Below are 72,089 nucleotides of genomic sequence, written 5' to 3'. Positions count from 1 at the left end.
TTTATGAAACGTGGTCCACATATGTGTTGAGGGTTGGAGCCTCCAAGGAGGAAGTTGAAGCTTCCTTCCAGTGGTAGCTGGTAAATCACATCAGGGAGTTGGAGCTCCATTCTAGTGGCTGTCGATAAACGAGATCAGGGGGTTGGAGCTCCCTTACAGTAGGTGCTCGAGAACAAGAGAACGTTGTAGTCTTTTGTGGGTGGGTGATTGCGTGCTGGTATGAGTTCGCGCCAGTACAAGGTTGTAATAAGTTTTTATTTATAATAAAAAGAAGACAGATATGACAACAATGATGATTTTTTTCCCACATTGGGTTTCCACCTAAAAATCTTGGAGTTCACATGTGTTGATATGCTTCTTATGTGTGATGGTTTATTTTTTCTTACTACACATGGCTACTATTTATTTAATGTCTAATGAAGTATTGATGCACTAGCTCAAGGTAAATAGATGATGAATTCACAAAAAAATAAGTTTACTAGATATACGTTAGTTGTTTGAATAACAACCACGTACATATGTGGGTTCCCTTCAGTAAAGTTGAGTACATACGTGGGTTCCCTTCACTAAAGTCACATATAGAAATATGTATATGAAATTGAAAAGATTAATGAGTTGAAAATACTGATTCACCCCCCACCCCCCCTTGGTATTTTTCCCAACAAGAATATGGAATTCACTAACCTAATTATTTAGCAGATTGCATGTTTACCTTGTATTACAAGTGTCAGAGTGAAAAAGAATTTCTTTATTTGTAACCATAAACAAGTTTTATAGGAGTGTAAAGAGGTTGTGAACAAGACCCTCGGGACCAAGAATAATATATCTGCATGATTGGTATTAATTTTTCATAAAAATTTGATTGTATTTTTCATAGGTATTAATTTTACAAAAATATAGGTGAGGTCGGGGTATTTTTAATTGAACTATAACCAATCACAATTTGTGAATTATTAAATAAAATAACAAAAGAAAAGTAAAACAAAATGATGCTTCACATGGAAATTGATAGAAATAATATTTTGTTCCAAGTCGGAGTTGAACACAGTCTAGTAGTCAAATTTCAGGATTATATTACATAAAACTTTGTTTTAGGGGTAGCCCTGACTCCGAACTTTGTTTTAGGGGTAGCATAATGGAAACCCCATTTAATGAACAATGACATTGATATTTCAACGTTCTTCATGTGTTATACTTCATCTGGTGGAGGATTTCATTACAAAATGGTCACGATGGTGGAAAAAATCATGCAAGACAACCATAATTTAGTGTCGATCATAGTGAATCTAAAAGAAATGTAATACAAGAATGAAAGTTAGATTTAGGCAGAGGGTTTCCTTGAATTTTCTATCCTCATACTTAGAATATACCCATGAACACGGTTCTAGTAGTGTCATTGTTAATCTAGTTCTGAAGTAGATGGGAAGAACCTAACCATGTTGTAGGCTGGAAACCTAGGTTTGTTGTATGAGCCAAAGAGATGAAAATGAGTGAACAATCCTACAAGACAACTGAAATTTAGTGTCAAGCATACTGAATTTGAAAGAAATGTAATACAATAATGAAAGTTAGAGTTACACAAAGGGTTCATTTCCTTTCCTATTGTTAGATAAAGACCAGATCCATGAACATGATTCTAGCAACGTTGTTGTGAAACTTGTTGTGGAGAAAAAAGGAAGAACCAAACCATGCGGAAAGTCAGAAACCCAACTCGACTCCTTGAGAAAAAAGAGTTGACGATGAATGAGTTTGAGTTGGTTACCCTAGCAGTAATCAAGAAGAAACTAGGCTAAGGGTCTAAGATATTTCCAAATGGAAATTCGATGGAACTTGCAATTTAACTTTTGATATTTTTCAAGAGAGTGATTTGAAGAACTATAGTGAGGGTTACAGTCAGTTCCAAGATTTGATCTACAACCAAAAGTGTTAACTATTATCAATCTTATTTCTAGGGATCGAGTTCTCATCGAGAGGATCTAGTAGTGGTTGTCCAATGAGCGATCCCTCCAGGGGGTGGGGGAGGGCCCTCCTCATACAAATTTGCCATAATTGCATCTAGCAAGGGGTTTAATCACCCATTGAATTCATCTGCAGACGTGAAGAAAACATATGAGGCACCAGTGATGGGAGCATAGTGGCAGACATGAATGTGAGGTTAATTTCTTCCCAAAACTACGATAAACCCTAAGTTTTTGATCCTGAATAACTGCTTGGGAGAATCCCGCTAATTTATGAAGGATGATGTGCTCATCTACAAATTCATGTGGATATGGATGAAGAAGAAGGAAATAATAAAATGGATACAAGCAAAATGGAACCCTAATAGGCCTATCAAACTGAGGTTTCTCACTAAAGGTTTATTCATAGTATTCTTTCAATATCTTATGGATCAGAAGAATGTCTTTGGAAATGGATCTTATTCTATGAATAATGCAGGGCTATTCATGTGATTTTGGGAGGAATGTTATAATATTGAGAAAGAGGAATTTCTAGCCACCCCATTATGGGTTTGCCTATTTTCACTCCTTGATGATTTCTGTGAACCTCACATCCTAGAAGATTAGGAAATTCTATAGGGAAATTTTTCAATATCTGGGTAATCACCATATTGTGGAGACATTCAGCATAGGCCTTAGTGTGTTACCATATGAACATGTCACAACCACTCTTAGAATCAATAGATATAAAGTTACATGATTCAATATGGAATCAACCATTGAATTATGAGCATGTACCTTTTAAATTTCATTGGTTCCCTAAATATGGACACTTATTCAGAAAATTTCCACTCACGGTGGTGGAAGAACAATAGGAGAAGGAAAAAATCAATGAAGATGGTAGGATTGTGAAAAGGAGAGCCCTCTAAACCTCAACCCAACCCCTTGGCCCCTCGACAAACACCTATGTCGCAAGCTCCGCTTTGATCTAAACCCATGACAACGCAAATATGGAAAACCAAAAAATAAAGAAGTTTCCAACAAGAGTTGGAGGAAAACCTGTTTGTAACGCTTGGAAATATGGAGACTGATGAACTAGCAGACCCGCAAGACACACAGTTGGTTATTCAAGTCAGGTAAATGAAGCAAAAAAATTTACATGGAGAAAGGATCATCCCCAAATGGAAAACTCCAGAGGATATGGAATAAGATCGAAGGATGAAGGAGGTACTAGTGCATCCTAGTAAATTCTCGGAAGTAGAAAGGAAGCACGAACACCTCAACACTTATGAAAAATTATTATTGAATTTTTTAGAGTCTGGGTGAAGGTGGATATAAAGGATATCCCTTCAAACTAAATATCCCACTTCTGACACCTTTTCAATCAATGGTGTGTCATATTATTCCAACGGGAAGGGGATCCAAAGAAAACCCTCACTGGTAAGGAAAGGGGACAATAGATCTCATCACAATCTAGGCTAGGAATTGTGGAATGAGGGAAATGCGACTGCGAAATTTCAAAATAGGCTTTAAGGGAAGCTTGAGAATTCCTTCTTAATTCTGGGAAAATGAGGAAACTCATAGAGTGCTTCCATCACACTACATTAGTTAATTGATGAAGATCATCTTCTGGAACATGGGGCCTAAACAGGCCACATAAGCTATGATACCTAAAATTGAAAATAATTAAAGAGAATTCAGATATTGTTTTATTAGAAGAAACTAAAATCTCGAGTGGTAAGCTTGATAAAATTCTAGCAAAGTTTTGGAAGCGTAGTGAGAATATGTAAATAGATGCTCATGGCACAACAAGAGGATTGGGAGTCATCTGGGACCTTGCATTAGTGTCCTTCTATCACTGGTGGGGATCAACAAATATTCTGAGAGGAAAATTTTGATGTATAGGTTTGTATGTATGGACTAGCCTCACAACAATATATGGACCTCATACTCCAATTATGAAAGGAAACTTTCTAAGTGAGCTCTCCAAAATCAAATACTCACTGATGAATCAAGGTGGATAGTCGATGGATATTTTATCATAATACATGATGTGGAAGAAAATAGAGGAGTGGTTTGTAGTCAAGGTTTGGCCTCCACCCAGTTCAGTGACACAATCCAGGATCTTTAGTTAGTGTATATTAAGATATGCAATGAGATTCACTCCTAGAACAGCCACAAGGATGGACTACACCAAATCACAAGTAGAATGTACCACTTTTTCATAACAAAGGACATCCTCCATAGTGATAATTTTGTAGAAGCCATGATTCTTCCAAGTTGGGATATGACCATTGGCCCATTCAGCTAGAAATTGATGTTAAACGGTCCCCAAGAATCACCCACTCAGATTTGAAACATTTTCATTGAGAAGCTTGGGATTTGTGAATAATCTAGGAAAATCGTGGGGAGAAATAGAGGTGGACAACAATACCTAGATGCAATGATTACAAAATAAATTAAAACGATTGAAACTAAAAATTAAATCATGGAAAAAAGAGGAATTTGGTAATATTTTACAAGAGAATAAGAAACTAGAGGAAAAAATAGAGGAATTGCAAAGACAAATCAAAAGAGAAGGTAGATAAGAGGACTTAACCATAGAAGAAGGAAACATTATACATGATATTAAAGAAATATGGAAACAAGAAGAGACACTTTGGAGACAAAGGTCTCGCATCCAATGGCTAAAGGAGGGAGAAATGAACACTATATTCTTTCATCACTCAATGCTAAACCATAGACGTCACAACTGAATCCTCTCTTTATGTGCTAACTCAACAGAGGGAATTTTAGATCAAAATGGCATGGATGAAGAATTGCTCTCATATTTCTCGAATATTTTGAGGAAATGGGATTAGGGTTGTTAAAAAAATATCGACCAGATCACAAATATAATACCAAGGCTAATCACTGAAGAGAAAAATTCATCTTTAATGTGATCAGTTTTAATGGAGGAAATAGAATCTATAATTAAAGAAATGTTGAACAATAAATCTCTTAGACTAGATGGGTTTATTGCATAATTCTATAAATATTTTTGGCCATTTAAGGGTACAAACATTGTGTCTCTAGTTAAGGAAGCTCATAGAACTCAACAAATCTGGTTAGAGCTTAATGCAATGTTCTTGGCCCTAATTCAAAAATATCATGAGGTATATAGGCCAAGTTTCTATAGACCAATTTCATTATGCAATGTTCTATATAAGATTATCTCTTCTATCATAGTGTGAACATTAAAGCCATTACTAAACCTTATAATCATACCAAATAAGAAAATTTGTATTGAGGAGTAGCAGATCCTGGATGGCATAGTATGGACACATGAAATACTCCACTCCCTGAAAGCTCATCGAAAGGAAGGCATGCTAACAATGTTTGACCTATTGAAAGTATTTGACCGCTTAAACTGGAATTTCCTCTTCCATATGCTGGCCTCCTTTGGATTCTCACAAGATTGGATATGATGGATAATATCTATGGTAACAAACCTTTTCTTCTCTATTCTTCTCAATGGGTCCACTTTGAGGACTTTTTGTTCTAGCCATGTATTAAGACAAGGAGATCCCCTCTCTCCCTTATTGTTTATAATTGCAATATAATGATGGGGTTTTCTACTCCAAAAGGCCCAACAAAAGGGCTAAATCAAAGGAATAATGATCCTTGAGACAAAACTCTCGGTAATGCACCAACAATTTGTGGACGATAATTTTCTCTTTGGAGAATTTTCAATCCAAGAAGCTCGAGTCCTACTTGATATTCTAGAGAAGTTTGAGTTATCCGTAGGTAAGTCCCTCAATAAAGAAAAATAAAGCATTTTCTTTTTTAACACCTTTGTAAAGATATAAAGATACCTGCCCTGAATCATGGGATTTTCAATTGGATCCCTCCCATCAAAGTATTTAAGAGCTCCATTGGTAACAAATTCTCTCAGGATCACATGTTGGAAGGAGTTTTGCAGAAAGCTATATCAAAGGTAATAATCACGGAACTTCCTATCACTTAATTTTCCAGGTAGAGATACCCTACTAAAGGCGGTACTACAAGCCCTTACAATAAATAACATATCAATGATGCCAACATCCAAATGTGTTTTCTGAGAGCTGGTGTCGATCTTTAGAAAATTCATGTGGCAAGGCACCATCTTGCATCATGAATTAGCTTTGATATTATGGAATAAATTATTTTTTCCAAAAGTATATAGTGGCATGGGGCTAAGGGATCCATATATTCTCAAGAAGTTCATGGGGGCTAAAGTTTGGTGGTCCTAGCTTAAGGGGGAGTGTGAACTGTGGAAACAGATCTGGAACCAAAAATACATAAGATGTCATAGCTAAGAGGGGATGCTCAAATCAAAGGACCTGCCCTTAGGATTGCCAATATGGAACTTAGCCCTCAAGAGTATTTCTTTGATCAAAGATTACCACTTTTGGGAAATCCAGGATTGAAATATTGCATTATTCTAGACTGACTTGTGGCAACAAATTCCCAAGCTCTCAGGCAATCCAGATCTAGCTCCCTTTCATGATATCATGTTGTCCCTAAAAATTACAATATTTGAGGATTATTGGAAAGACATAAGAACCAACGAGGTGTGGAGGTAATGGAAAATAGAGACAGATTGGCTTGGTGAAGAAATTATCGTGGACTGGAAACCCTTCAAGGACTTGTTAAAAGAAAGGATACTTTGGACATCTCAGAGTCGGGATAGAATTTGATAGGGGTAAAAATTAGTGGGAATGTTCACAATAAAGGAATCCTACTCACTTGCAGTGGACCACCATGCTAGCCCTAGAGAGCCTATGTGGAGGAAACTTTGGTTGTACAAACTCTGGCCTAAAGTTGCTCACTTCCTTTGGTTGATTTACTGTAAATTCCTCATTACCTGTGATCTATTTCTCAAGAAAGGATTTATGGGACCATCATGATGCTCTATTTTCCAGCAACAATAAGATATGACGTAACATCTCTTGAAAACTTTCCAATCTGCAAGAATCCTCTAGGAATGTATCTTACACACATTTGGGCACTTAGATCATGTCCCTCATAACATGATTGACACAATAGAACACTAGAGGATATATCTCTTCAAGAATCATATTTTCAATGGGGCATCGATCCTTGTCACAGGATTCCTCCTTTGTAACATTTAGAAGATCCATAATAGAGTTACCTTCAAGGATCAACAAACTTTTGTGTGTCACATCAGGAAAATAACTAAATAAAATGACAAGGAAAATGTTTTATCAGAGTTCTATATGGAGGAGGACTGGAAATATCAAGTGTGAAGGATTTGATATTTTCTACCCTCCATCTATCCCTAGTTGTGACCTTCCCTATGACCCCCCTGTTCCCAAGGATCACATGTATTCCCTGACCACATTCACCCCCCCTGGAGGGATTTATAAAAATAAAATTTAATGGGACCTAAAATGGGAATCCTGGCACTATGGGGGCTGGTGGGACCATCAAAGATAGTGTTGGAGAGGTAAATCCCCTCTACAGATAGAGGTGATCCCTACTAGCCCAGAACGGGTCTAGCAACAATCAGTCAATGCTACTATGCAAGTTCCTAATTGCAATTAAAAGGTAGGCAATGGACACCTACTTGGATTCCAACGCTGTTGTTTGATGAAGAGATGTCGCTCTCACTCCTTCGCTCTGGCCGGTCACGATCCTCCGTGATCTCCACGAATAGATACCTGCACACACGAAGAGAAAGACAAACACAAGCGTGAAATCTAATAAAAGCAATTATACATCAGTCAGAAAGGATGTAATTCACATTAACCATTACAGAGACAAATGAGAATGGAACCATAATAGTAGTCATCTATTATTAATCAATAATAGAGAAGAGTACAACCAAATGTTCTGACGTCGATATCCTTCTCAAGAGGGTCCAGCCAGCAAGTCTCTTAAGCATTCACCCTTAGAGATAGATCTCCCAAGACAAGAACTCTCTCTCTCACACAAGCCACACTCCACAACCTTCCTTAAGCTATCTAGCAATTCCACACTTATCACACCAACTACCTATAGTAGCAGCAATCTGAGAACTATAAACTCCACACAATCCAAACTAAAAACTAGCTGCTCATGGCAATGGTAGAGGTTTAAATAGGAGAAGGAGTCTCCATGAAAGGTGGAAGGATGAGCTTATCTTCAAGGGAGGTGGTTTCAAATGACGAACAGACATGCCATAGAAGGGAGGCGATACTCACAAGGCCAACAACCAAGTCTGGAGTTATCTGGAAGGCTCGCTGTTGGAACAAATTCGCCCAAACTGGATCAGCGTGGGTGCATAACTGGACTGGAGCGCTGACATCGCAAAGTAATAATAGACAGGCCCATGTCAGCACGACTTATACAAACAGAGACTGCGCTGATCATGAAATTCGACCAGCGCGGAAAACCCGTGTGCTTCCGCGCTGGCAGCACATGAGGTCTGGTATGAAGCGTCAGTCAGCGCGGTTATTTTAATAACAGTCGTGCTGATGATGAAAACTTTGGCAAAGTGGGTCATTTGGCTAGTTTAGAGAGCATGAGCTTGATTATTTTGAACTCTTGACACAGTAGGGAGACTGACAGAGAGACAGTGAGAAATTACTGTGTAACAGATGCCCCCTAAAGCATGAAGACCGAGAGAGTGGGAGGGGTGAAATGCTTTACAAAACTAGCTGAACTGGAACACCACCAGGAAGGACCGAATATCTCTGATAATCAAGTACACGCAGTCTAGGCATGGGCGCAACCATCCAAAAGACATAAAGAAGGTCTGTGGAATGGACGCAGCCACCCAGCTGAAGAGACCATAGTAATGATAAGGGATGATCGCAGCCATCCATGAAGACTCAGGTATGGGCGCAGCCATCCATCAATGAGTCATGTAATGATAATGATCATCCACAAAGTCGCAACCTCGATCATAACAGACAAAGATCCAGGGTCTTGCGCTCCGTCCCGACCCGAACAAAGTACAAGTCCAAGCAGGTGAATACATGAGTTGAAGTCGAACATGCATGGACATCGTCTGATTACCAGTCAATGATGAAAACTATTAACAGACGCGAGAGGTACTACCAATAATGACAATGGTCCTCAAGGTACTATAGGTACAATTCACGGCGTGTGAATCAATGAGCTGGTGTCGAACACCCGCAGAATCATTCGATCGGAGGCCAATGATGAGAACCTCGCGTCGAAGACGAAGAACCTGCCATTGAGGCATGCAGGCTCTAAGGCACCTGAAGGGAGTCTCTAAGTCACCTTCCTGGATAATGAGGTGAAGTCGACAGGAAGTGACCTTGATCGAAGGTGGGCCATAATGTTTCCCACATCATCAACACGAGACAGAGGTAAAATGTTTTGTGTGAGATAGCAGAGGAGGTTGCACTATTGCAGAGGTCAACTTCTCTTGAACATATCGGTGGCACGACAGTGGATTTGGCAGTATCTGACATCAAATGAGCAGAGGTCATGGTGACAAGGCAATGAACAAATGAGAGGCCAAATAGGATAACCTGAACCCACGGAGGCTAGTGTGAAACAAGATGAAAAATCCCCACCCGACACGAATGCAGACCAGTGCCATGTTCAAGAGCGACATACTGCCGACACGACAATTATTACAATTCCCTTTTTCCCCACAATTTCTGGCAGGTACCCCGATTATTTTTGGATGACAAGCTTGACGGGGATAGCATATGCTTGGAGAGTGTCATTTCGATAATGCCCGATGTCATTAAGTTTTAACGAGTCTGACAAAGGGAAAACTCGGTGTCTTTTCTTGTTTAGAGAGTCTGAAAATACAGCAGAAAAGAAAACTCCAGGGGGGTCCTTTTTCGTAGAGTTGTGTCTCTCGAGCCCGAAAAAGTATAAAAAAATGCTCGAAAGAACCGCCCGACCAGTATGATCGAGGAGTACTTTTCGTAAATAGTGACTTCGACCCGAAAAAGTAAAAAAGCGGTCGGAAGCACGTCGTTTTGGGGCCAGTAACGAGTGCGAAACGACAAACACCCGGCAATCTTTTTAAGTTAAACGGTCGAAAAAAGAGCTTTAAAAGCGACCGCCCCTCGTTCCTTTTAACGAGTCGAGAGGGAACCCGACAATCTTTTCTTGATTTATGTCGGAAAAGAGCATGAAGACGACATTGCGAGATCAAGTGTGAACAGGGCTATTATAACTCCACCGAGACAGAAATTTGCACAAGAACACTACCCACATAAAACCTGTTCGACATGTTAAAAACATAGTAAAACATGTAGAAAATCATAGTACAGCGACATAAGCATGAAATATATGGCAAAAATTCATCAAAAACCCACATTTATGAGCTACCATAGTCAAATATAGATTTTTTACCATAAATAGGGGGGTAAAAGAACTATTTTTACCATTGTTACCATTTGAGCTGTGGAGAACGTTGTGAAGCTGTGAAGTTGACGGAGCGAATTCCATCCCGTTCGGACACCGTTCATCCTGCAACTTGTTCCAGGTAGGTTCTCTTCTCCCTGCGCCCTATTTTGAGTCCCTTTTTAAGCATTTTCATGGTGGGAATTGGCCATTTGGGTGAATTTTTGGAGCGTTGGTGCGCTCTCGGTCAGCGCGGAAATCCTTATCGGGTCCGCGCTGATCGATTAAAATTTACACATACCACCTCCGGGTCAGCGCGGAAAACACGTGTGCTTCCGCGCTGACCCAGCGGAAAAAACAAAGGGCCGCCATGGTCAGCGCGACTGTTTTAAAAACAGTCGCGCTGACGCCGTAAAGATTTATTTTTGCAAATTTGAACGTATAAACTTTTGTAGTCAGGCTTCTAATGTTTTCTAATGGCCATGCAGGGCACAATGGCATTTGTGTGGCAAGAGAGAGCCCATGATAATGAGGCTATTGCTGCTTATGCTGATGCTGGGAGCCGCAATGCCATGCGGGCATGCAGATTTCTCAAATTCTTTCTCACTCCGCGCTTACGAGTGCAACCTGATCTTCTGGAGTTCCTGATCAGAGCCTGGAACCCAGTTGATGGCAAGTTCACAATCCGAGGCCGTGACATCGAGTTCGATTCCACGGATATTTATTTCTTGACTGGATTATCCCGCCGGGGTGAGATGCCCATTCTGGAGGGGCAGCGACCTAGCGGTGAGACCTTGGACATATTGATGGCTCGGGTGTGCCCACAGGCACGCAAAACACGGAGTGGAAAGGTGTCCATTCCGTCAGTGGATGACATCATCCTTCGGAGCATACTTTTTATGGTGACCCGGGCAGCGGGCTCTTTGGCCAATCATGAGGCCTCAAAGACCCACCTACTACTGGCTCTCGAGTGTCTGCAACCCACCATATTCAACCGGGCGGCAGTGGTAACCGCTAGCATGAAAAGACAGTTGAGCAACTGCCGACGCGGGGAGTCGAAGCAGTTTGGTTATGGGTCCATTCTAGTCCCGCTCATGCTGGAGAGGGTGCCAGCGTTGCAGCTGCAGGACATGGCCCTTGATCCACCCAGAGGTCCCCGAGAGACGAGGGCTAGTCGGTGGGGCCATATCATGCCGCGAGGAGGTGGCGGCCGCCCAGTGGCATGGGGGCATTATTTCCGAGAGTGGCTAGATCGCCAGGTTATCTTTGTAGAGGACTGGCCATATGCCGGGATTGATTTCAGAGGTGACCCAGACATGCCGCTTCCTGCGGGAGAGCAGTGGGACGATGGTGGTAAGCCACTTGATCTCTTTTTAATTTTTTATGTTTTGTAATGTTTTTTGATTTTTCATGTACATGCCTTGACGATTAATGCTATGATATGCAGATGTAGGACCAGCGAGACCCCTTGGCTTGGCTCCAGAGGTGAGGAGAGAGGCACAGGGTGACGGAGTCTTGGCCCTGGCTCCTCCAGGAGTCAACACGCCCGAGATTGTAGTGCAGAACCTCGAGGGCTTACTGGAGGGAGTCCCAGATTACCAGGGGATCGAGGAGGTCCCCATAGCATCCCAAATTCACACAGTGGGAGTAGAGCCCAGGATGCACCGCCTTTTGAGGCGGGTGGCACGGGCGGTAGTATGCTATAGAGAGCATAACCTACCACAGTAGTCACCTAGGTTTTATTTCCGCTGCTGTATTTTGAGAGACACGTGTCTCAGATGTACTGAGGACATCGGCCTTATTTTTGACATATACACTTATTTTTGAGCGCCTTAGAGCGCCACACGATATATATATACATACCGATTTTGGACGGATCTTGTTACATGACTGGTGATGTTTTTTATATGCTATGCAAATGTTCAATACAAATGTAATCTTATGTATCAGTTGCATAACACATGACCCACATATTTTAATTTTTTAATGCAAGCTTAAAAGCACACACAACACGCATGCAAACTATGCTTGGAAAAAAGATTTTTATGCATATTCCTATTCCTAGATGGATCTTTTCTTCATGTGATGATGTGTTTTATATGCTATGTGACTGTTCGACACACATGTGATCTGATGTATCTAGTGCATAACAAATGACCCATTATGGAATATATTTACACACACGCATATATTTTATTTTTATGAAAGCTTGAAAACACACATGATAATCACGTATGCAAACTATGCTTTGACCATGGATTTTATTTTGATGCAAGCTTAAAAGCACATGGTACATATGCAAACTATGTTTAATGGTAAAAGATGGGCATGCCCCCCAACATCGTGTCTCAATTCGAGGTGCATGCCCCCCCAAGCTTCAAGCCATTGAAAATGGTTTGAAGGTTGACATAATGGTTATTTCGCTTGAATTACACGAGCTCATGTTTCATTGTTTTAACGAGGTTGACACAGGTCAATGAACTATCCTCGGATCCAAGTCGTTTCATTCTTTTAACGAGGTTGATACATTAGCAAAACTATCCTCGAGACTCCTTGTTTCATTTTTTAGCGAGCTTGACACAAGACAAGGAACTGTGATCCATCCAGACTTCATCATAATGAACGGGAAGTGGAGGTTCCCAATAAGGCGGCTCCAGAGGGAAGGCAGACATATTGGAAATCAGGACCCAATGCCCCCAGGACACTATACACGATGGTGTCATCACTGGGTACGGGCACGGGGGAGGTGGCCACGTAGTTGATCTGTGGTGAGGCAGATGCAACTGGTGGATGAAAACCAGGAGGGAAGGACAAGTGTGCCGAAGGAGCTTGTGGACGAACGAATGATAACTGATCGAACATCACTATTCTTCCATCGTGTGGAAAGCAAACCACACGGAAAAGTGAAGAAACAAGGGCTTCCATTGCATACACATAATCACGACCAAGGAGAAGACTGAAGTCTAAAGAACCTTGGGTAACCGAGACGTCTATATAGACAGTCTTGCCTCCCAAAGTAATAGGAAACTTTGGAAGGATCCCTAATGGATGACTAGTTCCTCCGTCAAAAGCTATGAGATTCGGTGTGACAGGCACAAGTGGTGGGGAACCCAACGTTCGCCAAGTAGTAACAGGCATAAGACTAACAGATGCTCCTTCATCTAACACAGTGCCGGGCAGCGCCATATTGCAGGCATAGGCGGTGACCCAGAAAGGCACATGGGACGGAAGGGGAGGGGTAGTCAAACGACTCCAGTTGAAAGAAACGACCGAACTACTGGGTGGGGGAAGCGTAGGATTGCCCCCCTGCTCGGAAGGAACCGGATCAGAAGTCTCTGGAGCCGTCGGGATGGCAAAATCCCTGTCAAGCTTAGGAGACTCGGAGGAGACGAGAAGAACATGGGAATGATGTTCTTCCGAAACAGGATGATCGACAGGTGGTGAACTCGAGTCGTCACCCTTCCCGACCAATGGCTGGTCGAGAACCGGCTGGGCATAGCCAGGTTTAGGAAGAGGGGTGTGAACAAGAGAAGAATGTGAATCAATCTCTTTATCAGGAGGGGGATGATCAACAGTAGCAGAAAGACGCTGATATCCAACAGGGAGTTGGGGTGAGGGAGCTGAAAGACTTTCCAAGACACTGGAAGCTTTATCCATGAGCGGACAAAGGTGAAGGGAATGGCTGCCTTCACAAAGTCGACAGGGGAATTGAACCTTCCCTTTTCCCTTACCATTCCCGACTGATAAGGTAGCATCGTCGTGAACTTCAGTGGACGACGAGGGGTGGGCCGGATCATGAGACCATATTTCTAGTATCCTGGGGATGCCAAGACAATTGCGAATAAGATGGTCTTCCTTGCATAATCGACAAGGAAACTTAACCTTCCGCGGAGGAGCAGAAGGTGGCCCTACCTCTGGTGTACTGGAGTGGATAGCTGGACTTGAGGGGGGGATGATGCGTGTAAGCTCTCCCTTAGGAGACTTCTTCTTCTTGGTCTTCTTCTTCTTCTTCTTAGCCACCTGGTTATTTGAATCGAGACTTTCACCAGGCGAAGTATAAGAGGATGATGTAGATGAAGGCGTCGAAGGGGAGAGATCCACCTTAGGATCAACATGACGTTGTTCAGGTGGAGGGACTGATGGACTAACAGCCAACACGACAGGGACTAGAGAGGTTGAAAACAACCACACAGGCAACCCGACAGTTAACCCTGGAAGGGATAACGTTGCCATATAAGGAGCACCGACATTCCCGAGAGGAGGGAAATGACCAAGATTCCCGTCAGGAGGGGAACTTGGGTTGGTGAACCCTGGAAAAGTTGCCATGGCAAACAAAAAGAAACCTATTCAAGCTAACACAAGATTTAACTAGGTGATGTTATCGTGGCCGAATAAATTTTAAGACACAGGAACTAAACTTGACCTTTTCATGTTTCAAGAGTCGAGAAAAGGACGAAAAGATGACTCTAGTCTCCTTCGAATGTTTAATGAGCACGAAGTGACAAGACGCTCACTGGCACCTTTTCTTTTAGGGAGTCCGAAGAGGATCAAAAGTGACTGCTCTGGAGACTCTAGGTAAAGGGTTTACCAAGCAATCCGTAAAACTGCTTATACACCTTGGCAATCGTATGAGAACCAAGGACTTTCCGTACTGCAGTCAATCTTCCCGAATGCTGTGTTTGGTGCATTACGGTTCACAAGGCGGCAGACTCGGCTTCCTATGGATCAAGGATAAAATCCTAGTGGGGTCTCCCTATATACGCGACGGTACGTGGGAGCACAGTCCGTGTTAGACCACTATCGAGTCACAGAAGGAGGAATCACCCAACCGTAATGTGAAACAATAGTGACTATGTTTAAAGACGCCGGAACACGTCTCTAACCTAGACCTCTAGATGTTTGCGTTAAGTTCCAATGCGTTTTTAGGTTTATTTAGTTTATTTTATGGTTGATCTTGAATTTAAGTTTCGATTTTCAGGCCCTATCGTGTGATCTCTCACAATTACCTAGATGCAAGCTATATGCCAAAGAATACCATTTCGTTCGATGAATTCTAACTATGAGAGGGTTAAGATTTTTCAATCCAACAAAACGAACTCAAATAATCAAACAATCTAATGCAGCTAATGGCGAAGAAACGAGACTTTTCTTTTGAGAATGAAAATCAATAAAAATGCTCTTCCTTTCATTAACTATTGAATGCAAAAGATATTAGTTCGATTTCTTTTTCAATGGCACAATACACTTACAATGAATTTTGAGAGACAGCAACATCGAGTAAAGGGAAACAAATCCACTCAGTGAAAAACACAACAAGCGTGAAAAGAGCCGGTTGAACCCAAGCAATTGTAATCTATATCTAGGTGGCGAGGAGTAATCGAAACAACCGAAGAACTGGTTCGAGGACAATCACCTAAACAACCAAGCAAAGAAAGCAAAAGAGGAAGGTTTTCGCAAAAGCAAAGGCAAGTAGCAACGAATCTTTGTGAACGAGTGATAAAACAAAATCAATCCAACGAAAACGGAATGATAAGACTAGGTCACCGGACACAAAACAAGATCCGCCCGACAAGACTTCGCAAGCAAGTGTCTCACAGTTCAAACAATGAAAAACAAGCCACAAACCAAGTGGAAAGAGTAAGGGGCAGTCAAACCAACAGGCTCAGGAAGCAATTTTGAAACAAATTGAATTCTACAGGATCAGCGCGGGTAGAACTCAATAACAATGCGCTGACCAGAGGTCACGCATAGCAACAATGCGCTGTCAGCGCGGAAGGACACGGGTTATCCACGCTGGTTCGATTTCAGAACCGTCGCGACTGTTCAATGAGAAAACGCGATGACCGCGAGACTCAAGAAACCGACAAGTGATGTTAGCGCGGCTATTTCAATTAAAAACGCGCTGAGGCTAAAAAACAAGCAGAATCAAACAAAAAGCTCCCAAACCAAGGCAAGGGTTCCTCAAACAATTAAAGCACTTCCCAGATTGAACCAGGAAATCCAAAAGAAAAATACTAACCCCTAATCTCAAAGAGAGAGCAATCAAGCAAACTCAAAGCAAGAATGAATGAAAAGGGACAAAGGCCAACTCCCCAGTGGAGTCGCCAAATTGTTGGAGAGGTAAATCCCCTCTACGGATAGAGGCGATCCCTACTAGCCCAGAACGGGTCTAGCAACAATCAGTCAATGCTACTATGCAAGTTCCTAATTGCAATTAAAAGGTAGGCAATGGACACCTACTTGGATTCCAATGCTGTTGTTTGATGAAGAGATGCCGCTCTCACTCCTTCGCTCTGGCCGGTCACGATCCTCCGCGATCTCCGCGAATAGATACCTGCACACACGAAGAGAAAGACAAACACAAGCGTGAAATCTAATAAGAGAAATTATACATCAGTCAGAAAGGATGTAATTCACATTAGCCATTATAAAGACAAATGAGAATGGAACCATAATAGTAGTCATCTATTATTAATCAATAACAGAGAAGAGTACAACCAAATGTTCTGACGTTGATATGATATCCTTCTCAAGAGGGTCCAGCCAGCAAGTCTCTTAAGCATTCACCCTTAGAGACAGATCTCCCAAGACAAGAACTCTCTCTCTCTCACAAGCCACACTCCACAACCTTCCTTAAGCTATCTAGCAATTCCACACTTATCACACCAACTACCTATAGTAGCAGCAATCTGAGCACTATAAACTCAACACAATCCAAACTAAAAACTAGCTGCTCATGGCAATGGTAGAGGTTTAAATAGGAGAAGGAGTCTCCATGAAAGGTGGAAGGATGAGCTTATCTTCAAGGGAGGTGGTTTCAAATGACGAACAAACATGCCATAGAAGGGAGGTGATACTCACAAGGCCAACAACCAAGTCTGGAGTTATCTGGAAGGCTAGCTGTTGGAACAAATTCGCCCAAACTGGATCAGCGCGGGTGCATAACTGGACTGGAGCGCTGACATCACAAAGTAATAATAGACAGGCCCATGTCAGCGCGACTTAATACAAACAGAGACTACGCTGATCCTGAAATTCGACCAGCGCGGAAAACCCGTGTGCTTCCGCGCTGGCAGCGCATGAGGTCTGGTATGAAGCGTCAGTCAGCGCGGTTATTTTAATAACAGTGGCGCTAATGATGAAAACTTTGGCAAAGTGGGTCATTTGGCCAGTTTAGAGAGCATGAGCTTGATTATTTTGAACTCCTGACACAGTAGGGAGACTGACAGAGAGAGTGAGAAATTACTGTGTAACAGATAGTATGGGTTAGCTAATAGGAATCTGCATGGGGCCATGTGGATACACGATTAATAATGTGGTGAAATTGACTACCCTATAAAAATGGTTGCAAATTGCCAAGAAAATGAATCTTCACAAGATTTAGATCTCAGGCTATTCAGAGCTCATGAGTAGGGAAATTCAAAATATCATTAATGGTGCACCTGTGATAAAAGTAATATGTAGTTAACTCTTTGAGGCCCAAAGTTCTTGTGAAGACATCATGCTATATTTCTCTTGCGTAATAATATCACACACTAGACATGAAGGAAATAAAATGGTAGATTGGCTCACCAACTAGAGTAATGATCCGGATTTAAACAGGAACGCAATAGATTACAGAGATAACCATAAATATAGAGATGCAATAACCATAAACACAGAGATGCAGCGGAAATAATGCTTCATTTCACTAATGGAAAATACTGAAATATGCTTACAACCAGAAATGGAAATAAACCAGCTAGGGCGATGGTAGCTTATCTCTGAGAAGAGATGTGCGGCTACATGCCTCTGAACTGTTCCAAAACTGTATTACAATGAGGCTCGAAGGCCTATTTATTGTTGAGAAACAATGAAAAACCCTTCACATCCCGAAACCTAACCCTAGAAGATGAAACGCCAAATTGTGGGCCCCGTTTGGGTAAATTGGTACATCAATTTCCTGGGGTCGTAACTTTGGCATACGATCTCCGTTTGACGCGTACGATAGCTCGTTAGAAAGATCTATCCGAGTACTACCACTTTGGGAGGCAACATCGGTCCATGGACCCATGTTGCCCTAGATTCCCAAAAAAACGTCGTTTAGGGCCTCAAAACGGCTCTGGAAGTTCAGGACCCGAAAAACTGCTAAAAATAGTAAGTTGTGCTACAATTGAAAAAACTGAAAATGCTGAGAAAGACAGTTGTGGGGGTCCAAATGGGTTGGTGGGTGGCCACCAACATCCACCTGGATCATTCCTCCCCCCTTAGGAAGCAATGGTCCCCATTGCGTTGAGTTCCTCCATCTGCTAAACTTGTCCTGCAATCTCTGATGTGTCCAGTGATGGTGGGAAGCATGGTCGACGATGGTCCACATTGAACATTTGGTGCAGGCGAAGGAATGGAGGAATGTTGTGCTCCAAAGCATTGTTCCCCATAGCCTTGGTACTGCTGTAAGGACCATGTCGGTGTGGTCTGAGCTTCTGATGGGTTCTGGTAAGGCGTTCTTTCTGTCGATGCAACCAGACTTTGTTGCCCACCTGAAACTTGTGTGGTATCTCTGTGGGTGAGGAGAAGTTGTTCCTGTGTTCTGTCATGACCGTATCCCTTTGCTGCTGCTGCTGCATGGAGGAATCCTTCGCGGGGGCCATGGATGTAGCAACGATCTTCCCCATACAGATGAATTTCCTGGTCTGTGATATGAGCTTGCTGCCTTTCTTGGTAGTGATCAAGGATGTGGCAGTAGGTGGGGCTACCTCTGGTATCCTGTATAATGAATTATTCAAAGAAATAATGACAGCACGAGGCCTTGACTCATACACAGCATGTCTCCTCCACAAGTATGGCTGGCCTAATAATACATCACAAACATCCAGAGGTGTAACATCACACAATACCTCGTCTGTGAAGGGCTTGATGCTGTATGGAAGGCGGCACTGCTGGCGAACTTTGAGATCTCGTCCTTCATGAAGCCACCCGATACTGTACGGCTGTGGGTGTGGTGTAGTCGGTAGGCCCAACCGCTTCACGACCTCTGCTGAAACCAGGTTCTTTTGGCTGCCACTGTCGACAATGAATTGTAGCAGCGAACCCTTCACCCACATCTGTGAGTGGAAAAGACGCTCCCCTTCCTCTGGATTTTCGGGCTCATCTTTCTGGATCTTGGCAGTGGCAACAGTGGCGCTGGGATCCGCATCAATGATCTGCTTCCCTTTGCCATTCCCCTTGTCGTGTTCTGGCTTAGGGTCGGAACATGCATCTGATTCGGAAGCCTTCAACTCAGCCACCAGTGATTGCTTGGTCCGACACTCACTTGTGTTATGAGTGGGACTTTTGTGGAACTCACACCACTTTCCTGTGTCCTTCTTCGGCTTCGTGGTGTTGTTCTTTTCTTGCGGCTTCAACGGGTTGTCTTGGGTTACCCCGCCTTGGCTTTGTCCTTTGGGCTTCGGATTTGCAGATCCAAAGTCTCGCTTCTTCTGTTTGAACTTTTGCTCGATTTTGACAGCGTATCGGTATGCTGTGCCGAGTGAGGAGATGTTCAAGAACACCATCTCTTCCTGGATGTATCTGTGTAGGCAGCCGCGGTATTTGAGTACCAGATGCAGCTCAGAATCTTTAATACCCAACTGTGTGCGAAGGGTATGAAAAATGTTTGTGAACTCCGGCACATCTTGGTCTCGTCCCTGCCGCAGTGTGGTCCATTTGATGTATTTGTCCTCATAGCTTCCGACAGGGTAGTACTGCTCCTTGATGGCATCCCGGAAGTCATTCCAAGTGGGGGCAGCTGAAAACAGTGAGCCTGTACTTTCATCCTTCTGCTCGCAGTATGTTTCCCACCAGTCCTTGACGTGGGGGGCTGCTTTGAGAAGAGCAAAAACAATCTTTTCCCGACTTGAAAATTCGTGAACAGAAAAATACCCATCTAGCAGATTTAACCATTTATCTACGGCATCTGCATCTATTTGACCCTCGAATATGGGGATTTCAAAATTAACTTGTACCTTGAAGGGTGTGGCATTTCCAGAGTCGCTGTTGGAAGCCGATGCGTCGCCTCTGGGTAGCCGCTGAAGAATCTGTGCAAAGCTATCCATCATCGCGTTCCTTTGCCGCTCGAGTGCTTCTTCGAGCAAGATTTTGATAGGATCTCCTGCCCCCTCATCTTTCTTCTCAACCGCCATGGGAGGCCGTCGGAATTTGCGAGGCTGGTATTGCAAAGGTTCGACCAGTTCGAGCCCTAACTCCTTATATCCCGACCTCGTTGGGGACATGCAAAGAAAAACAGAGAAAAAGCAGACCGCTCTGATACCACTGATCCGGATTTAAACAGGAACGCAATAGATTACAGAGATAACCATAAATATAGAGATGCAATAACCATAAACACAGAGATGCAGCGGAAATAATGCTTCATTTCACTAATGGAAAATACTGAAATATGCTTACAACCAGAAATGGAAATAAACCAGCTAGGGCGATGGTAGCTTATCTCTGAGAAGAGATGTGCGGCTACATGCCTCTGAACTGTTCCAAAACTGTATTACAATGAGGCTCGAAGGCCTATTTATTGTTGAGAAACAATGAAAAACCCTTCACATCCCGAAACCTAACCCTAGAAGATGAAACGCCAAATTGTGGGCCCCGTTTGGGTAAATTGGTACATCAATTTCCCGGGGTCGTAACTTTGGCATACGATCTCCGTTTGACGCGTACGATAGCTCGTTAGAAACATCTATCCGAGTACTACCACTTTGGGAGGCAACATCGGTCCATGGACCCATGTTGCCCCAGATTCCCAAAAAAACGTCGTTTAGGGCCTCAAAACGGCTCTGGAAGTTCAGGACCCGAAAAACTGCTAAAAATAGTAAGTTGTGCTACAATTGAGGAAACTGAAAATGCTGAGAAAGACAGTTGTGGGGGTCCAAATGGATTGGTGGGTGGCCACCAACATCCACCTGGATCAAGTAACCTCGAGAATTCTCCATATCTTGATATAGATTAGCCCCCAACCTTGGATCAGAAGAAAATGCAATTCCAGGAGGAACTGGTGCATAAGGAGAAGATTACCCCAATGTGTTTGAGTCCCGAGAGCACTACAAGGATAGGGAGAATAAATCCTATACCACACAACATCTTCAATGCAAGTGGAGGGTAAGCGAAAGGCTTTAGGAATTGAATCAAAGAATGTTCTGGAAACGGTGCATTATATAACTGTAGGGATGGTGTGAGTAATGGAAGAATTTGTAAGTAGGGAGATGAAATGTGGAATAGCAACGAATTTGACAGAGCTCGTGTGGAGTCTCATAAGAACCATTGTTTAGTTCTTTGGGGAAGAGGTGACTCGTCCTAATGATAATTCTATTCCTATGACACTCAAATCTCCAAGAATTTTCTTCGTGCCTGTAATTTTGGATCCTAGAATGTAAGGTGCTCGAAGCTAGAAATGGTTGAAATATTATCAGTTGGACTTCCTCTATATATGGCTTAGGTGGGCGTGGAGACTTAAGGTGATTGATGGCAACCATAATGCTAGGTTGTCTCTACATGCCATGTTTTTGATAGTGAAAACCCTTCTTTTATTATCTTCTGGTGTAAGTGTGATCTCCTTGCTTTGTGTTGTTTCCTCTCCTTACACAAGTGAATTTAGTTTAATTTTCGAAGGTGAGGTATAGGCACAGAGATGAATGGAGTCTTAATCTAGTTTTAGAGGAGGTATTTCTTCTAAATTTTTATAGAGTTACAGTGTAAGGCATGAGACTAACTCCCGAAGCTTACACTACTCTTCCCCCTTGTTTTCAGGGTGGAGGGCTGCATAGCAACAAGGTTCTTTGCTAGTAGTGTTGTGGTTTGTCCCTATGTGTAGCCTTCATTTGTAGGTGTTGTTGGATGAATGGCACCTACGAGATGCTTCAACAAAGAGGTCACCCAAGATGAGGAGGAGGTAATCATAGGAGAGGTAACCCTGAAGAAGAAGAAGAGTTAGTCACACCACATATAGACTCGCCTGGTAACATATAATTTCCAACTCCAATTGACTCTATTGAGGCTCATATCAGCCTCCTCCAAAACTCTATCGACCATCTCTCACAAGCGCATCACTTGGACCATGCAAATCACGTCATCTTCTTTTCCAACATCTTGCATAACCAGAGGCATATCTCAGACTCTCAAGCATCCCTCTTGGAGAACCAATCGTGTCTCACAGCTTGCATGGATGGATTTGAGACTCATCTGGCACATATGTAATCTCACATGCATGATGCCTTCCATGGGCCAACAGTTCGAGAAATGATTCCACTGCAGAAAATGTGCCACGATGAAAGTAGGTTTTGTCCATGTTTTTGATAAATTATGTTCCTGGTGGGTGATGGACCATAAGTGATCTAGTTTCTTGAAGTTATTTTCTATTTTGTTTAACATGCATCTAAATGTGAACACATCTGGTCAGAGTGAGGAAACTTTTTCCCATTTGAAGAGGTCATCACAATGTAATTTTATTCTAATTTAATATAAATTCATTAACTTACAAAAAAATAAACATATGAAATTTGTCATAAAAATGTTATTTTTCAAAAATTATTTTCTTCCATAGTAATTTTATTTTTTCAAGCAATGTTAGTTGAAATAATGTTATTTAAAAAAATGATTTTTTTTAGCAATGCATTTTTTTCTAAAATAATGTTAATTTTATTAATTAATGTTAATTTTTTTAAATAATGTTAATTTTTTTAAATAATGTTAAATTTCAAAATAATGTTAAATTTTTTAAATAATGTTTTTATTTTTTAAGTGTTTACGAAGCATATTTTTAGCATGTTTAATAAGATCACTATTTTTAAATATTTTATCACTTGTAGTTTAACATACAATATTTACTTTTGTTTCAAGAAAGTTGTTGATTTTTTCATGGATACAAGTGTTTGGAAGTTTCTGCGATTTGATATTGTTGAGCTTATATTTCATAGAATTCCTTTATCGATGCTGATAATTTTTTTTTTATTATTTATTTATTTTTATTTATTTATTTATTGAAGAATGGAGTGTTATGTTCGAAAAACTGATTTTCTTGCCACTTGCAATCGATGTGCCAACAAATAATTTGGATTTATTTATTTGTCGGTTGATATCGAGTATATATTCGTTTTTGGATCTTACGCCAATGATAAAGTACATATATCTCTATTGATTTTTCCTTTTCATCATTTTGGATACAGAATTGGATGTACAGTTGGATCAAAGATTATGTTTAGTAAGACTAGAAGTTCTTTGCATTCTAAGAATTATTTCATAGTAAACCCTTTTACAAATACCTTTGGAAATGTTGGACCTCTTAATGTTGGATACTAGGGATTATTCTCTTTATTGGAGAAATTTAGTCCGCGAAAATATGATTGGGTTATGCTGAAACACATGTGGAAAAACATGGAATTGCAATTTTTATTTGCACCACTGTAGACATGGTTTGGAGGAGGACATAACATCCTTTTGCTACTATAATTCCCCCAAAGGAGGCTATATTTCATAAAGGAAACATTTTCTGGCTTTATTTAGACAACGATTATAATGATTACCCTTCATATGGTTACAATATCTATTAGTTAGAACTTATAAGAAATGAGTGGGGTTTTTCATTTGTTCCTAATGCTCACATACGATGTATATGATTAGGATTCTATGAGAACCAACTGCTTTATCTTGTAAACAATGGTTCTACCTCTGTTTGGTCACTTGAAGAGATATAAAATCTTGAATTTGATGAAGCTTCGAATGGATGCAGTTTATAATATTTTGAAGATGAATGGGAGTTTAGATGGAGATTTCTTGATCCTATCTCAATGGATATAAATAGTAAATGCCAGGATAGTTATTGTTTCATTTAGTTGAAGGAAAAGTGTTTATGTTGGGTTGCATGGAAGTGAAATCAAATATATATGGTTTACACACTGGATTAGGCACACAACAACAATTGTCGATTGTGTGTTCCAGTTAGAAATATCTGGGTTCCATCGGCAATCTGTTGAAGGTTTCAATGATGTTATTGAAAATGGAAACATTTTCTCACTTTTTCCAAATATAAATTCTATTACTGAGATACCACTATTGCGTGTGTATATCATAATTTAGCCATTGAGATTTTTTTTCTAGACATTTTTGCAAATGCCATGTTTGTTTAGTATTTTTAGCTGTATTTCGAAGATTGTTGTAATACAAATTTGGACTATTTACTGAGATTACTTGCATTCATCTATTATTTTTTAGAACGAAAAATGCACTTTGGTGTCAACTTTTGTTATATATTTGTGGACTGTATAGAGTATTTTTCTATTGCTTATATGAAATTACACAATTGATGGTTCTTTTTGTATTGCAATAATGTAAATATTATTTATTTATGTATATCTTTGTGATTTGAAAGGATGATTGTTAGTATATAAACTTTTTTAGTATTGAAATTTAGTTGATGTATAAAGTTAGTTAATATTAAGATTTGAACATGTTCAATATGTAATATGAGATGTCAGATTGAAAATCAAAATTACAAAAGAATTAAAATTTGTTGTAGAAATGTTAGGTGAAGGAATAAGCAAGCGTACTATGAAAAGACCTCGTTCTCTTGGTTGACATGAAAGATTGAATTAAAATCACTAGAAATGGCATCAACATAATAAGGGTGAAATAAATGTGCATAGAAGATCCATATATCATCAAAAGAAAATAACTTCAATAAATCATCAACATGATGAAGCCGTAAAACTTAAGTATCAAAACATGAGCAAAATGATGGGAAGAACATTTGCTTCAAATGTTCGTTTTTTGGATGTAAAAGGTTTTCAAATGTTTCCACTATAACAACATTTTCTAACAATAGTATTCTTGGAAACGTTATGTTTACAAAGAGACTGTTTATATAAGCAAGAACCAAGCGTCGTATGCAAACAGTGCAAGAAATGGAATATTGGAAGTGTAACGACCCTAGTGAAAGGTTCATGTAATAAAAGTTAATAAATGCAAAATAATACCATGGTTAAGGGACGCTTATTCCAAGCTAAATGTTGGTCAAAGATATCCTAGTGGGCATCATTGGATGTTTTTTTTGGCTAAGGAAAATTGGCAAAGACTAAGGCAAAGTCATTAAAAGGAAAAATGGCATTTTTGGCACATTTATTTATGAAAATAAAGAAAAATAGGAGAAAAGGAAGGTAAAAGGTCACATGTTGCATGTGAGGAGGAATTTGAAGGAAAATAATGGAAAATGAAGAAATTAGAGGCCTCGTGCATAGAAAGGCTTCTGGGGATCAGTTCATGGCTTTTGTCAAGTAAATTTTGGAGCTCTCTCATTATTCTCTCTCTCTCACACATGCTTGGTCACTTAGAGTTTTCTTGGAGCACTCTAGTTTGGAGCAAGGAAAGGAAAAGAAAGAAGGATCAAGCAGCTACAACAGGAATACTTGCAGGTAACATTTTGCATGTGTGATTTCCTACCTTGTTTGGACATGCACTACTTTTAATGTTGGTGTATGGTTCTCTTGTTGTCAGTGGCATGGTATTGCCAGGTTATGACAATGGATTTTAGCCTAGCTTATCCTTTTTATGGATGCCATGGTATGTTTGGATGTTTATTTTAGTTTTTGATCTTTGGTTTGCCAGATGGATTTTAGAATTCGGGACATAGGTGGTCTCAAGGTTCATTCCCAAAGGTCTAGGAATACCTTGACCGGTTTTGGTGGAATACACCATAAATATTGAGGGAGAAGTCTCGGTTTAGGGTCTAGTGGTCTAGGTTTGGATTGCGGTAAAGAGTGAGAGACAAGGAGACGTAAAATTCCTCAACGATAGTGATGGATTCCTGGTGACATTCCAAGTTTTGTTAGTTTTTTATCGGAGTACTGGTTTTGGTATGATCATAGTTTGATGAGGGTGGAGGTGGATTAACCTCTGGATTCCATTGGTTGTTATATGATATCCCACATTCGCGCTTGGAATATGGTACAAGGGTGACAGGCTGAAAGAGAGATTTGGTTCAGCCATGTCTATGGTTGGGTGGTACGTGGAAGTCCTGAACCTGGTCGGATTTGGCTATGATTAATAAAAACTAAGTTTTCTTAATTTTTCATTGATTTATATGTGGATTTAAAGACTGTCATATCTCTAATATTTATATGGTTTTATGTTGGTTATAAGCATGGTAGAATGACTGGTTCATGGAATGGTTATTTCATATATTTACTTGTAACTATTAAATGGATGGATGAAAGGCCTAATTAATGATGCAGTAGTTCAATGGAGAAGGAGGTGATCCTTCTAGTTATGTTTCATAAGTTGTTTTAGTCATTTATGCTTTGTCTTGTATCCTAGGCCTATAGTTTTCATTGATGTTAAGTGTTTGATAGAATTTCAGTGTTGATTAAGGAAGCTTAGGCCTAGTCCTAAGGTTGATTTTTGATAGAGCGACATTGTTATTATGTTTTTATTGAATTCTGGAAGTTACAACAAGTTATGGGCATAGGTCAGGATTATGGGCTAGAAAAGTAGCTTAAATCTCGGGATTGCTAGCACAAAACTGGAAATTATGGTCCACAGTCACTAGCAGGTAGGCCTCTGAGAGTGACTTTAGGTTGTTGGCTACTCCCTTGCCCATAGCATGAGAGTGACTATGGCCTAAGAGCAGTATAATAGAAATGGGACCCAAGGATAGGTTTTCTGAGTGGTTGACTTGTCTCCTAAGGGTTTTGTGGATGATGTTGGATGATGGTATGTGATGTTCCATCGATTCCACTTCCTTAATGTAACATAGGAGGTTGAATCTGATTGTAGTAGCGTCTATCCTCATGTTTACCCTGGTTGGAATGGTTACTTTGGGTAGACCTGGGAAGGGGTGTTACAAATTGGTATCGAAGCATGGTTATGCTCTCTTTGGGGCATATCTAGTGGTACAAATATGGGTGAATGTTTTGTTCATGTATGCATGTCAGTTGCGTGTGTGATTCCTACACTTGTGTTCCATGTGCTTGTTGCACTGCATCATATTGATTGTGGTAGTAGTAAGGTTATCATGAGGAACTTGACGTTGATTTTATGGAATGCATCATCATGAGTATATGATTGGTTATACAATTACATGCAGCTTGATTACATCCTTGTACATTGGGTTGCATTCTTGGTTATTTTATTACATACATCAGTCTTGTAGGTTGATTACAAGAATTGATCGCTTATGCTTGACTACATGTGGTTATGCATATGTGTAGCTGATTAGACTTTTATTATGTAGGTGGATAGTGACATGAGGCAATGTGTATACTAGAGTATTGGTCATTGTCACGCATGAGGTCATAGCATGCATTGTTGATATGGCCTTGCATTGATGACTGTCCCCTAGTTAAGTATGATGTTTATGCATTGATGCACTTATTGATATATGTATATATCTTATTATGGTTATGTTGTACATGCATCATGCTGATTTGATGATCTTGCAGATAAGGCATCCTCCCCAAGTATGCTAAGGTATATTTATTTATGGTGATTTGGTTTAGTTGACATAGTATGCCTTATAGGAAAGAAACCATATGGATAGCAAAGGTGGTAGACTACATAGAATCTCCCTATGCATCATATGGGAAACGTGGTGTAGGGCATTATTTTGACTTATCAGACACGTTGAGAAGCCTAAAGGAAGAAATAAGGAGTTTCAAAGCAGAAAATGACAAAATTATGTAGGCACAAGAGAAGCAAGTATAGTTGAATGTGATATTAGTTCAAAGTTTCAGATTTGCAGCGACTGGAACATCTTCGGATCATCCATGGATGTGAGGATAGAAATAATGGGGCATATGACAGCAGGTCTCATAATAGACATAGGTCGGATAGATCTAACACTACCAGAGATGGAAGGATGTTGGACACTCTAGATAGGAGGGGTGATAGACACATGTATTACTCTAGTTTTGGTTCTGATAGACATCATGATCGTCATCATTATCATCCGTATAGGAGGAATGATAGGCGATACTTCCCAGACGAGTTTAAGAAGGAAAGTCCATCTACCTTTGATGGAGAGATGAGGAAATCATGAGATGCAGAGGCTTGGTTTCTTTACATGAGTAAATTCTTTAGATTTCATGATTATTCAGAAAATATGAAAGAAAGGAAAGCCCTTTTCAGTCTCAAAGGTAAAGTGGATATTTGGTGGGAAGACATCAAAAATATCAAGGACATACATGAGAATGATTTGACTTGGCATGCATTTGAAAGGCTCTTCAAGAAGAAGTACTTATCTGAGAGGTATTGTGATGATAGAGATAAGGAGTTTTATGAGTTGCAGATGGGTTATATGGCAGATGAGGAGTATACTAGAAGATTTCTGGAGCTATTGAGATATGTACCTTACCTCAAAGAGGAGAAGGACAAGGTTTAGAGATCCATCAATGGATTACCAATTGCATAAAAAGACCAGATTGAGTTTGATGAACCTAGATTGTTAGAGGAGGCCATCCAAAAGTTGAAGCATTGTTAAGAGCAGTCGAAGCACAAAGTTGAGTTGAAGCATGACTTGAAAAGAAATGAGAAAGATAAGGGATAATGTCCACCAAAGTGAGGAAGACCTCAAGATGCAAGTGAGAAAGATAATGCAGTTCCTTACAAGAGATTCAATACAATTGAGAAGGGACATGGGGAGAAATAGGCTAGAGGTGGAGGTAGGGAACCATTGTAGTGTTGGATATGTAGTAAGGATCATCGTAAGAGTGATATCCATGGTATCAGAGTGGTGGTACACCCCAAATCTACAATGCTTAAGAGGCATTTAAAGTTGGTGATGTTGGTCATAGCATTTCGCGGATTTACAAAGCTATGGACAACATGAAGGTGGATCATCAGGAATCGATCATTGAGATGGATGGTAAGCTTTGTGATCAAGTTGTTTCTATTTTGATTTATTATGGATCTAACTATAGTTATATTAATCCCGACCTCATGGATAAGTGTGGCTTGAGAAAAGAAGTGCATGCATAATCTTGGTTGGTATAGTTGGCTATAGGTACAAATAAGTGAGTTCATAATTGGGTATGAGCTTTTTCATTTGAGTTAAATGGTATGCCTATAACAACACATTTGAAGGAATTGCCATTGCGATCCTATGGTATGATTTTGGGTATGGATTGGTTATACCTTCAAAGAACCAAAGTGGATTTCTTCAACAAGTCCATTGAGTGTGTGGATGATAGTGGGGAAAAGAGGATTGTGTAGGGAAAGAAGAAGACTACAATAGTGCAGATGGTTACTGCTATGCAGGCTAAGCGTAGTTGCAGAAAAGGTTGTGTGTTGTTTGCAGTACACATTTCCAGTGACAAGGGTAAGGAGGTTGAGGATGATGATGTGTTGAGAAAGTACCCAATATTGGAGCAATTTTAGGATGTCTTTCTGGAGGACATTACAGAGTTTCCACCTCACAGGGAGGTAGATTTTTCTATTAAGTTAGTGCCAGGGGAAGCTCCAACATTGAAAGCACCTTATAGGATGAGCACACCTGAGCTGGTCGAATTAAAGTTGCAGTTGAATGAAATATTGGACAAAAGGATACATCAGACCTAATGTATCACCTTGGGGCACACCAATGTTGTTTGTAAAGAATAAAGATGGTACTCTTAGATTATGCATTGATTATAGATAGTTGAATAAGCTAATGATAAAAAACAGTTACCCTTTTCCGAGGATTGAGGATTTTTTTGATCAACTAAAGGGACTAGCAATGTTCTCTAAGTTCGACTTTAGATCGAGATACCATCAGGTACACATCAAGGGAGAGGATATCTTCAAGACTGCGTTTAGGGCTAGGTAAGAGAATTATGAGCTTGTTGTTGTTCCATTCAATTTGACTAATGCTCCAGCTAAATTCATGTTGTGTCGCTATTTGGATAGGTTTTTTATTTTATTCATTGATGACATACTAGTATATTCTAAGAATGAACATGTCGACCATTTAGCAGCAGTGTTGAGATTGCGAAGAGAGCATCTGTCGTATGCTAAGCTTAGCAAGTGTAGCTTATTTCAGATTGAGGTACACTACTTGGGACAATTTGTCTCCAAGGAAGGCATATCAGTAGATCTAGAAAAGACGAGGGCCATCATGGAATGGGAAGATGCTAAGAATGTCAATGAGGTGAGATCATTCATGGGATTGGTAGGTTACTACAATAGGTACATCAGGAACTTCTCACACATTGCATATCCTATCATCTTATTGTAGTAAAAGGGGAAGAATTTTGAATGGAGGACAGAATGTGAAGATAGTTTTGAGCAGCTTAAGTAATTGTTGACACATGCACCAGTGCTAAAGATTGCATATCTAGACAAGGAGTTTGTAGTATTTACAGATGCTTGCAAGATGGGACTTGGTGGATTTCTCATGAAAGAAGGATATGTAGTGTGGTATGAGTCATGGAAACTGAATGGTCATGAGAAAAACTATCCAATGCATGATCTTGAGCTAGCAGCTATTATACATGCATTGAATATGTGGAGACAGTGTCTTCTCGACAGGAGTTTGACATTTATGAGCAATCATAGTGGGTTGAGGTATTTGTTTGACTAGCCGAGTCTAAATGATAGGCAAGCTATATGGTTGGCTACCCTTAGTGAGTTTGACTTCGAGATCAGATACATCAAAGGGAAGGAGAACCAGGTTGCAGATGCTGTTAGAAGAAAGGTTCATGTAAATCATATAGTAGCTATAAGCTCCTATGGGATAATGTTACAGGAAAAGATCTTGTAGGAACAATAGTGGGATGAAAAATACATGGAGATTATGCACAGGTTACAACAAAGTACAAATAAATATGTAGGTATAGGTACAAGTGATTAGAATGCATACTATCATCTCATAGAAGATGGCTTGATGAAGTTTTGAGACAATATATATTTGTCGAATTGTAGTGAGCTCAAGAAGCTTATTTTGAAGGAGTTTCATGTCAAATCGTATTCGGGAAACTTAAGATATTAGAAGACATTGACGGCAGTGAACAAGTTTTACTATTGGTTAAAGATGAAGAAGGAAGTGACTGATTTCATGGCTAGATGTCTAGATTGTCAGCAGGTAAAGGCGGAATGCAAGCATCCAGGTGGTCTGATATTGTGATTCCGGAATGGAAATGGGAGGTCATTTCCATGGATTTCAACATAGGTCTTCTAAGGACATTGAAGAATCATGATTCTTTTATGGTCGTGGTTGACAAGTTGAGCAAGGTATCTCACTTCATTCGGGTGAACACTACATATTCAGCCACAGAGGTAGCACAAGTGTTCATAAGAGATATAGTGAGGCTACATGGTGTTCGAAAGAAGATTTTGTTTGACAGGGATGTAAATTTCACTTCCAAGTTTTGGAAGGAGCCATTTGCAGGCTTCAGTACAAAGTTGGCCTTTAGTACAACTTATCATCCCCGGATAGATGGTAAGACAAAGATGATCAATAGGATTTTGGAGGATATGATGAGGATGTACATGATGCACTAGCAGAGGAAATGGGAGGAGTATCTTCCATTGTTTGAGTTTGCAGACAATAATGGTTGTAGGAGTCCTTGAGGATGAGTCCTTTTGACGCATTGTATGGACAAATTTGTAACACTCCCATCAGCTGGAGTGATACAGTGAATAGGGTACTTATCAGACCAAACATGTTTATGGACATGGAGGAGGAAATGTAGGTTATAAAGAAGAATCTCAAGGCAGCATATGATAGATAGAAGAGTTATTTAGATTAGCACATGGTGTTCAAAGAGTTTCAAGTTGGGGAGCATGTGTATTTTCCCATAAAGCCTAAGAAAATCTCATTGAGGATTGGTTCATGTTCTAAGTTGGCACCACGATATTGCGGGCCTTTTGAGATCCTTGAGAGGATTGGACCAATGGTGTATCAAATTGCACTACCTCCAATAGTGAAAGTCCATGATGTTTTCCATATTTAATTGCTTTAGAAGTATATAAAAGATGTTTATCATGTTATTGATTGGTCAATATTGCAGGTGGAGAAAGAAGGAGAGTTCTTGCTAGAGTCTCTGTGCATATTTAAATGGAAACATCTCATGCTCAGGAATAGATCCATAGATAAAGTTAAAGTGTAATGGAAGCACTTTGGGCTTGAATAAGCTACATGGGAGACAGTGGATCAGATACAGGCCCTATATCCTCCATTGTTTTCCGATTGAGGAAAATTAGTTTTGGTTTGATGTTGGTTTATGTTTGGTAGATGTTTTTATGATGTTTTGATATTTGTATACGTATGTGGATATGTATGTAAATACCATCATGAGCTAAGTTCTACAGCTCCAATAAGTGGTATGGTTATTATCTTGTCATGTTGTCATGATGTTTTTCTTTTGAGCAGGTCCTTCATTGTAAACACTACAATGAGCTAAGTTATAAAGCTCCATAGGTAGTATGTTTTCTTTTTAGTGGTTTTGCTGAGGTCTTGGTGTGGTTTAACACCGAGAGTGGTGTTCCATAAGGGGGAGGGTTTTGTAATAGCCCTGGTGAAAAGTTCATGTAATAAAAGTTAATAAAGGAAAAATAAGAACACGGTTAAGGGGCACTTATTCCAAGCTAAATTTTGCGCAAAGATATCCTAGTGGGCATCACTGGATGTGTGTTTTGGCTAAGGAAAATTGGCAAAGGCTAAGGCAAAGGCATTAAAAGGTAAACAAATATTTTTGGCTCATTTATTTATGAAAATAAACAAAAATAGGAGAAAAGGATGGTAAAAGGTCACAGGTTGCGTGGGAGGAGGAAATTGAAGGAAAATAATGGAAAATGAAGAAATTAGAGGCCTCATGCATAAAAAAGGATTTTGAGGATTAGTTCATGGCTTTTTTCAGGTTCAAGTTTCGAGCTCTCTCATTATTCTTTCTTCCTCTCTCACTCTTTGTCACTTAGAGTTTTATTGGAGCACTCCAATTTGGAGCAAGCAAAGGAAAGGAAAGGCACGAAGGATCAAGTAACTTCAGCAGGAATAGTTGCAGGTAACCTTTTGCATGTTTGGTTTCCTAGCTGGTTTGGACATGCATGGATTTGCATTTTTGTGTATGGTTCTCTTGTTATCGGTGGCATGGTATTTCTAGGCTATCATATTGGATTTCAGCCTAATGTAGCCTTTTTATGGATGTCATGGTATGTTGGGATGTTTATTTCGGTTTTTGAGCTTTGGTTTTCCAGATGGATTTCGGAATCTGGGGTGGAGGTGGTCTCAAGATTCATTCCAAAAGGCCTAGGAGTCCCTTGACCGATTTTGGCAAGATACATGATAAAGCCCGAGGGAGCAGTCTCAGTTTAGGGCCTAGTGATCTAGGTTTGGATTGCAGTAAAGCCTGAGAGACAAGGAGACAGAAAATTCCTCAAGGATAGTGATGGATTCCGAATGACATTCCAATTTTTGTTCGGTTATGATCAGAGCACTGGTTTTAGTGTGATAATAGTTTTATGAGGGTGGAGGTGGTTGAACCTCTAGATTCCCTTGGCTGTTATTGGATTGGTTTTTCTATGAGATCCCACATTCATGCCTGGAATATGGCACTGGGGTGACTGGCTAAAAGAGATATTTGGTTCATCCATGTCTATGGCTGGGTGGTATGTGGAAGTCCCGAACCTTATCATATTTTCCGATGATTAATAAAATCTAAGTTCTCTTACTTTTGCACTAATTTATATGTGGATTTAGTGGTTTCATATCTCTAATATTTCTATGGTTTTATGCTGGTTCTAAGCATGGTTGAATGACTAGCTCATGTCATGGTTATTTCATATATTTACTTGTAATTTTTAAATGGATGGATGCAAGACCTAATTGATGGTGTAGCAGTTCAATGGAGAAGGAGGTTATCCTTCTGGTTATGTTGCATAAGTTGTTTCAGTCATTTATGCTCTGTCTTGCATCCTAGACTCGTAGGTTGAATTGATGCCAAGTGTTTGATAGAATGTTAATCCCGGTTGGGGATGCTCAGGCATACTCCTAAGGTTGATTTTTGATTTATTAGCATTTTTATTATTTTTTTAATGAATTCTGAAAGTTAAAGCAACTTCTTAGTAAAGGCTAGGATTCTGGCCTAGAAAAGTGGCTTAAATCCCCGGGTCGCTAGCATAGAACTGGCAATTATGGTCCACAGTCACTGGCAGACAGGCTTGTGAGAGCAACTTTAGGTTTCTAACCACTCCTGTGCCCATAATATGAGAGAAACTATGGCCTAAAAGCTATAAAGTAGCAGTGGGACCCAGGGACAAGCTGTCTAAGTGGTTGACTTGTCTCGTGAGGGTTCTGTGGATGGTGTTGGAAGATTGTATGTGATGTTCCATTGATTCCACTTCATTAAGGTGACATAGGAGGTCAAATATTATTGTAGTAGCATATCTCCTCATGTTTACCCCAGTTGGCATGGTTACTTTAGGTAGACTTGGGAGGGGGTGTTACTCGAAGATGGGCAGAATGATGTGAATGAACAATTTGTAGCATCTAGTTTATTTGGTGATAATAATATGCTTGATGACATGGTTGATAATTTGGAACATTATGTTGTTAATGTGGGGTGACCCATTCCTTGCAAAAACTATTTACTGAATATCATCAACTCTCCTATATTTGTGTGTACTCAATGTCATGGAATAAAGCATGTGCTTCAAGTATTTTTTCTTTTCATAGGATCTAGACATCTCAATGAAATATATTAATTGTTGTATGTTTTTTTATTTCATTTCTTTCTGGAGAGTAATGTTCCAACGCATATTGGTCCAAAAATAGATTCAGAAGGAATACATGATTTATTCATTGTTCAAGTTGAACCTAGATCATTTAACTGCAAATATTCAATAAGTCATGAGAACATTGAACTCTTTAAGTGAAACTATGAAAATTTGGGTGTTTCACGGAAAGAAAATTTCGTTGAAATTTTTGTTTCCATCGATTTTATGCATCTCCTATTTTTTCATGTTTTGCAAATATTGTTGATATTAATCTTCTTCCAAAACATTGTGTTTATATAGAGAGCCTTCATAGAATTGGAAGTTGTGAGTGTTGTAGAAATGGTGGAAAATATGTAACAATGAAAAAAAGGCACACTGGTGTCATTCAACAAATAGCAACGTCAAATTTTTATTTTATTTTTCTTCTGACAGTGGTATGCTTGCTAGGATGGTTAACAATTTGCGACGTTTTGATGGGAATGTGTGAAGAAGCTTTCTTGATGCAACTCTGTAGACAATATTGTTGTTGTTAGAGAGTTTATGCATAATTTGTATCTTCAGAACAGATATGTGCTTCAAGTCAATATATTTTCATAGGATTTGCATATTTCAATATATATTTTATAATTGTGTAATGCATCTTTTATTTTATTTTTTTTTGTAGAATAATATTCAAGTGAATAATGGTGGAGAAATAAATTCACAACCAAGGCAACCTTTATCGATTTAAAAACCTGAACATGTATGATGCAATTCTCAAGAAAATGTATATGTTTTCTCTATTCAACTTAATTTTCACTTCAAAACTTTAAATTGCCATTTTTTATATGTGTCATTTTAGCATTATGATTTATAATTTATGTAAGTAGAATTAGCCCAACTACAACCAATATAGAAGAATGGATTCTGACCATTTTTTGGAAATGAATGTTCAAGTAAATGCTTCAATTATCTAAGTTTCACATCATATTCAATATAGATTGTTGTTTGGTAGAGAAAATGGAAGTGTTGACCATCATCTTAGTAGAGAGATGATTGAGGTGCATAAAATAATTTGGTGTAGGATTGTGTTGAAGCCCCGAAAATCGGGTCAACAACAAGGGGGATACTTGCTCGGTCCGGACCTTGGTTGGCAGCTCCTTATCCGTTTGGTATAGCGGGTCTGACTGGGGATAATGGGACCAGTTTCCCAATCTATGAGTGTGTGTGTGTAGAATTTGATGTTGCTGATCTAATAGTGCCTGTCTAAGATATTCTAATTCAAACTTTAATCTAATTCTATGCTATTGTACTCTAATAAACAACACATCTAAATCTATACTAACCCGGGATGTAATTCTTCTATTATGCGATCTAAAAAGATTTCAAATAGCAACTGGTAATAAAGATCATTCAACGATTATAAGAAAGGAAATCAATCAAGATGAACCACTTCGCATAAAAAGTTAGACGAAACAGTTGTGAACAACATATCGCATAATGAGCTATTCATATATTAGGCATAAATAAATAGCTATCACCGTACAAAAGTGCCAAATGATAACTCAAGCATTCGTGCAATAATACATAAACAACTAAAAATTGTATATCACTTTAACATATAAGCATAAATGGTCAAGAGATAAAAGTACCATTTATGACTAATCCTACTCATAAGCTTCAAGAAAAAATGATTTATCTCTCCTTGTTCTAACATCCACTAAGAGTACAAAAGTGCAACATCAGTAGCAGATATCAAATGAAAACATCAACAAATCTTGATCCATTCATTCACCAAAACCTCCTCTGAGGGTGCAAAAGTGCATGTTCTGAGGACAAGTTTTTGATAAATTCCTGGACCCTTCTCTAAATGCATGAGAAGGGTTTAAATACTACTAACTAAATAACTTAATTACACAGATTCAGGATACGGTTTAAATGACCGCCCTTTTTCTAAGCAAAACTATTTCTAAAAATTAAATCTAATATCTAACTATTTCTGCATTTTCTCCTTAATGTTGCGAGCATTCAATATTTGCCTGGGTAAAGTCGGCTGACTGTCTTCCACTTTTGATTGAGCTAAGGAAACAGAAATGGTAAGAGCTAGCACCATCTTTTCAACAAAATCAATGATATACTCGAGAGTCATCCTCTAGCTATGTGGATTTACTGTGTATGCCCAGTAATAATCCAAGTTCCACTTGGTTAATCCTCGAATCGCTTCTGCCTTTTCTTCCAGATTTATGTTTCCAATTTATTCTTTACCATTGCTTTCTTGCATTTTCCGGCCTTACAAGTGACTGAGTAGTTAGAGGCTTTTCTTTTTGAGCAATTTTCTCAGCGATGCGTGATTAGCGCTAGGCGCTAATCGCGCATCGGAAACTGCCTCCGTTCTTTGATCTGGGCCTCTCTGATGCATTTTTTGCCTTTAGCGCCTTTTCCTTCACTAGGTATAAGCTTCAAAATTTGTAAATATATTGCTTTCGTGAGCTTCTGACCTTGAGTGTTAAACCGCCTGTTGATATCAGCATTGTTCAACTACTCATTCAACCATGGTTGTGAATGAAAGATCTGTAATGGATAGCTCAGCAACATTCTGTGAATCTGCGGCTCTGTTGCATGCGGTATCCGTTTATGGGGGCATCTTTTCTCTGTCTCTGAGCATTGGAGCTTTACCCTTTTCCTTTATGGCTTCCTGCACATTGCTTCATGTTACTTCTGTTTTTCGATCCTGCAGTTCACACATGAGGAGAGAGTAATGATAATAAAAAAAATCGACAGGAAAGCTTTAAAATCTATGGATGTACAAAAACATGCCACCTGACGTGCAATGACTCTTCGAAAAACACAAAACCGTCTTTCATTAACAACTGGCGTATCATTCATTAATTATCATTAAAGTGCGTATCCAGTTCTTGGTTTATGGAAAGATTTTCTTGAATGTTGAGCCGGGGAAAATCTGCGATGGAACGTTTCTGCGATTTGCATCGCAACATCGCATATCGCATTACCGCATATTTCATTAAGATGTGCTATCGCAGGGTTGCTCGGTCGCACTATCGCAAAACCGCGGATTGTAGTATCGCGCTATCGCAAGATCGTGAATCGCAGTATCGCGCTATCGCAAGATCGCAGATCGTTACAATCATTAAATGGTTATGTGTTTTTCATGTGACATTGCGATATGCGATATCCGCTATCGCATATCGGATATCGGAAATTTTTTAAAGTTTTCCAATGTGAGCGTTTCTTAATGCATGTGATGTGATGGAATTCGTGTCACACTTTCACAGTTTATCATTTTTACTCATAAGGAAATGTCCTATCATTCTTTGTGCGATGCGATGTTTTCTTAAGGAGTAAAATACATGAGCCTTAATTGAATTTTTTGAATTTTTTACTAAGGGTCCCCACTTATCTAGTGTTATTGCTAATACTAAATAAGGAGGGGGGTTGTTGGTGGCCACAACAATTGGCGATTCACTTGGAAGAACCAGTTATCTCTGCTTTTCTATTGAATTTTTTCAAACTTCCAAAACAGAAATTTTTTCAGAAAATTAAACTTTGTTATGGAAAGATAGAGTACATTACGCTCTAAACCGTCAATGATATCTTGTTTCAACCATTTTCTACTTTGACTATTTGCTTCCTCAGGCTAGTCCTTGTATTTACATCAGCCATTACTTGGTCTTGTAAAGATAAAACAAAGTCTCCTCTGTAAACCAGTTTTAAATATGCTCATTTGTCGTAGGTAGAGCCTCTGCTGCTAGCAGGCATTTATAGCCTCGACAGGGTTACCTGTTACCCAGCAATGATCCTATATCCTACTTAAGGTGGTCTACAACTTTCAAAGAAGAATCCATATCCACACTTATTGCTTTGATTTTCTTTTTTATTCTTAAAGAACAATGTCTTGGTTTGGTAGCCAAATTATGACACAGTCATTTACTTGATTTATAACTTTGCTAAACAAGTTGGTTCGTGATGAGACCCCTTATTTTTTGATTGCAACAATCTTGAGTCATTGCCCTGTTGTGGTGTACAGTATTGGCAAAGCCAACAAGTTATATCATCTGTAATAATGATAAGCCGGCTCGTGATGAGACCTCTTATTCTTCAAGATAAAGTGTATCCTTGGGTTGTTCCTTTGAAAGTTGCAATTTCCTTAGCAGGGAGGAAGTCATTGTTTCATTAAGATAGCTCTGGATGAAAATAATAGAGTTTTTGGAAACATCTGTTCTACAGAGAATCTTTATTTTGTTATTGATGCCTTTCATTATACTGAGATAAAACAATTTCTTCACTAAAGGTTGCTTTCATCAAATTTTTTGAAGTTGAAACTAGTATCATATCTAAGCTAAAGTTTTTAACTGTATCTATCAATAATAAAGATCAGTTTTCCAAAAGATTTGCTATTTATACAAGTGAAAAGTTCAAAATCTAAAAGAGAATTGGTGTCTTTTTCGTAAATTTCAATGTAACCACTCACAACTAGTTTTATTATGAAAAAGAAAAACAACTATTCTACAAAAATAGAAGAATAATCTTCTATGGAAAATATTTCTTGAGAATTTGTCCATTAACAGGCAAAGGATCCCTCTTACCTGCTAAATCCTGTAACACAAACGTTGATGGACCTACGACTTCTACAATCTGAAAAGGACCAAGCCACATCCTTTGAAATTTTGTATGTTTGCCCTTTTCTTCATGAGCCTTGTCCCACTTTAAAACTAAATCTCCCATCTGAAAATCTTTTCTGGTCATTATGTTTGAATCAAAAGAGGATTTTACTAGTGCTTGATGATGAGCATGCATTTTCCTAGCTTGTTCTCGTTGTTCTTCTAATTTAATTATTTCCATTTGTCTTAGTTGTAAGGAGGAAGTGGGTACTTCATCAATGTATTGTACTAAAGACAAAGAGGGAATTGCTAAGTGAGTCGGAAGAACCACTTCTTTCCCATAAACTAAATTAAAGGGAGAAGTGCCGATGGAAGATTTTTGCGTTATCTGATCTGCCCATAAAGCATATATCAAAGCCTTGTGCCAATTTTTATGATTTTGATCAATTGTTCTTTTAATAATCCTGATTAGGTTTTTATTTGTTGACTCAGCTAACCCATTATCTTGTGGGTAGTAATTGGCTGAATATTTAAGTTTGAATCCTCTTTTAAGTGCAAATTCAGTCATTGCATTTACAGAAAAGTATGATGCATTATCAAACATTAAAGCGGATGGAAATCCAAACCTGGTGATTATAAATTGATCTATGAACTCAATGATATTTTCAGAATTAGCCGTCTTGAGCGGAACTGCTTCTACCCACTTAGTAAAATAATCTATTGCTGTCAGGATGTATCTATGCTGCTTAGAAGAGTGAGGAACGATCTCACCTATTATGTCCAAGCCCCACTGACTGAAAGGTTGCTCGATGTTTACCGAATGTAGTGGCAGGGACGGCTTCTTTTGTCTTCTAGCAGTAGTTTGGCAGAATTGACATCTTCTCACGTAACTGTGTGAGTCTTTAAACAGTGTGGGCCAGTAATATCCTGCGCTTAAGATTTTATGTGCAGTAGCATCTCCAGCATAATGTCCGCCTGCTGGACCATCGTGGAGTTCCTGCAAAACTTTTTCAGCTTCAGCTTTCTCAAGACACCTAAGAAGAACAAAATCATAATTTTTTCTAAAAAGAATATCATTTATGAGTTGATATTGTTTGGCTTTCAACCTTAAGGCTCTTTTCTTAGTATGATCAAGGTGTGAAGGAGCATACCCGTTCTTAAGATAATAAATGATATCAACATATAATGATTCTGCATCGTTTAGGCTTACCTCACACATTTGTACCTCTTCAGATGGAATTTCAGAAATTTGCGATGCTCCAGCCAGAATTTTGCAGAAGCCTTGACCTCTTACAATGTTTGTTGGTTTGATCTCAATGTCATATTCCTGTAAGACAGTAACCCAATTGGCCCTTTTCTCACCCACATCCTTCTGTACTAGAAGATTCGTTACCGCTGGAAATGGTACTATGATCTTAGCATGGGTTTTAAGTAAGAAAGGTCTGAAGTATTTGACTGCTTTGAAAACAGCATAAGCCTGTTTCTCCATGTCTGAATAATTTAGTTCAACACCCTGTAAATTTGAGCTAGAAAATGCAATTGGAGCTTCGCTTTTTCTTGATTTGCTTGAGTTAGAATCGCAGCATATGACTTATCTGAGGCAAATGTGTATAAAATAAAAGGCTCTGAAAAATTCGGAGTTGCTAAAGATGGAGCATTAATAATAGCTTGTTTGATCAGGTTGAATGCTTCATGTTCATCTTGACCCCATTTAAAATTTAAATTCATTTTAATCATGGTTTGCAAAGGAGACATGGTTCGTGAAAAATCTAGAACGAATCTCTTTAAAAAGTTGATCTGACCAAGGAAAGATTGGATGGCTTTTTTGTTATGAGGTAGGGATATTTCAGAAATTTCTTTGATTCTGTCGGGATCAATGTGAATACCAGATTTTGACACTATGAATCCTAGAAGTTTCCCTCCACTTAGTGCGAAAACATATTTCTTTGGGTTAAGTGAAATTCCATACCTTAAACACCGTTGAAAGATTTGTTTCAAGTCTTTGAGATGGTCGCTTCGCTTCTTCGAGTACACTGTTATATCATCCAAATAAATTACTACAGATTTATTGACTAAACCTTTGAATGCGATGTCCATGGCTCTCTGAAATGTGGCACTAGCATTAATAAAAAAAAATGGCATCTTTCGATATGTGTATGTGCCCCATTTAGTTCTGAATGTGGTTTTCAATTGATCATCAGGATGTACCAACACTTGATTGTATCCTGAGAATCCATCCAAGAAAGACATTAATTCTGAGCCTGCCACTGCCTGCAGTATCTGTTCCATAGGTGGTAGAGGAAAATGATTTTTTTGACAGGCTTTGTTAAGGTTCCAAAAGTCAATGCAAATCCTAATATCTCCATTTTTCTTTCTAACAGGTACCATATTGGAGACCCATTTGGAATGTCTGACGGGAAAGATTATTCTGGCTTTCAATAACTTATTGAGCTTAGTTTTTATCTGATTTTCTAAATTGGGGTGGATCTTTCTCAGCTTTTGTTGGATAGGTTTTTCATTATCGATCATGGGAATAGTATGCTGGATGATGGAAGTGTCGTATGTTTTCAGCTCATCATAATTCCAGGCAAAAACATTTTTATATTGTCTCAAAAGACGAATATATGCTAGTTTCTCTTCAGGGGCTAGGCCGAGGCCTAGATTAATGTTTTGTGGTTTAGCATCGGTCCCTAGGTTTACTGATTCGTAGTTCAAGGTTGAAATTTGGAGTTTTGAATTGGTAGACCTCTTAAACCGATCTTTCAAATCGTACAAGTCTTCTAGCTTGACCACCGACTTAGGTATAGCATTATTAGTGCTATTTTGTTGCAATTGTTGATCGTGCTGATCTTCGTCAATTATTTGATTGGAGTAGGATCCTTCAGACGTGAGGAAATTTACGATATCAGGATCGTCATTGAATACTCTCCAATTTGTGATGTTGTCAGGAATGGACGGTCTAAAGATTAATTCTATTGAGAATCTATCTGGACTAAAATCTTCGGACGGAATAAGCTTAGAAGCTATGTTAGCCAAAAGGTCTGCACTTGCGTTTTGGAGCCTGGGGATTGAAGAAATATTAAACGCTATGAAATTCTCAGTCAGATCTTGTACTAAGTATTGATAGTGTTTTAAATGACCTGATAAGCAATGTATAGTGTTATGTACCTGTTTAACCACAATCTTAGAGTCTCCAAAAACTTGAAGATACTTGACGTCTAACCCGATTTCTTTATATAGGCCTTGAACCAGGGCCTCGTATTCTGCCGTATTGTTTGTGCAATCGAATTCGAGTCTGCATGTGAGCATGATTTTATCTCCATCTGGACTAATCAGAATGCATCCTTCTCTTGCTCCTTCCTTAGATCTAGAACCATCAAAAAATAATTTCCAAAACAAAGATTTATTTACAGGTTTATCTAAAAATTTGATACATTTCGAACTATCAGTTCGAGAAAAATTTTCGACTTGGGACAAAACAGAGTGTTCTAAATAGGGTGACGCATGAGCATTAAAATTATCGAGGAAAGAATCTACCGAGTAATTGCCAATAATGCTGCTGTTATACGCTACTGGTTCATTTTCTCCCTCTAACTCTATTACTATGTACTTCTGGTGTAGTTCTGGTGTAGTTCTCGTTCAACTTTTATTTGATTCAGTTTACCGTTGTAGGGCAGCCACATGTGCGACCAGTCACCAGTCGTTTGTGAAGTATCCATGGAGTTTTTCTGACCAATCCCTGCTAATAATTAAGCCATAGAATTTTGGGATATCGGCAACTAGAATGTCAATAACCTGGCATACCTTCGGGTTGGATGACAACCTTATGGTTAATTGATTTAGTTCGCCAATCACTTCAGCTTGAGATCGATCTAGCTGAACTATGCGCACTACAGATTTCTGTGGTTGAACATTTAACTTGGCACATATAGATTTGGGTAAAATATTCGATGAAGCACTGGAATCTACCAAACAATTATGCACATTTTTATTGAAGATTTCATAAGTAAGGAGAAACGGGGGAGTGTGAAATTTTGATCTTCCTCCAATTAGGGCGATGTCATTTGGATCAATCTTATTGATCGTGTTAGTTGGAGGTCTTCCCATGTTATGGGAAGCTTGAGAAAGTACAGCGGCAGGCAAAGGTGCAACTAGCACGACATGTAATTCTTTCATCATTATCTTCTGTTGATGTTTCAACTTGCTCAGTTTGTAAAGGGTGATGTTAGCCCTAGTCTTCTTCATGTCTTCAATAATATTGTACTCCATTTCATCTGACACTATCACTGTTTTAGATGGAGTCATTTCATCTATTTGGACTGGGCTGGTTTGAGTCGCTTTAGATATCGTTTTCTTTGTCGCGACTTTATCCTTTATTGCAGAGCTTGCGCTCTTGAGCTTAGGGGTATTTTAGGGAGGATCAAGCTAGTTTTTGCTTCGTGTGCTAACTGGAAATACTTCTTGATCTTCTTCTTGTGGGAGGATGAAATCCCACATTCCTTGTAATTCCACAACTTCTTCGTCATTAGTCTGCCCTTCAGTGGCAATTTCCTCTTCTTCTTCCTCGAATTCAACATTTGAAATGGCATTGGGTGGCTTTGAATCCGTTGAAGGAATTCTTTTAAACGCTCGGTAGGGTTTTTTTGAAGAAGTTTTTGCTACTTTCTTTTTTATGTTGACCATTTCATTGGACATGTTCTTTAGAACTTTCTGCAATCCTTCTAAATCAAATGGATCTTTTGCTTGTTTCTTCTTGGAGTCTTCCTTGAAGGTGACTTTTTTGGATTTACGTTCGTCTATCGCGGATCTCTTTTCCAGGGCTATTATTCATTTCTCTACTACTATCTCTTCTTTCATGTTATCAGTTAAGGTTGTTTTATTGGCCCTGTCCACGAAGATTGCTATGCTTGATGGTAGAGCGGTGATATACCATCCACATCGTACTTCTTCGCTGGGCTGGGAAACAGTAGGAATTTTGTTGAAAATTTTGTTGAAACGTAGATTGAAATCCTTGATAGGCTCTCTAGTTTCGGCTTTAAGATTAGATAGGTCATTGATTAACGTTGCCGTAGACCTGTCATCACCAAACTTGGTTAGGAATTGGTCCTGGAAGATGTCCCAACTTGTGATGGATCCAGAGGGTAATGAAAAGTACCATAACCCGGCTGTTCCTTGCAGTGTATAAGGAAAAAGCCGAACAACAACACCTTCATTAGTAACCCCATTGAGATTAATGGAAAGCATGAAGTTGTTTATGTGCTCTTCTGCTAGCATGCCTGCCTTGGGATTGAATTTAGGCAGCCATTTCTCAGGATGGGCCGGTATTTGACTCAAGGGTGCAGGCATTAATACTGCCCCAGGGTTATTCCATGGAGACTGGGCCATTGTTGAACTGCTAACAGAGGAAAGTGTAGAAGATGATCCCTGCGGCTGGGAGGATGAGGATACTACGATTGTAGATGATTGAAGAGGGGTTGTGGGGGTTCCAGTGGATGGATGGACGATGATCTAGAGTGGAGGTGTGGATGGTTGACTTCACGGTGAAGTAGTTGAGATGGACGATGTTGACGAAAGAGTCTCACTGTCAGACTCTTTAGGTGATTTCCTCGCTCTTTTCTTGGTGGGAAGAGGTAATTCGGTTGGCTGGACGCCAAACTTTTCACTCTTTAGCCTGGTCAAGGGATGAGCAGGGTTTTATTGCGAAGTCACGCTGCCTTGAGATTTATCAGACCTCTGAGGAGAAATGGAAAATCGCTGAAGTTTGTGAATCAGGGATTCGACTTCAGGAAGTTCAATGGTAGATTGTTCTGAAATATCAGGGTGTGTAGCAATAGTTGATACTCGAGCGACTCATGACTCTGGATTTAAATGTAATGGAGAAGTCGGGGGAGATGATGAGGGCGATTTACTCTCAGAATGGTATTCAGATTTGGATTTACTTGCCATTCATAGTTCAGGCCCTCCTTCTAGTGCCAAATATGTTGAAGCCCTGAAAATCGGGTCGACAAGAAGGGGGATACCTACCCGGTCCGGACCTTGGTTGGCAGCTCATTATCTGTTTGGTATAGCGGGTCCGACTGGGGATAATGGGACCAGTTTCCCAATCTATGAGTGTGTGTGTGTAGAATTTGATGTTGCTGATCTAACAGTGTCTATCTAAGATATTCTAATTCAAACTTTAATCTAATTCTATGCTATTGTACTCTAATAAACAACACATATAAATCTATACTAACCCGGGATGTAATTCTTCTATTATGCGATCTAAAAAGATTTCAAATAACAACTGGTAATAAAGATAATTCAACAATTATAAGAAAGGAAATCAATCAAGATGAACCACTTCGCATAAAAAGTTAGACGAAACAGTTGTGAACATCATATCGCATAATGAGCTATTCATATATTAGGCATAAATAAATAGCTATCACCGTACAAAAGTGCCAAATGATAACTCAAGCATTCATGCAATAATACATAAAAAACTAAAAACTGTATATCACTTTAACATATAAGCAGAAATGGTCAAGAGATAAAAGTACCATTTATGACTAGTCCTACTCATAAGCTTCAAGCAACAATGATTTATCTCTCCTTGCTCTAACATCCACTAAGATTACAGAAGTGCAACATCAGTAGCAGATATCAAATGAAAACATCAACAAATCTTGATCCATTCATTCACCAAAACCCCCTTTGAGGGTGCAAAAGTGCATGTTCTGAGGACAAGATTTTGATAAATTCCTGGACCCTTCTCTAAATGCATGAGAAGGGTTTAAATACTACTAACTAAGTAACTTAATTAAACAGATTCAGGATACAGTTTAAATGACCGCTGTTTTTCTAAGCAAAACTATTTCTAAAAATTAAATCTAATATCTAACTATTTCTGCATTTGCTCCTTAATGTTGCGAGCATTCAATATTTGCCTGGGTAAAGTCGGCTAACTGTCTTCCGCTTTTGGTTGAGCTAAGCAAATAGAAATGGTAAGATCTGGCACCATCTTTTCAGCAAAATCAATGATATACTCGAGAGTCATCCTCTGGCTATGTGGATTTACTGTGTATGCCCAGTAATAATCTAAGTTCCACTTGCTTCTGCCTTTTCTTTCAGCTTTATGTTTCCAGTTTATTCTTTACCATTGCTTTCTTGCATTTTCCAGGCTTACAAGTGACTGAGCAGTTAGAGGCTTTGCTTTTTGAGCAATTTTCTCAGCGATGCACGATTAGCGCTAGGCGCTAATCGCGCATCGGAAACTGCCTCCGTTCTTTGATCCAGGCCTCTTTGATGCATTTTTCGCCTTTAGCGCCTTTTCCTTCACCAGGTATAAGCTTCAAAATTTGTAAACATACTGCTTTCGTGAGCTTCTGACCTTGAGCGTTAAACCGCCTGTTGATATCAGCATTGTTCAACTACTCATTCAACCATGGCCGTGAATGAAAGATCTGTAATGGATAGCTCAGCAGCGTTCTGTGAATCTGCGGCTCTGTTGCATGCAGTATCCGCTTATGGGGGCATCTTTTCTCTGTCTCTGAGCAATGGAGCTTTACCCTTTTCCTTTATGGCTTCCTGCACATTGCTTCGTGTTACTTTTGTTTTTTGTTCCTGCAGTTCACACATGAGGAGAGAGTAATGATAATAAAAAAATCGACAGGAAAGATTTAAACTCTAAAGATGTACAAAAACATGCCACCTGACGTGAACTGACTCTTCGAAAAACACAAAACCATATTTCATTAACAACTGGCGTATCATTCATTAATTATCATTAAAGCGCGTATCCAGTTCTTGGTTTATGGAAATATTTTCTTGAATGTTGAGCCAGGGAAAATCTGCGATGGAACGTTTCTGCGATTCGCATCGCAGCATCGCATATCGCATTACCGCATATTTCATTAAGATGTGCTATCGCAGGGTTGCTCGGTCGTGCTATTGCAAAACCGCGGATCGCAGTATCGCGCTATCGCAAGATCGCGAATCGCAGTATCGCGCTATCGCAAGAACGCAGATCGTTACAATCGTTAAATGGTTATGTGTTTTTCATACGACATTGCGATATGTGATATCCGCTATCGCATATCGGATATCGGTGATTTTTTAGAGTTTTCCAATGTGAGCGTTTCTTAATGCATGGAATGCGATGGAATTCGCGTCGCACTTTCGCAGTTTATCATTTTTACCCATAAGGAAATGTCCTATCATTCTTTGCGCGATGTGATGTTTTCTTAAGGAGTAAAATACATGAGCCTTAATTGAATTTTTTGAATTTTTTACTAAGGGTCCCCACTTATCTAGTGTTATTGCTAATACTAAATAAGGAGGGGGGTTGTTGGTGGCCACAACAGATTGATAACTTGTCTATAGTGCAAATGTGTCTTGTGTAATGAATGTTATCCTAGTATACAAGTTGTGAGATGGCATGAAGGGACCGTCTTTAAAAGATGTAAGAGTGAGAAAGGTTCTCACCATTTCTATTTATTTAACAACATGAATCCTGGTGAACAACCTGAGGGTTTAATAGTTTTAACACAAGTTGAAGAAATGCTAATAGAACAAGTAAATTCAATATTGCAAGAAACACATGATTGTGGTGGGAAGTATAAATATAGTGGGAATACAATTATTTTTCCCCAATGCAGATGTTTGATTCAAAAGAAGATTCCATGACAAGTAGAAAAAAATGATTTTCTGATTGTCAGAAGATATGGTGTTGATTGCAAACAATACGAATGTTATGTGAAGAGATAATGTATGATGGATGCATTGACTTACAAAATTTAGATGTATAAATATGAAAGGGATGTTGAAATTGATATGGATTGTGTTGTTTCTCTCCCATAAAGACCTACTAATGTCTCTGGCATGTCACAATATGTAGATAATGATCTGGGAGAGACAGGAAGAGTCAATGAGGATATTGAAACATTGGGAGCTAATTATTTACACCATCATTCAACGTTCTTTCTTCCTCACATTCCTAATGTATGTAGGGAAGTGGATCTGATAAGACGATTCATTGAAAGCATAGATTCTAGAGTCTAAGACCTAGTGGATTAGTCAGATATAATTGATATATCCCCCATTAATGAATATAATATTGAAGGGTTTCTAGACATGGAATTCCCTACTTTATTCCCGAGTGGTGATGTTGATTGGTTGCATCCACATATTTGTAATGTTGAAATGTACAAATATTCTTTACACATAATTAGGTATTATGATCAAATATTTTGAAGTCATCCTCAGTTTTGATATTTCCTCTTGAATATGGTTATGTGCCCTCATAACCAGGAAACAACTTATTTCTTTTTGAAGAAGAATGTCCATGAGAATGCACCCTGCAACATTTAAAGATTTGCATCAACAAATGAGGGATCTACCTAACGATAAATTGACAGAGAAATTAATTTGTTTTGGTTGTTATCTTAGGGGTACAAGGGCATATTGTACAAAGTCTCATTCTAAACTCAATGACATGATCACAAATTTGAGTTTCCCAACTTTTATTTTTGCGTTAAGTGCAGCTGACACAAAGTGGCCTAACATGCATTGTCTTATGCTTCCAAAAATACATCATCATGCACAAAATGAGTATGCAAAAAAAAAAAAAAATTGAAAATTTTATTTAGTACCTACATATAGTTTTTATATATATGCACCAAATATTTAATATTTTGTTAGTTGTTTCATCATAAATATGGTGGAGCTAAATACTTTTGGTATAGGTCCATGCTTGTTTCTTTTGTCATATTCTCTATGGATTTGGAACGACGTGTTTGCTATTTTGATTGGTTTATATATTTTAACTACATTTCTTTTTGGTATAAGTGGGAGCATAGGGGTTCAATGTGCATCCATAGTTTCCTATGGTTGCCAAAAGCTTTGAATATGGAAAGGCTAGACTAGTCGAACCCTTTGAATGTTCATTTATGAAGGTGCTACTTTGACAAATATATAACAACCTAGAATCGACATCACATCCAACATAAAAATTTCATGGTTTACCTCACAAATTTTTGAAGATCCGCTGACAATGTTAGACCCACCAACATTCAGGGGGTGTCCCCGATATGAAGTGTTGATTAGACCTAACACTATTTGGAGGAGGAGGCCCATCAATAACATGGGATAATTATTGAAATAATGGGTTTTAGTGGCATGCTTTGGATGTGATAACACATAGAATGATGTATTCATGACTTTGGTGAAAAAGGTGTATAACCATGTGAAGATTCAAGTGTAATGCATGAAAGGTCCTAACAAGACAAAGGGAAAGTGAGTGAGCTTCTTAGAATTCTATAATAGTACGTAGATTGAAAGGACCAAACAAACATAAAAGGAATAATAAGTTATCTGACAAAATAATTCACAAGATAACCATGATTGAAATATATAACAACACACATTCAACAAGATTCATACTAATGCATACGAAATAGTTCATAAGTGTTAGCGTAAATGAAATAACATATATCACAAACATAACAAGGGTATTCCTTCTATATTCACAACATATGCATGAAAACATGTCGGTTTTGAGGTTTTATTAAAGTGAAAGTCCCAAACATACATATACAATTTCCAAACCACTATTACCAATAGTGGGGCATAAATCCAACACCTACTCCCCCAAAGAAAGATACTCCCTCTATGCTAAGGAGAAGCCAACGCTCTCAACAAAACTACCAAGCTTTTGATCCTAAGCCAAAATCCTAACCAAAATACCCTTACATGAGTTATGAGGGTATATTTATAACAAATGAGGTGACTAATCATCTCATCTTTGTGACTCTTCGACTTCCCTCATGACTCCTTGACTTATTTGAACCATGAAATTTGAACTTCATTACAAAATGACTCTTAGCATTCCATAATTAACACTTGGAACATCACTTACAATTAATTACCAAAGATTACTACAATATTTCTCATACCCATATAAGACAAAATTGGGTAGAGTCAACTACACAACCTAATAATATAAAACAAATTAAGCTTTGTTAGGTAAAATACTGAGAGTGGGGGGGGGGGGGGGGGGTGGTTTGAATCAATATTTTTAAACTACTTAACCTTTTCATTTCTCATTCATATTTCTATACACTATTGTTATGAAGTAAACCTGCATATGTAGGTGATTGGGATGAAGACAAGTAGCGTATATCCAGTTAACTAACTTTTAAGTTAATTTATAATATGTTTAACTTGAACCAATGTATTACTACTTCATTAGACATTAATTAAACAATAACCATGTGCAGTAACAACAGAATAAACCAACACACATAAGAAACACATGAACACTCATGAACATTAGGATTTTTAGGTGGAAATCAACGTGGGAGAAAACCACCATTGTTGTCGTCTCTATCTTGTTATTTTATTATAAAGAGAATTCTTATATTCTTGTAATGGCGCAAAATCATACCAGTCTGCAAGAACCCACCTACAAAAGGCTGAAACCTTCTCTCATTCTCCAACTTATACTGGAAGGGAGCTATAACCCCCTTATCCTAAATTCTTTGTGGATCACTTTTCAAAATATTTCAAACTTGATCCATTCCAAATGTTAGATACCAATACAGAAATCAACATTGTATGAAGTCACTGAACCAAGTGTATGACCAAATCAAATATTGAAATAACTTATTAAAATAACCAAAACAAATTATATCAATGTATATCGATTCATTAGAATACTATACTACATATTTTTCTTCACAAAAACCATATCCTGTCACTACAAACAATGATTAAACACATGTGAGAATATATACGCTACTGTTCAGAAGCATATCCATGTATATATGAGCTTTCCCTTCAGACGACCTATGTATAGATCTCAAAACACAAAAATCTGAATCTGAATTACTAGACTACTTAAATGATCACGGGCACACATACTGACCCCATCAAAAATCTCTAAACCACGTACTAATGATCACATATAAGCATCATTACTATTCAGTTGTTCAACCCAACCATCATTGTTAAACATAGATTATCATGATATAATTCATACTACAAAACCCTAGCGGATGTATGTGAACCTTATAAAGAATTTCTATGTATGTACGTGCATTTCATACTTGACACCCGTGTAAATATCTGTCCATACTATAGAATATATATGCAACTACCCATAAGCATATTAATGTATGTACGTGACCCTTCTGAAGAAAACTTGTGTACATATATGTAATTGCTGATTCAAACCTTCATTGCACAACATAACACATGTCAAACACAAATATTGGCATACATTGTAATAGATACACATCATAACATAATCATTACATATTTATAAAACTATAATCATTGTTGGATAGGTAAATCCCCTCTACGGACAGAGGTGATCCCACTAGCCTAAAACAGAACTAGCCACAATCGATTCACGCTGCCACGCAAGTTCCTAGTTGCACACTAAAAGTGAATTAAGAAGACCAACCTGGAACCCAACGCTATACCCGAAGCAGAGTTGGTATTCCCATTCCCTCGCTCCAGCAGGTCACAATCCTTGCGCTCCTTGATTACGGACACCTGCACATGCAAAGGAAGAAACATATACAAGCATAAAATCCACCAAGGCACAACTATATTTCAGTCAGAAAGGAAATAAATCAAACATCACTATAATGGACGATGAGATTGGAACTATAATAACAGTCGTTCATTAATGAATAATAGACAGGAAAAGTTACAACCAAGGTTCTGACGTTGAACCTCTCCTCTGGTTGGGCGAGCAACTATATGTGTCTTGCAATGTACCTCCTCTCCGACAGCATAACCTCTCTATGCTCCACTATCACTCACGACAAGCATAATCACAACTAGCATTCCTCCAAGAACTCAAAAACTCAACAACTAGCTTGTCTAATGCATGAGGACAGATATTTATAGATGGAAAAGGGAGAAAGATTCGATGAACCAGGACACCCATTGTGGATTGGCATTATCTCTGAAAAGCTACTGTGGATAGATGTCAAGGATAAATGATGACTCTCGACCTCTATCCGGTGGATTTTTCCCTCAAAAGACTTCGTGATCTGAAGGGAAAAAGCAGATGGGCGTGCGTTTGTCAAAAATCATTACCAAACTGGGCTGGCGCGGGTGTTGTTCTGTGACAGAGCGCCAATGGTCGCGCCCTCTTTTGAGGATCTCAGTGATTGGCGCGGGTAAGATACTGTGGACCTGCGCCAATGGAAAAAGAGTACTTTCCAGGGATAATTTGCAGAAGGTGTCTTCAGGGAACATGAAGTACATACTCAGGGGAACATAATGCAAGTGTTTTTGGGTTATGTCACTGCTCACAGGTCCCGGAATGCGTCCTCCACTGTATGGAAACGGGGCGATAGGGACGGTGACCAATGGTGACAAATTACTGTGTAACAGATGCCCCGTAAAGCATGAAGTCCGAGAGGTAGAGAGAGGGGTGAAATGCTTTACAAGAACACACAAGAACACACAAGAACACACAAGAACACACAAGGACACATATATAGCTGCCGCCGAGGATCTGCATTAAGAGACACGACTGATAGTTCAATTACATGATGTATGTGGTATGATCGCAGCCATCCATAAGAGAGTACATAAATAATCTAGATCCATAGTATGGACGCAGCCATCTGGTTAGGATCAAATGATTTGAATCAGGTATGGTCGCAGCCATCCATTGAATGAGTCATGTATCAAGAATCACACCTGGATTACAACAGACACAATCCAGGGTCTTGCGCTCCATATCGACCCGAACAAGAGTACAAGTTCAAGCATGTGAATATATGAGCTGAAGTCGAACATGCATGAACATCGTTTGATTACCAGTCAATAGTGGAAACTGTTAACAGACGCGAGAGGTACCACCAATAATGACAATGGCCCTCAAGGTACGATAGGTACAATCTACGGCGTGCAAATTAACGATCTGAAGTCAAACACCCGTAGAATCATTCGATCGGAGGCCAATGATGAAAACCTCACGTCGAACACGAAGAACCTGCCATTGAGGCATGCAGGCTCCAAGGCATCGGAAGGGAGTCTCTAGATCAACTTCCTGGATAATGAGCTGAAGTCGATAGGAAGTGACCTTGATTGAAGGTGGGCCATAATGTTTCCCACATCATCGACACGAGACAGAGAGATAATGTTGTGAATCAAGATTGTACGAACTATTAGAGGGAGGTTGTTTCTTTGCAGAGGTCAACTTCTCTTGAACATATCGGCGGCACATTAATGGAATTGGCAGTATTTGACATCAATGTATCAAAGGTCATGATGACGAGGCTATGAGTGGATGAGAGGTCAAATAGGGTACCCAAGTCCATGGAAACAAGTGAAAAATATGAGATGAGATATCCCCACCCTGGACACGAAAGCAGAAAAGTGCCATGTTCAAGAGCAACATACTGCCGACACGATAATTATGGTTCAAAAATTTTCTTTTCCCCCCGCCATTTCCGGCGAGTACCCCAGTTATTTTTAACAAGCTTGATGGGGATAGCATATGCTTGTGGTGTGTCATTTCGACAAAATCCGATGTCATCAGGTTTTAACGAGTCTGACAAAGGAAGAACTCGGCGTCTTTTCATGTTTAGAGAGTTTGAAAAGACAGCAGAAAAGGAAACTCTAGGGGTGTTCTTTTTCGTAAAGTTGTGTCTCTCGGACCCGAAAAAGTATAAAATAATGCCCGAAAGAACCGCCCGACCATTACGATCGAGGATTACTTTTCATAATTAGTGATTTCGACCTAAAAAAGTAAAAAAGCGGTCAAAACCACATCGTTTCGTAACCATTAACGAGTTTGAAACGACAAAAACCCGGTAATCTTTTTATGTTTTAACGGTCGACAAAAAGAACTTAAAACGACCGCCCCTTATTAACGTTTAACGAGTCAAGAGGGAAAACTCGGCAATCTTTTCGTTTTTAAATGGTCAGAAAAGAGCTAAAAGCAGACCTCCATTTTTATTCTCTTTAACGAGTCAAAAAGGAAAAATACTCGGCAATCTTTTCATATTTTACGAGTCAGAAAAGAGCATAAAGGTGACTCGTCCTGAAGGAACGAGTGGTATAAAGGGTAGCAACTGGTTCCGGTAATGGTGGAACTGCTCAAAACATGTAATGGTCAAGAGACTGGCTAATAAAACCACTCATCGCTACGGTTCCTCAGGAAAGGATAAACAACCAAGTGAAAGCATATGATCGGCCAAAGAGATGGTGGCGATGGAATGAAACAACCAAGGCTCATCTAGCAGAATTTAGCAGATAAAAGGCAATCACGGGATGTAAATCAGGTATGGGTTCATTTTTACACAAGCTTGAACCATGGAGAACTCTGCTTGGATTCGGTTTCATGTTTACACAAGCTTGAAATGAAAAAACTATGCTTGTTATAAATTTGCATGCCCCCAGCATGATAATGCAAATCGAGGTACATGCCCCCCAAGCTTCATGGCATTCACGGAGTGGATGGAATGAAGGTTCACTTGGAAAGACTCGATTTTGAAGGAGGATGCATGCCCCCCGGGCTTCAGTCACGTACCTGGGTCAGCTACCGTCATCAGAATGACGGAGTGGATGTTGAGGTATTTCCTGTGGAAATAAGACCATTTAGGAATGGTAGATGACTATATGTGAAGTGTGAACTGGGGAACGAAAGTTGGTCTATGATCCTGATCGTCCTTCCTTCGTGTGGAAAACACATCACTCTGAAGAGTGAGGACACAATTGCACGTATGCGATAAATATAGTCTCGTCCAAGGATTAAATTGTAATCTAACGGACCTTGGACTACCATGATGCCCATTTGAACGGTCTTCCCTTCTAATGTGATAGGTACATTGGGAAGAATTCCTAAAGGTCTAGTGGTTTCTCGATGAAAACCTGTAAGGTTTCTCATCTCAGGCAGAAGCAGTGGCGAACCAAGTGCTTCCCAAGCTGTTGAAGAAAGGATGCTCACGGGAGATCCCTCATCAATAATTGTACCAGCCATAACCATTCGGTAGACTTGGACGATAATTCGAAATGGTATGGAAGCTGGTAACCGCGGATTGTCTAGTTGATCCCAATTGAAGGAAACAACTAGGTTGCTTGGAGGTGGGACCGGATAAACAGCCGGATATGACTCTGATGAACCTCCTTCCTGCTGCGAAGGAATGAGAGGGATGCTCACTTGATCATTAGAGTCTATGTTTATGAATAGAATTGGGACGGTGTGGTCTTCATTCTTTACAGTGATAATATCATCTGAGGAGGGAACTTCTGAAGGCAAAACCGGGTCAACTGTTATCTGGACCGTTTGAAAGACCGGGTCAACTGTCATCTGGACCTTTGGACTTTCGTCTGGTTTGGATTCAGATGTAATATCATCTGAGGATGGAACTTCTGAAGGCAAAATCGAGTCAACTGTCATCTGGACCGTGTGAAAGACCGGATCAACTGTCATCTGGACCTTTGGACTTTTGTATGGTTTGGATTCAGATGTAATATCATCTGAGGATGGAACTTCTGAAGGGAAAACCAGGTCAATTGTCATCTGGACCTTTTGAAAGACCGGGTCAACTGTCATCTGGACCTTTGGACTTTCATCTGGTTTGGATTCAGATGGTTCATCCTTGATGATAAAGTGGTGCATAGATGATGAACGTAAATCAACACTCTTTCCGACCAGGGACTGGTCTGGAACAGGTTGACCACAGCCAGGTTTGGGAAGAGAAGGCTGGACCAAAGAGGAATCAAGCTTGATTTTTTGGTTAGCGGAGTGATGATCTGCAGGTGTAAGAAGACGCTGATATCCAGCGGGTAGTTGGGGTAAGGGAGCTGACAGACTTTCCAAAAGACGGGAGGCTTCATCCATAAGTGGACAAAGCCGAAGGAGATGATTACCTTCACAAAGTCGACAAGGGAAACGAACCTTCCGTTTTCCCTTACCAGCTGATAAAGTATCGTCAATCTGCGACGACAAGGGGCGAGTCGGGTCACGGGACCATATATCTAGGATCCTGGGAATACCAGGACAATCAGTAAGAAAATGGTCCTCCTTGCATAATCGACAAGGAAACTTAGCCTTCCGCGGAGGAGCAGAAGGTGGCTCTATTTCAAGTATACTCGGGGTAGCTGCGACCTTTCCCTTAGGAGACTTCTTCTTTTTGGTCTTCTTCTTCTTCTTCTTGGCCACCTGGTTACTTAAATCCAGAGTTTCACCAGGCGAAGTAGAAGATGAGGACGCAACAATAGGCGAAGAAGGGGAGGGGTCCACCTTGGAATCAACATGATGTTGTTCGGGTGAAGGAGGTGGTGGTGGAACAGGAGTTATCACATTCGAGACCACCAAGTTTGAAAACAACCATACGGGCAAACCGATGGTTAACCTAGGCAAAGACAAAGTTGCGATATACTGAACACCGATATTTCCAACAGAAGGAAAGGGACGAGGGTTTCCATCAGGAGGAACACCTTGGCCGGTGGGCTCAGGGAAGGATGCCATTGAACAAGAAATAATCCTACTCAAGCTAACGCAAACAAAATCTAATTGGGTAGATGTTATCGTGTCCAAATAAATTTTAAGACACTGAACTTAACCTTTTCATATTTTAAGAGTCGAGAAAAGGATAAAAGATGACTCTAGTCTCCTTCAAATCTTTAATGAGCTCGAAGTGACAAGACGCTCACAGGCACCTTTTCGTTTAGGGAGTCCGAAAAGGATCAAAAGTGACTACTCTGGGGACTCTAGGCAAAAGGTTTACCAAACAATCTGTAAAACTGCTTATACACCTTGGCAATCAGATGAAAACCAAGGACTTCCCGTACTGCAGTCAATCTTCCCGAATGCTGTGTTCAGTGCATTACGGCTTGTAAGGCGGCAGACTCGGCTTCCTATGGATAAAGGATAATAGCCTAGTGGGGTCTCCCGTATATACGCGACGGTACGTGGGAGCTCAGTCCGTATTGGCACCTATCGTTTCACCGTGGATGAATCACCCAACCACTCAACGGTAAGCTACCAGGTTTAAAGACGCCAGAACACGTCTCTAACCTAGACCTCTAGAGTATTTGCGTTATGTTCCAATGCGTTGTTATGTTCATTGAGTTCATTTTAAAGTTTATCTTCAATTATGTTTCAGTTCTTTGGTCCTACCGTATGTGATATCTCAAAAACTCCTTAAATGCAAACTACATGCGAAAACTATACCATTTCATTCAATGAATTCTATCTACAGGAGGGTTGAGATCTTTACACAAACGAAATGGTCACTCAGCAAACAACAAAGATCCTAATGCAGCTAATAACAAGAAATGAAATTTTCTCTTTTTCTTTTTAACAGCAACAAATAACAATAAACGCTAACTAATATGATGCAAAAGATCTTTTGTTTTTCTTCCCTTTAAGATGGCATGATGCATTTAAACAAATCTTAAGAGATATTCACAAGTATATACAATCCAAGTTCACTCAATGAAATAGAACCAATTCTGAAACACCAAAATGAACTATGCAAGCAAGGAAAAACACAAAGACTTTCAATGAACCATGTAATCTAAGTTCAAATGAAGTCGAGCAAAATCCAAAGAGGCTAGAAGTGAATCACTCAGAGCAAGAGGACCAAGCTTTAACAAACCACTGGATAGGTGTGGAACACAACCAACAAGTTGACTGGAAAATCAAAAGACCGAAACTTCCCACAGAAGGCTAGACATGCAAAGCCACTAGATGTTCTAGGGCTGAGACGAAAATCAATAGAAATAAACAAAAAACTGAAGGATAAAGGGTAAAACCAGTCAAACAGAGGTTCAACACACTTCCAGAGGCTGTAAGAGATATAAAAAGAGGCTGAAAGAGCTTCCCACCCATACACAGGCAAAATTTACAGGGCTGGCGTGACTGTCAGCCTGCAAATTGCGCTACCAAAGGATTGGCGCGAGTTGCTGTTGGGAAACATGCGCCAACTGGCACGACTGTCAGAGTAAAAACTGCGCCAACTAAGCTTGCCGGCTAAAAAAATAAATAACACGACCCCAGGTCAGGATGACAGTGTTCAGATGGATCAAACAGTAAAGAATAATCTCAAAACTGACCCAGAAAGCTCATTCACTCAAGCAAACAAGAGAAAATTAACATGCAAGACAAACTCCAAATAGCTTCTCCCCAGTGGAGTCGCCAAATTTTTGGATAGGTAAATCCCCTCTGCGGACAGAGGCGATCCCACTAGCCTAAAACAGAACTAGCCACAATCGATTCACGCTGCCACGCAAGTTCCTAGTTGCACACTAAAAGTGAATTAAGAAGACCAACCTGGAATCCAACGCTATAGTCGAAGCAGAGTTGGTATTCCCGCTCCCTCGCTCCAGCAGGTCACAATCCTTGCGCTCCTTGATTACGGACACCTGCACATGCAAAGGAAGAAACAGATACAAGCATAAAATCCACCAAGGCACAACTATATTTCAGTCAGAAAGGAAATAAATCAAACATCACTATAATGGACAATGAGATTGGAACTATAATAACAGTCGTTCATTAATGAATAATAGACAGGAAAAGTTACAACCAAGGTTCTGATGTTGAACCTCTCCTCTGGCTGGGAGAGCAACTATATGTGTCTTGCAATGTACCTCCTCTCCGGCAGCATAACCTCTCTATGCTCCACTATCACTCACGACAAGCATAATCACAACTAGCATTCCTCCAAGACCTCAAAAACTCAACAACTAGCTTGTCTAATGCGAGAGGATAGATATTTATAGATGGAAAAGGGAGAAAGATTCGATGAACCAGGACACCCATTGTGGATTGGCATTATCTCTGAAAAGCTACTGTGGATAGATGTCAAGGATAAATGATGACTCTCGACCTCTATCCGGTGGATTTTTCCCTCAAAAGACTTCGTGATCTGAAGGGAAAAAGCAGATGGGTGTGCGTTTGTCAAAAATCATTACCAAACTGGGCTGGCGCGGGTGTTGTTCTGTGACAGAGCGCCAATGGTCGCGCCCTCTTTTGAGGATCTCAGTGATTGGCGCGGGTAAGATACTGTGGACCTGCGCCAATGGAAAAAGAGTACTTTCCAGGGATAATTTGCAGAAGGTGTCTTCAGGGAACATGAAGTACATACTCAGGGGAATATAATGCAAGTGTTTTTGGGTTATGTCACTGCTCACAGGTCCCGAAATGCATCCTCCACTGTATGGAAACGGGGCGATAGGGACGGTGACCAATGGTGACAAATTACTGTGTAACAATCATATTATTCAATATGTAGTCATTTCAAATCTAAGAGATCTGATCCATCATCATACTCCTTGGTGCACACCTATTTCAGATCAAATCAATCATCAATAACCCAATACTTGCACACACAACAATTTGATTTTCATCACCTTATATAACTTAGGCCTTAGCCAATACCTTAGGTGAAACCCTTAGTAACTCAAATGGTATTATTTGACGGGATCAAATATCCATTGTCATCCTCATTAATATGGGCCAATACCATGGTAAATACCCCGGGTATTTAGAATACCATGGTACGGAAATTGTACATGACTTTTATTTACGATAATCATGTATGTACGTGGCCTTTGTTTGTAGGGCCCATGTATACTTCATAAAACATCACCTTTATCCTTCCTCTTTCTATGAACTAATATTCCTTTGTCCAATCTCTCTGTCACATCTGTGCTATCCTGTATACTCATACTGCTACCATCATGTTGACATATTTATCAAGTAGGTTTCCATCAAGGACAACACATTAGTCAAAATGCCAACAATCTACCCCTTTGGAATTGATGGAAACCACTTTGTTGTTTGGTAACCAAAAACTATAGATACTTGTAACCACATTTGTAGCTATACCAAGATTATCTCCCAAGTCACCAAGCATTCCCAAACACCAAGCTTCTCTCTCCCAAGTCACCGAGCATTCCTAAACACCAAGCTTCTTTGCCCCTTTGAAATCAAGGGCAAAGGGATTACCAATGTTGAATGAAGGCTTCTCTCCCTTTGTTGAAAGGAGCATGAGTATGAACACTGAATAATGACCATGATCCCCCTAAAAACATGTTGAATTTTCTGAAGATATACAAAGAAGTACATGACTCTATAACTCAACTAGATATGACGTTTCCTATCAGCAAAGAATCATACTTACATTGATCACCCAAGAAAGTGGGGTTATATATTTTACACAAGAATATACCACATAACCAAAATGATGGGATTACATGACTTGACCCCAATATTCCCAACATGACTCAATTTTCAATGATTTATAACATAGGTCTTTACATGACCTCTACATGAGGAGACAAATATGGCATTTATAACTAGGACCAAGGACTTCAATAAGACCATGATATCCATCAAAATACATCATACACCATATAAGATATGTACAATAATCATTTGGAAACAACAACATGAACATCGTTATGCAAAAGAAATCTCAACAAGTCGTAAGGCCAACAATGCACTAGTAGAATTGTAGTAAGTGCTCCCCCTGAACATGTGCCATATGTTCACTATCCGGTTTGATCACACTCTATTTAGCTATCAGTAATGTCATCAAAGTAGCATGATCAACCAGTAAAGCAGCAATGCCATATGTAGCAGCCATCATAAGAAATCATCACTTCAAAAATTATTTGGACAAAAATAGACTGTAACAGGCCAACATCAGAAGCAAAGGAACAAAGAACTATTGACTGAAATATACCTTCACCTCTCCTTGAGTTTGTCCATAGTTTCTTATTCATAGGGAAACATATGGTACTTTCAAATACCAAACTCGATACGCAACCGTCCTTCATGTGATATGCATACATAAAGTAAACAATAATAATTTCAGACTCAACTCCCCCTGAACATGAAATATCTGTCAGAATAATTAACAAAGTGATGAAGCAGAGACCACTCCTAGTTTTTGTTTGAGATATTCAAAGGAATCACGTGGAAGTGGTTTAGTAAATATGTCTGAAACTTGTTCCTTTGAGGGAGCATATTCTAGTTTGACCTTTTGTTCAAACACATTAGAAAGTGATATTTGTTTAGAATATGCTTGGTTTTTGAGTGCATGATAGGATTTTTAGAAATACTTATGACACCAGTATTATCACAAAAAATAGGTATAGGTTGAGGGCAAGTGATTTGAATATCATGTAAGGTTTGCATCATCCATAGAAGTTGAGTATAGTCATATGCAAAAGAAACATATTCTGCCTCAATAGTAGATAAAGCAATGGGGCTTTGTTTTTTTTTTGAACCATGATACCAAGCGTGGTCCCAAATAGAATGATCCTCTACTATTACTCTTTTGATCATCAATATTTCTAGCCCAATCCGCATATGTGTAAGCATGAAGAGCAAATTATGCTTCTTTGGGATACCATGTAACATAATCTTGAGTTCCTTGTAAGTACTTGAATAGTCTCTTGACTGCATAGAGATGAGTTTCTTTAGGATTTTCTTGAAACTATCCAACAATCCCAACTGCATGCATGATGTCTAGTCTTGTGCCTGCAAGGTGGAGAAAAATCTTGATCATAGATATGTATTCTGGTTGATTTACTGAGTGAGAATCATCATGTGAAATGAGGTTACATTTTTTTACCATTGGTGTGCATACAAAGTTTCATTCTTCCATTCCATATTTCTTAAAAATTGGCTTGAGGTACTTAGTCTATGAGCGAAACATAACATTCTTTGCTTGCTGAACTTGGATACCAAGAAAGTATGTTAGTTCACCAAGTAAGGATATTTCAAATTTTTGTTGCATGACTGAAGTAAATCTTTGCTTCATAGATTCTTCATTGCTTCCAAATATGATGTCATCTACATAAACAACAACTATCAAAAGTTTACCATCATCCATATTTATATATAGATTGGTATCCACAGACCCATTGGTGAAACCTTGTTGTTCAATATAGTTGTCAAGATGATAATACCATGCACGAGGAGCTTGTTTTAGCCCATATAATTCCTTCTTGAGTTTGCAAACAAGATTTTTGTCATTTCGTAAAATGAACCCTTCAGGTTGTTCAATATAGCCTTCTTCTTTTATGTCTACATTTAGAAATACAGATTTAACATCCATTTGATATACATTAAAGTTATGAAAGCTTCAAAATGCAAGGAACATTCTTATGGCTTCAACTCTGGTAATAGGTGCAAATGTTTCTTCAAATTCTATTCCTTATTATTGTGCATAACCTTTGCATACAAGTAATGTTTTGTTTGTAATTACCTCTCCATTTTCATTTAGTTTGTTTTTAACACCCATTTTGTCCCAATAACATTTTTATCATGAGGTCTTGGTACTAATTTCGATGTATGGTTCTTTTCTATTTGGTCAAGTTCTTCATCCATAGTCTTAACCCAACATTCATCTTTACTAGCTTAATTTACATTTTGTGGTGCAATTGTAGATAGTAAGGCTAGATACCTAGAATTTCTAACAAGATTTCTTCTAGTTTGTACTCCAACTTCCTTATCACCTAGAATTTGAGATTATAGATGATTTTTCTAAGCATACCTTGATTGATTCTTTTCTGATGCTTCAACATTGTCAATTCCTTCTTCTTATGCTTCATTGATTCCCTCTCCTACATCCTTTTGGCTTGTTGTATGAATATGTTCGTCATCTATTAGTGCTTCCTTTTTGGTACCTATGGATGCTTCATCAATCATAACATCAATACATTCAACAATATTTTGAATTATTTTATTGTAGAATTTATATCCTTTGCTTCTAGAGGAGTATCCAAGGATAATTTCTTCATCAGATCTAGCTTCAAACTTTCCAAGTTTATCATCATTATTATTTATGTAACATTTTCTTCCAAAGACTCTAAAATGCTTGATAGTTGGAGGCTTACCAAACCATAGTTCATGAGGAGTTTTGTCACTATTTACCCGAATATGAGCTTTGTTGAGGATATTTATTGTTGTATGTGTTGCTTCCCCCCAGAAGGTATGAGGTATTCCAGACTCATCAAGCATGACACATTCCATTAATTGGATTGTTATTTTCATTCTTTCTGCCACTTCGTTTTATTGATGAGTTTTAGTTATAGAAAACTACCTCTTTATGCCATGTTGTCCTCAAAATTAAAAAAAAACTCATCTGATATAAATTATCCTCCTCTATCAGATCTAATACATTTTGTTTTCAAATATAGCTCATTCTCTACTATATCTTTGAATACTTTAAATTTATCTAATGCTTCATCTTTATGTTTTAATAAGCCAATCCAACACTTTCGAGTAAAATCATCAATGAATAATATGAAGATTTATTCCCCTAGAGGAGACTTCTTTCTCATAGGACCACACAAATCAGTATGAATAAGTTCAAGTGTCTTACTTGAAGTGCCTTCCTTTTCATTAAACTACACCCTATTTTTCTTACCGAATTGATATGATTTTCATATGGTATTTTTTGGTAGAGATATGTTAGGCAAGCCATGAACTGCTCCCATTATGCTTGACCTAGGTAATTAACTGAAGCTTAGATGTCTCAATATTTTGTACTAGGGCCATCTTTCTTCTGATTTTTTCAAGTAAAAATGTTCTAGACTGCCTTCCAAGATATAAACATTACCCGAAGTTCTCATTCCCTTTATTATGATCTTACCTATATCAAGATTCTCTACCACACAATTCTTTGATCCGAAAACAACCTCATGCCCTTGGTCACACATCTGACTGACACTCAACAAGTTGTGTTTTAATCCATAAACAAACAAAACATTTCCAACTTTAACCTTTTCTTTCAGCAAAATAGTTCATTTTCCTTTGATAGCAACAGGTGAATTATTTCCAAAGGTTACATTATTTTCTTTCTTTATTTCATTAAAGGACATAAAATTATCTTTATCACCTACCATATGTTTTGAAAATCCACTGTCAATGTATGAAATATTTTCTTGATCTCTTGCATATAAATCTAAACCACAATTCTCATATTCTATGGTGTTCTTTTTCCATACCTTAGATGTTGTTGCTTTTTGTTCATTCTAAAGAGTTGATCACATTATTCTTCTGTATTTAGTTTCTCTATGCCCAAATTTATTGCAAAAGGAACATTCAGTTTCATATAGAAGAGGTGAGAAGGAATTATAAGGGCATTTATTTAACCCAATCTCATTCTTTTGTTTTCCTGGTTCTCTAGTGATGATAGTTTTATAAGAAACACATGGAGAAACCTTATGACCAAAATTATGGAAAATGAATCATTTACTATTAAAATAAAGTTTACTTGGAGTGTAGTACCTTCTTGTGTAGCTTTCCCTTTGATTGTGGTAAGAGTGATTCACCTAAGAAACATTTGATCCCTTATTCCTTTGCTGAGAGTTGGAATTTTGTTGACTGCTTCCTTTTACTACATTGAGATAGCTTCGTGTTCCCATTTCAGAAGGTTTTACAGTCTTTTATGATTCTCCATTGTATCCAAGACCCGTTTCTATAAGAGGAGAGCACTGTACTTTGATGATTTCTTCTAAGGCCTCATATCCTTTAGCAAATCTAAGGTTTATACTTTTTTCTTTCTCAAGTTCCTTCCTTAGATTTGTAACTTCTAGTTCTAACCTTTCATTATGCATCTCTTTTATTAGGATTTGTTTCTTCATATATTCCTCTGCTAATTTAGCTTCTTTTAAATGAATTTTAAGCTGATTTATTTCTTCAATGAGATTATCCTTTTCTTATAGGGAATCCATAAAAGCATCATGAGACTCATCATTACATTTATATTCAAATGCCATAATTAATTGATATTATTGATCAGACTCATCTTCTTTTGCATTTGAAATACCATCACTATCTTCATGTGTGTATACTCTTATGTTGTTTTCGAACCTTCCTCTAAATTTTTCTTTTGCTGAATTCTTCCCTTTCTCAAGGTTTTCTTTATAACGACATTTAGCAACATACTAACCAACTCTTCCACAAGAAAATTTTTTGAAAGGAAGCTTACCTCTAAATCTGCCAATACCTACTTGGAGTTTCTTTACAAAGTTTGCCTCTCCTTCATCTGATACATACCCTAATTCATTGTGATCCTCTTTTTCATTTCCTTTAGAAGTAGCTTTCAATGTAGCTTCTCTGATATCTAAGGGACTCCCTTTTCTCATTTCATAGGCTCTTAAAATCCCATGAAGTTGTTCAATAGTAAGGTTCATCAAATCCTACATTTCTTCCATTGCAGAGACTTTCAAATTAAATTTTGGGGTTAGAGATCTTAAGGTTTTCTTAACCAGTGATGATTCTTTTACTTTTTCACTAAGATTTCCCATTGAATTAACAATCTCATCTACCCTAAGAGAGAAAATTGCAATAATTTCATCATTATGCATTTTGATGGGTTCATAATGAATTCTAAGTGTCTAAAGTTTGGCACTCTTTACCTTGGTGTCACCTTCATAACTTTGGATGGTCTCATCCCATATAGACTTTGCGGTATTCAACTGCATGAATTTGAAAAATTTTGATTCTGCCAAGCTTCCTAATAGAGAATTGAGAACCTCTGCATTGGTCTCATATCTTTTATTTTCTTCCTCATCTGTGATAATGGAGAATGGATACAGATAGCCTCCTTCAATGATTCCACAAACATTCGCTCCAAGTGACCATAAGTAAGCTCTTGTTCTAACATTCTAGAAAACCAGATTGGATCCACCGAAAAATGGTTTCCTGATAGATGTTTTTCCCTCTTGGTTTCTCATCTTGATGAATCTTCCTTTAGGCGATCAATCTTCTTCTGAAGGACCTCCTCTGATAGCAATTGTTAGGAAAAATAATGAGAGGGGGGTGAATCAATATTTTAAAACTACTTCAGCTTTTCTTTTCTCATTCAGATTTTTGTATGCTAATGTTATGAAGTAAACATGCATATGTATGCAACTGTGATGAAGACAGGTAGCATATATACAATTAACAACCTTTTCAGTTAATTCATCATCGGCTTAACTTGAACTAGTGTATCAATACTTAATTAGACATTAATTAAATAATAACCATGGGTACTAAGAACATAATAAACCATCACACATAAAATAACACATCAAAACTCATGAACACTAGGATTTTTAGGTGGAAAACCAATGTGGGAGAAAACCACCACCATTGTCATCTTTTTCTTCTTCTTTTATTATAAAGAGAATTTTCTTAAAATCTTGTATTGGCGCACACTCATGCCAGTACACAAGAACCCACCTACAGAAGTCTACAACCTTCTATCATTCTCCAACTTGTACTAGAAGGGAGCTTTAACCCCCTTATCCTTAGTTCTTTGTGGATCAATTTTTTAGAATATTTGAAAATGGATCCATTTGCAATATCAGATAGAAATAATAAAATCAACACTGTATCAAGTCACCAGACCAACTGTATCACCAAATCAAATATTTAAATAACTTATTCCAACAGCCATACCAACTTATATGAATCTATACCATTCATCAGAATACTAGACTACATATTGTTCATCACATAAACTAGATCCTGTCACTTCGAGCCCTCATTAAACAAATTTCATAATATATATGCTACTATTCAGAAACATACCTGTGTATATATGCACTTTCCCTTAGGATGACATGTGTACAGATCTTAAAACACATAAATCTGAATCTGAATTACTACACTACTCAAACAATCACTGAAAAACATACTAACCCCATCACATATATCTAAACCACATATAGATCATCACATAGCAGCATCATTATTATTCATCAGTTTAACCTAATTAGCATTGTTAAACGCATATTATGATCAAAGACTTCATAGACAGATAACAACAAACATAATAAACAAAAATAATCATTATCATCAAGTCATACTGCAAAATCCTAGTAGATGTATGTGACCCTTATAAATCATTTCCACATATGTACATGCCTTTCATACTTGATACCCACGTATAGATTTTTCCATACTGCGTAATATGTACACGACTACCCAAAAGTAGATTCATGTATGTACACGACCTTTCTCAAGAAAAAATATATACAGATATATAATTATTGATTGAAACCTACACTACACAACAAAACATCCGTCAAACACAAATATTGACATACACTATAATAGATACACATCATAACATCATCATTACAAATCTATCAACCCATAAGTAGATTATTCAAGATGTAGTAATTTCGGATCTAATAGATCAGATCCATCATCATACTCCTTGGTGCACACCTATTTTAGATCAAACAAATCATTAATAACCCAATAATTTCACGCATAACACTTTGATCTCCATCTCTTAAATAGCTTAGGCCTTAGCCAATACCTTGGGTCAAACAGTTGAAAATAGAAACAAGAAATGATAAAAATAGAATCCAGAATATTCCAATTTTAATTTGTCCTTGAATTAAAATCGAATTTAGTCTCACCAGCTGCTTGGAAATAATTAATTAATTAATTCATTATGGATTAATTAGTTGGAGAAATTCAAGTTAGAAGTATTTCTAAAGTCATGCAAGAGTTATCCCTTAATTTAAGGAGATTATACCTTAATTAAGGAGATAAGATTGAGTTATATTTGAGTTGTAATTAGTTAGCTCAGTTTACTGAGTTAAGTCCAGTTAAATTAGTTACAAACTATTTGAGGAACTAATTGTGAGTTATTAGTCAGTTGATGCATGCATGCACTCAACCAGTGTACTCCAGATAACTGAAGATTCCCTCATCAAAAACTCATGCATGTCTATTCTAAGAAAGACCCAGTTGAGCTAAATTTCAAGGACAGTGTACTATGAGTTGCATGTTTTCTCCTATAAAGGAAACTCATGCATGCAGTCAAGGTAAGGTTCACTGCAGGATTGCACAGTTTTGACAGTGTTTTAGAGCAGTGTGTGAGAGTAGTGTTCCACTGGGTGAAGGAGATCATCCCAAAGGAATTGTGCAAGGAAATAGGAGCTTGGAGGGCAGAGAAGAAGGCTTGTGAGAAGCTTTGATTGCCTGTGAGCATCCAGGAGGATTGTACTGAGAGCTGGCTAGCTGTGAGAGCTAAGGCTTTGTATAATTCTGATGTATTTCCACCTTGTATGATAATATAGATAGTGGGGTTTTTTAGCTGGGGCTTTCCCTAAAGTATTTTATGTGTTTCACGTGCATTGATTCTTCTTCTTCTGGTTATATGCGTTTAGCTCGATCTTGCTTGATCTTTAAGCTTTCACAAACAAAATTGATAGTAGAAGTAGATTATACTATTTTGCTTTGGTATATTGCATTATCAGGTTAATCTACAGTCAGATTTTCTACAGAGATCTCAGAGGTAGATTTGTAGAGAATTTTCATAATTTCTACATGTATCAGAGCTAGCTGGTCTATAGAAAAATTTCTACATGGTATCGGAGCCTAATCTAACGGAGCTGTGAATAGTATACTGAGAAGAGAATTCAAAATTTGAAGTTTGGGGTTGCAAGTGTAAATCGAATTCATATCATACTTCAAATTGAGATGGGACATTATGCGACTAATTGCCCATCGAATAAGTCCAAGAAGGGATCCTCCAAAGGATCAAAATGTGAGGCATTAGCCTCTTAGTTCGAAATGGACTTTACCCTCATCGTATGCATGGTGTCATCAATGATGGGTTGTGTTTGGTATCTTGACAGTGGAGCCTCATTCCACATGACCGGTGATAAAAGTTTATTCAGTACCTTGGAGGAGAAAGACCTCAAGATGCGCATAGAGATGGGTAACGACAAAAGGTATAGTGTTTCAGGAGTGGGCACGGTTGCTTTTAGAGGGAGCATGGAGCTCCTATCACCTTGACAGATGTGAAGTATGTTCCTAGACTGAAGAAGAACTTGGTATCAGTTGCGATGTTGGAGGACAAGGGCTACGATGTTGTCTTCAGTAAAGGAAAGGTTTTCCTTAGACACATCGCCACAATACAAGTGAAATAGATCAGTTCATGAGTTAAGAACCTGTATGCTCTTGAGGTTCAAGATGCATGCAAAGCCTTGAGGATCAAGGCAATTTTTAGAGACTTAGTGGTTGAGATGGAGAGTAAATAACCTCTCAATATGTAGTCCTAGAAGAAGTCTCAGACAATTGTGGAGGAGCCACAATTGGAGAAGTGGGCAGAGGGATCACATGCAACCATATCTCCAGGTGTGAGGTGGGGTGATGTGGAGTGATAGTCCCAATAAGGCTAAAATTGGGCAGGGTCCATTGAGAGGTTTTATCTCATGGATTGTACCTTGATATGGCAGCCCAAAGTACATAGTAGCGGAAAGAATCAGTGTGATTGATGCAGTCAGAGATCAAAGTGACAGAGGCCAGAGTAGTCAGATACTGAAGAGCGCAAAGAAGGATTGACAAAAATGTAGAAAGGCAGAGTCAATAGAAGCGCAAAGTTTTCAGTTGATAGAGGCAATAACAGTCAGAGACTTTGATGGCAGATGCTTCATACTGATTCAGGTTGGATGTTTTTTTTGTTTCTGGAATTGCTGGAGCAACAACACTAGAGAGAAGTTTTGCATGCATAACATTCCAAAGGTTCATTATCGGGATCGAGTTGAATTCCTTTCTTGTTGAGAGGGAGTATTGAAAATAGTAACAAGAAATGATAAAAATAGAATCCAAAATATTCCAATTTTAATTTGTCCTTGAATTAAAATCGAATTTAGTCTCACCAATTGCTTGGAAATAATTAATTAATTAATTCATTATGGATTAATTAGTTGGAAAAATTCAAGTTAGAAGTATTTCTGAAGTCATGAAAGAGTTATCCCTTAAATTAAGGAGATTATCCCTTAATTAAGGAGATAAGATTGTGTTATATTTGAGTTGTAATTAGTTAGCTCAGTTTACTGAGTTAAGTCCAGTTAAACTAGTTCCAAACTGTTTGAGGAACTAATTGTGAGTTATCAGTCAGTTGATGCATGCATGCACTCAACTAGTGTACTCCATATAACTGAAGATTCCCTCATCAAAAACTCATGCATGTCTATTATGAGAAAGACCCAGTTGAGCTAAATGTCAAGGACAGTGTACTATCAGTTGCATGTTTTCTCCTATAAAGGAAACTCATGCATGCAGTCAAGGTAAGGTTCCCTGGAGGATTACGTAGTTCTGACAGTGTGTTAGAGTAGCGTGTGAGAGCACTGTTCCACTGGGTGAAGGAAATAGGAGCTTGGAGGGAAGAGAGGAAGGCTTGTGAGAAGATTTTATTTCCTGTGAGAATCCAAGAGGATTGTACTAAGAGCTGGCTAGCTGTGAGAGCTAAGGCTTTGTATAATTCTGATGTATTTCCACCTTGTATGATAATACAGATAGTGGGGTTTTTTAGCTGAGGCTTTCCCCAATGTATTTTTTGTGTTTCATGTGCATTGATTGTTTTTCTTCTAGTTATATGCGTTCAGCTGGATCTTGCTCGATCTTTAAGATTCCATAAAGCAAATTGATAGTAGAAGTAGATTATAGTATTTTTCTTTGGTATATTGCATTATCGAGTTAATCTACAGTCAGATTTTCTACAGAGATCTCAGAGGTAGATTTGTAGAGAATTTGCAAAATTTCTACATGGTATCAGAGCTAGCTGATCTATAGAGAAATATCTACCTAGTTTATCGGAGTTGTGAACAATATACTGAGAAGAGAATTCAAAGTTTGAAGTTCGGGATTGCAAGTGCAAATCGAATTCATATCATACTTCAAATTGAGATGGGACATTATGCGACTAATTGCCCATCGAAGAAGTCCAAGAAGGGATCCTCGAAAGGATTGAAAGGTGAGGCATTGGCCTCTCAGTTTGAAATGGACTTTACCTCATTGCATGCACGGTGTCATCGATGATGGGTTTCTTTGGTATCTTGATAGTGGAGCCTCATTCCACATGACCGGCAATAAAAGTTTATTCAGTACCTTGGAGGAGAAAGACCTCAAGATGCGCATAGAGATGGGTGACAATTGAAGGTATAGTGTTTCAGAATTGGTCATGATTGCTTTTCAGAGGTAGCATGGAGGTCATATCACCTTGACAGATGTGAATTATGTGCCTAGACTGAAGAATAACTTGGTATCGGTCGCAATGTTGGAGGACAAAGGCTACGATGTTGTCTTCAATAAAGGAAAGGTTTTCCTTATACACATCACGACGAGACAGGTGAAATAGATCGATTCACAAGTTAAGAACTTGTATGCCCTTGATGTTCAAGATGCATGCAAAGCCCTGAGGAGCAAGGCAAATGTTAGAGACTTAGTGGTTGAGAGGGAGATTAAATTACCTCTCAACATGCAGTCCTAGAAGAAGTCTCAGACAATTGTGGAGGAGCCACAATTGGATAAGTGGGTAGAGGGATCACATGCAGCCATACCTCCAGGTGTGAGGTGGGGCAATGTGGAGTGATAGTCCCAAGAAGGCTAAAATTGGGCAGGGTCCATTGAGCGGTTTTATCTCATGGATCGTACCTTGCTACGGGAGCCCAAAGTACATGATAGTAGTGGAATGAATTAGTGGGATTGATGCAGTCAGAGATC

The sequence above is a fragment of the Pinus tabuliformis genome, chromosome 3_2, assembly GCF_031772625.1.
Source record: "Pinus tabuliformis cultivar Carrire ecotype Pingquan chromosome 3_2, CPIR1, whole genome shotgun sequence".
NCBI lineage: Eukaryota > Viridiplantae > Streptophyta > Pinopsida > Pinales > Pinaceae > Pinus > Pinus tabuliformis.
Note: the sequence above shows the minus strand (reverse complement) of the source record.